This window comes from Chanos chanos, chromosome 13 (genome assembly GCF_902362185.1).
Source record: "Chanos chanos chromosome 13, fChaCha1.1, whole genome shotgun sequence".
NCBI lineage: Eukaryota > Metazoa > Chordata > Actinopteri > Gonorynchiformes > Chanidae > Chanos > Chanos chanos.
Genome location: NC_044507.1, coordinates 16,991,140 through 17,052,087, shown reverse-complemented (window position 1 = coordinate 17,052,087; position 60,948 = coordinate 16,991,140). Strand labels below are relative to the sequence as shown.

At 42.0% G+C, this 60,948-nt stretch overlaps 5 protein-coding genes across 9 annotated transcripts; 2 read left to right on the top strand and 3 right to left on the bottom strand.

Annotated features, from left to right (window-relative positions):
- Window positions 1-635: 635 nt before the first annotated feature.
- On the bottom strand, window positions 636-10,052 carry stxbp2 (syntaxin binding protein 2). 5 transcript variants are annotated; one of them, XM_030790300.1, is made up of 19 exons: window positions 9,992-10,052; window positions 8,927-8,976; window positions 8,749-8,830; window positions 8,352-8,428; window positions 8,126-8,201; window positions 7,790-7,893; window positions 7,335-7,489; window positions 7,160-7,244; window positions 6,282-6,412; window positions 6,065-6,172; window positions 5,913-5,970; window positions 5,714-5,779; window positions 5,540-5,620; window positions 3,671-3,812; window positions 3,014-3,120; window positions 2,813-2,911; window positions 2,635-2,720; window positions 1,709-1,869; window positions 636-1,575 (listed from the first exon to the last, which is right to left on the bottom strand). In XM_030790300.1, exons 1-19 carry the CDS (start codon window positions 10,026-10,028, stop codon window positions 1,499-1,501), a joined length of 1,782 nt encoding a protein of 593 aa, XP_030646160.1. In that variant the 5' UTR covers window positions 10,029-10,052; the 3' UTR covers window positions 636-1,498. The 5 variants fall into 5 exon arrangements, with proteins under 5 accessions (XP_030646160.1, XP_030646157.1, XP_030646156.1 ...); XM_030790297.1 differs by having other exon boundaries at window positions 1,709-1,866; window positions 8,319-8,428; window positions 9,992-10,051; XM_030790296.1 differs by having other exon boundaries at window positions 2,813-2,914; window positions 9,992-10,051.
- Window positions 10,053-12,310: 2,258 nt separating this feature from the next.
- On the bottom strand, window positions 12,311-14,653 carry pet100 (PET100 cytochrome c oxidase chaperone). The gene is made up of 4 exons (XM_030790887.1): window positions 14,583-14,653; window positions 13,476-13,562; window positions 12,818-12,850; window positions 12,311-12,682 (listed from the first exon to the last, which is right to left on the bottom strand). Exons 1-4 carry the CDS (start codon window positions 14,607-14,609, stop codon window positions 12,593-12,595), a joined length of 237 nt encoding a protein of 78 aa, XP_030646747.1. The 5' UTR covers window positions 14,610-14,653; the 3' UTR covers window positions 12,311-12,592.
- Window positions 14,654-17,977: 3,324 nt separating this feature from the next.
- On the bottom strand, window positions 17,978-35,461 carry brd4 (bromodomain containing 4). The gene is made up of 19 exons (XM_030789839.1): window positions 35,318-35,461; window positions 27,338-27,707; window positions 26,809-26,946; window positions 26,487-26,622; window positions 25,973-26,316; window positions 25,443-25,826; window positions 25,231-25,359; window positions 24,914-25,132; window positions 24,597-24,820; window positions 24,069-24,445; window positions 22,545-22,658; window positions 21,750-22,154; window positions 20,789-21,625; window positions 20,546-20,655; window positions 20,207-20,360; window positions 19,977-20,113; window positions 19,613-19,818; window positions 19,231-19,489; window positions 17,978-19,069 (listed from the first exon to the last, which is right to left on the bottom strand). The coding sequence occupies exons 1-19, from the start codon at window positions 35,416-35,418 to the stop codon at window positions 19,001-19,003; spliced, it is 4,713 nt and encodes a 1,570-aa protein (XP_030645699.1). The 5' UTR covers window positions 35,419-35,461; the 3' UTR covers window positions 17,978-19,000.
- Window positions 35,462-47,801: 12,340 nt separating this feature from the next.
- LOC115826050 (epoxide hydrolase 3) lies at window positions 47,802-51,307 on the top strand. Its single transcript, XM_030789730.1, has 8 exons — window positions 47,802-47,811; window positions 48,405-48,658; window positions 49,400-49,485; window positions 49,876-50,033; window positions 50,107-50,235; window positions 50,384-50,487; window positions 50,677-50,825; window positions 51,058-51,307. Exons 1-8 carry the CDS (start codon window positions 47,802-47,804, stop codon window positions 51,305-51,307), a joined length of 1,140 nt encoding a protein of 379 aa, XP_030645590.1.
- Window positions 51,308-56,356: 5,049 nt separating this feature from the next.
- On the top strand, window positions 56,357-59,933 carry lpar2a (lysophosphatidic acid receptor 2a). Its single transcript, XM_030790789.1, has 3 exons — window positions 56,357-56,436; window positions 57,254-58,092; window positions 58,836-59,933. Exons 2-3 carry the CDS (start codon window positions 57,348-57,350, stop codon window positions 59,144-59,146), a joined length of 1,056 nt encoding a protein of 351 aa, XP_030646649.1. The 5' UTR covers window positions 56,357-56,436; window positions 57,254-57,347; the 3' UTR covers window positions 59,147-59,933.
- Window positions 59,934-60,948: the final 1,015 nt, after the last annotated feature.

The window sequence follows — 60,948 nt, the reverse complement described above, 5'->3', positions numbered from 1 at the left end:
AATCACTATCATTCTGCAGGGTCAGATAAAGAGCAGTCGCCTGCCACCAAGGAAGTCAATTGTCTGGCCTCCGAGTCACACACAATGTCCCTCATGTGGAGAATACCATGTGACTAACCAGCATACTCCTCATAATAGAAAGGACAAAAGGTTAAAATCCAAACCCATCTGCACTGGGCTGAGACAGAATTACCTACATTTTCTAAAAAAAAAAAAAAAAAAGGGTGGGGGTGGGGGGTACAATGCGAAAGAAGCAACGTTTATACCCGATTTCAAAAACTATTAAAAGGACTTATTTTCTCTCAACTCTTCCAAAACATTGGTAGTAGACCAGTTTCTAGTTCTTAATGTTTACATATTTTCTAAAAAAAAAAAAAGAGATTCTCTGTTCAGGTTTTTGGAAACACTGGCAAAAAAAACCCATAGCCAGAGGTCACATACAAACAACATGCAAAGCGTAGCAATGACATCATCATTTGAAAATTTACCACACAAATCTACCTCGTGACCCCAAAGGCATTTAAATGAAACAAAACGCCTTATATAACTCACAAACAAACAAGACAACGTATGTAAATGAAACCAGGCCTGTGTTTTGGTGTAAAAGAAACTGATACTTCAAAATAAGGTGTTTGCATTTAGTTTATTTGTAAGATTGAACAAAGAGACAAAATACAAACAAAAATAAGACCCAAACAGATAAGGTTCACCCAAATCTACAAATGAAGTAACATACTAAGAAGTGCAGAATTCTGGATAATGACCAATTTTGATTGAGATCAAGTCTATCTAGTGGAAAAAAAAAACAACACCAATTTTTATATACGAGGAGACAAAAAAAAGAAAACATTTCAAAGGTTCATTCACAGACATGATCAGCTCATCGATGGAGTACAAGCAAATATATCTGGGCTACTGTGTGGATTCCCTCTTCCTTTAAATACACGAAAGTCTTGCCTGTGCAGACTAAGCAATATACAGTGAGCTGAGTGTATATAAAAAAGAGGAAAAATAAACAACAGTAAAGTGTAACAGTGAGAATTACATTCTTCGTGGGAATCTTAGATACCATTTTAATTTGTGTCACATACAGTACACAGTGGTTTCTAGAACACTGGCAGCAGGCAGAGAAGACATCCATATAAAGAAGCAGCAAATATCGTCATTTATTTGAAAGGCAATTGTAAGGCACACAGACTTATCTTCATTTATGTCATTTAAATTAAATATCTTTCAAGACCACGGGATGAATATGTACACCATAAGTTTAAGTTCGGCAATTTAAAATGAAGGAAAAATATATCTTTAAGGACAGCTGATAATCAGTGAGTTCACCTCTTCCAGTTTGATCTAAAATTGTGAAACGTGCTCATTTACTCAAGGAAAGACAACTGTGGATCACTCTTGCTATGGACAGAGGTCAGAACTGTTACACTGTGACTTCGCCATAGTTTTTCATCTTCTAGGCTGTCTTCCAGGCAGGCACTGGGAGGCTTGCTCAAGAAGACTGGTCAGACTGGTCCAGATTTTTCAGATCATTCAGGAAGCTTGTTGGCGTGAGGATGTGAGATGAACCTACCGGAAAAAAAAGAATCCAAGATCTAAGACACGCTTCGCAGATATACAGAAGTTCACTCCTAATGTTGTCAGTAACACCATAAATGTTGATGATAAAGAAGAAAAAAGGCAAACGCCTCTCGTTACATACCAATCAGGACCTCCCATTTGGCGTCAGTGGCACGGGTCACCTCATAGGCCGAGCGCATTTCAGAGTGTGCCACTCCACCAATCACAAAGATGATCAGTCGTGGTCCACTGCGGTACTCAGTGGCAGTCTTGTTTTTGTGCCAGTGTCCAAACCTTGCACTGCTACAGTACAATTCAACATGAATGTTAAAAAAAAACAAAACACTGAAGTGCTAATGTTATGACTCTTCAAAGTGACCGGTTGGCTTCATTCCTCTCACTGTGTCCTGTCATACAGACGTTAATGACAGCATCTTAAGAGTTGGTTATCACAGCGAGCCAACAGTATCTACTCCTCAATGATAGTGTTGTGTTATGGTTGGGAAACGATGGTGAAAAATTACACAGTCAGGGAATAAATCGATAAAGCAAAGATATAGAAATAACTGAAATGATTTATGTTTAAAATACATATTCAGAGAGGTCTGACATGCACAGCATGGTCAGGAGTCCATAAAGCAGCATTTCATAAGATTTATCTTATTTAGTGGGCGATGAAACAGCTGCTGCTTGTTTAAGGGTTATATCATCAGATATAGCCTAAGTCCAAACATGGGTTTTGCCATATTGGTATAATCTCTAATGTGCCAACATCACCGGCTAAAAACAGGAACGTATAAACTGCTGAGGAAGTCAAACACTGTCTATTCGATTCAAATATCATTTATTAAAATAAGCTCAATAAGGCAGCTAATTGGGGGGTGGTTCCTCTAACCAAATTGTACTACTGTGACTTTGATGAGAACACATGGGAAAAAGTAAAGAAAAAAAAAATCATTCTGGTTAATACTTCCATACTATGTTATCTATCAACAGAACTGACTGAAAAGCAGTTTTTGAATGCTGTAATTCTGGCGCGGTCTCCGGGGCTCTCTCACACAGATTTACCTGACAGCTGTTGTTGTGGTGGTGATGGGTGCTGGATCTGAGAGGAAAGGCCACTGTTTCCTGTCTAGCTTGTCTTCAATAGCGTACTGGAAACCAAGCAAAGATAAAGAACCAGTCCGTCAGCCTGACATACGCTGTCTGTTCCCTCATCTACATCTCTTATCAGCAGCTCCCTTACCTCCATCACGTCTTTGAGGATGGGCGTCCACCGGGAGGTGTGATACGTCGTCTCTGTGCGCTCCTTCCTTTCCGGAAAACCTTTACCGGAATTTGGGCCCTGCTGCGTCCAATGGAAAACAAGACAGGGAGGCTAGAGTTATCGCGACAAACAAACAAGCCACGCTGAGCCTGCTGAGGTCAAAGGGTCATTGTAGCTCACCCCTGCAATGATAGGGCAGCCCAAGTGTTGCATGTTGGTAATGATGTTGCTGTCCTGCTGTACGTTGGCATGCTGGATGAGTTTGGTCAGGTTCTCCTCACCGATACCTGAGCAGAAATCAACAGGCATGACTAACAGTGGACTCCACACAAGGTTAAATACCTACTGACTGGTTTAGCGGAAGACAGTGCTCTTTGAGCAGAGAAACTGGGACGGCACAACAACGCTTGCCCTCAGCGTCTGAAGGCACTCTCGTGGGAAAGAGGTCTGAGCCTGTCATAGCAAATTGCCTCAGTGTAGTTCTGCTTTTTGCTTCTTTTTTTTTTTTTTTTTTTTTACAGTTGTAAACATAACCACATCTAAAGCTTTGACCACTTTAAAGACTACTCTGACACAGAACCAATCAAAAGAGCCCGAGAGAATTTGGCTACTCACGACAGATAAGATCATTACATGCTAATGAAGACAGTTAAGATCGTAACAATGAGTGATGTCGTTTCCACAGTAAATTCCAACACTCAAAGAGTTTTGTCATAAATTTGCCAGACACATCTCAGCTGCTCCTGTAGTTTTGATCAGAACCAGCCACAAGATGTAAGCTTTGTAAAACAGAGCAGAGTTTTGGAAGTAGGCATAGTGAATACTCAGTGAGCTTACCCTTCTTCTTGTGGAAAATGTAGAGTAGGATGATGCGGATTTTGTCGTAGGGCTGAATATCGGCGTTGAGGAGGACAGGAACAATGCTTTTCATTGGATCTTTCAGGGGTTCTCCCTCTGCATCTGTCCCCATAGCCAAATCCTGCAGAGATGACAATGATGGTGAGTCAGCCGAAGCCCAAACAGAACTGTTTTTAACAACATCACCGCTACTCGGATTTAATTGAAAATCAGTCAGAGACACTCCTATTATGACTGTCATAAATGTTCAGTGGGAGGGTCTTGACAAACTGTCAAAAAAACAAACAACAAAAACAAAACCCCGTCAAGGGTATACTTTATTCACCGGCCTGTGACGACGAGTCATAGCTTTAACGCTCTGTCAAACTGTCACACCTTTTATTTTTATACTTTTTGTGCTTGAGAGTTTTGACAGATAGTTAAGATGGCAGCAACTCCGTGAGACACTCATATCACACCCAGGTTGCATGGCTTGGAAATTCAAATTTGTGCAACTTACAAATGTGGTTCAAATGTGAGGACAAAGGGGCCGAGGAGGAAGGCTTTTTTTTTTCTTTTTTTTAACACCGTTCAATAAAAATTAGGTCACGAGAACGGAAAAAATGAGGCACTCATGAACAAAGCTACAACTTATGTCATATACAATTGATCTAACTTTTCCCACGACATGGTAGAGAGCTTCCTGATGGTAAAGGTATCGAAATAAGTTTTGTTTTCTGGTGCAAACCAGGATACTTTTGTTTAAATGCACTACGTATATATGATGTGCTGGCTCAATGTACAGTTTAAGGCATTTGAAAGTGATATTTACAATGCCTTAGTAAAATGTGACAAAATCAAGGGTCAAAGTAAGTCATGCTGAATAATTGAGACTCACTTTAAAAAGTAACATGCATGCCAATTTCCCCCTAAAACGTCCAAAAACTTGGATATTTCTTAAAATCAATAAGAAAAGCTTGAATGGACAGTGGATGAAAAGGTCAGATAAAAGATAAAAAAAAAATAAATACATTTTTACAACAAGTAAAACCCCCAGCAGATTATGAGGAAACTATAGAAACCGCAGCACATCCATTAGTGGACTGTTAAGAGTCACACACAAAAGTACTGTACAGACACTAAGCAACCCATTATGACTTGCGCTAATGAAACCACACTCACATTAACACTTGAGCCACAAAGGCCTGAAAAACTGAAAGCTCACACTGCGTGTACAGTCAAGCAGAGAGGAAGGTTACTCAGCACGTGGCTTAGTGGAGGCTGGTCGTATCTTACTGCGAGGGTAAATCTGCTATACGCAGAGCGCGGGCAGATTGCTGGACGATACAGATGTAAAGCAATATGATTCTAATGATGTGTACTTTAAGAGCTTATGTAATGACATCCTGTGCATTACTCCTCTTCTGATAATAGCGACGGGATTCCCAAGCGCATTGCATAACGTTACAATAAATAAAAAAGCGAGTAAAGGGTTTCAGACAAGGGCAAGACACTGCGAAATATTTCCGGAGAAGTATATAAATAGATGCATTACTGCGTGTGGAGGATGTTGACATCTGGTTGATAGGAAAACAATTCGATAAAACACATTGTGTAAGATATCAGTCAATTATAGAATCCATTATCAGATTATTAAAGCCAAAGAGAGTCTGGTAATCTGGGGTCTGTCTGTATCTGTGGCTTAGATGACGAAGACAATGACGAAGAAGAAGTTGATGTTGATTTTATCAATATGTTTACAATACATTTAAGAATACAAGAGGAAAAGAAATCAAACTGAAAAAAAAAATGAATTTGCTTTATGCAATCATTCAACAGCAGGACCACTGGAATCAAATATGCACTGACCTGCTCAACTTCACAAAGCTTGTCGAGTGATTCTCTGTATTTCTTCATGCAGGCATCAGCCAGGTGCAGATGAGTGGAGTACTGTAAACAAATACGTACCACGGGTTACAACTGTGTTACTGAGAGTAACAATAAAGATATGTAACATTCTGATAAACCCATGACAAAACTAACCATACTAAGCTCCTTCTGGTACTGGGGCATCTTCTTCAGCATTTGAGAGAGGTCCTTTATATTGGCCTGGGACACATGATATTGGGAAAAATCGAACGATTAAAAAATGCAACATTTATTACATTCAAGTTTGTCTTTGCACGGCCCCATCCCCTTTAAAAGAAAAGAAAAGAAAAGAAAAGAAAGGCCAGGCTTGTACCTTGTCCGTAGTCATCCTCTTGCTCTCGCAAAATCTGCGCAGCAGTTCTGTCACTTTCCTGTAAGACCCAGACAAAGGTGTTCGGTAAATAAACGTAAATGCCGCGTCACTAAATCAACACTGAGGTACCTATGAGGTCTGTTGTCCCTTACTTGCTAACGTCAGCAATGTGCATGTGTCTCAGCTGAACCCAGAGCTCATCGTCCTCATCCAGCAACACCTCCTTCTCTTTGGCGTTTCCAATGCCCGTTGACTGATACCTAATGACCAATATCCAAAAGGCAAGCAAGCAAGGTTATTGTAGTTGATGATCTTTAGAAGGGGATTTGTAGCATTATATCTGAGTGAGTGCCAGGCTGAGCACCTCACCTGTAGATGTCCTGTTCGATATCCAACAGGTCGTAAGCCATGGCCTGAAAGGTGAGCTCATGCAAGATGGGGGAAATGGGGTCATAACCACGGTCCACAATCAGCAGCTGAGAGCGTGCTTTATCTGTGCCCTGTCCATTAACAAAGAGTCACATGTTAGTCCACAGACTACATGTAAGAAGTGTCACAAGAGGAGACGACGAACCAGGCAGAGGGGCCATTCGCGAACAGATTAAAATAAACAACAAAAAAATAAAAAATAAATAAACTATAATAAATAAATAAACAATAAATAAAATGTTTAGATCCATTAAGAGGATTTCCAGAACTTTATTTAAATGACATGAGCTTATTTAGAGCAAAAAACATGCTTTCGGAATTCCCTGAGCTTCAGGAGAGAGACACGAGGCTGCCAAATACCTATCAAAAACTGGTTTTACTAAAAATAAAACTGTGGCACTAGATGGAGATTGTTAAGAACACTGGTAAAAGAGAGGCTGTGTATAAGCTGACTGAGAGCAGTGTGAGAAAGGAGAGAGGAAAGGGGGGGAAGAGGAAAAAATAGACAAATACATGCTTTCACATGCCTACCTCATACCCAGGACAATATCAACTAAAAAGAGAAAGGAAAGATGAGAGAGAAAGAGAGAGAGAGAGAGAGGGAAAAAAAATCCCAGCAGATATTTAAAGTGAAGGAAAGCATGAGTGGAAGATGAGCTACCAGCACAGGAGCATCTTTTTACAAAGAGGAAACTGACTCTTGACTACAGTTAGAAGCACTGAAGGCAAATACTCTGATTTTTTTTTTTTTTTGGTGAAGAAGCGCAGTCAGTCTTAGAGAATAACGAATGGGTAGAGCCGATTTCTGTCATCCTCACCTCCCCCATACTGGGGTTGTCAGCTTTATGAGCGTTCAGACGATCCAGAACCATCTCAGCCAGTGCAAGAGTCTCCGTCGAGCCTCTGAAAGAAGCAGACGCAGCTTAACTTGTGTCGAATGGAAATATTCTTATATAAACATAAACGTTAAGAGTAGAAGGGATAGCTTTGTACTGGCGGTAACGGATAGCAGGATACTCCTTCAGCGTGTCACAGAGGGTGGCTATCTGCTCGGCCATAGCTTCCATTAATCTGTTCTTATCCTCTAGGTTGGTCTGTTTAGGACTGTACAGGGCATAAAGAGAGCTGGGGTCATCCAAAGAAAACACCTGAGAGGGAGGGAGAGAGAGAGAGAGAGAGAGAAAAAAACCTTCAGTAACAACAACAACAACAACAACAACAACAGCAACAACAGCAACAACAGCAACAACAGTAACAACAGTAACAACAGTAACAAAAGTAACAACAACAAAATGAGCTACAAAAAATGAGCAAACTCTGGCAATCTTGAAGAACGGGACTTTTTGGGAGTAAAATGTTGATGTCATTTTCAGTTTTGTCTGAACTTAATTCGCTTCATTAAATTCATTAAGAGTTTAACCATACTAAACCAAAGGCTGCTCACAGACCTGTGACTCATATGGTAGGAAAGCCACGTTAATTTCCTTCAGGGTCTTGACAACCCGGGCAACCCTTGATCTTCCAATCTCGGCAAAAAGACCATCAGGACAAGCTGTGGGTTGGGTGTACACAAATACACATCAAAACACAAACAAAGCCACAAGTGTATATTCACAAACCACAGACACCATTTACAAAGTACAGAGACAACACTTAACTAGGAATCCTATTCTATATTCTACAGTATGCTTCACTATGAAACAGATGATGGATCATGAAAACACAGAGTGTATGAATGGCTGTGTTACGCTGAATGTGTCAAAGACAGGAAGAATCGATCGTACTGTCTGTAAAGAAGACGTGAGCTGCCTTGTATGTGAAGGCTGTCTCTTTGAAGTCACCGATCAGAGCCCGAACTGACTGTAACATAAAAGATGGAGATAAAGAGGAGAGGTTTTATGTACAATAAAAAATAGTCATGGAGAAAACAGCTTTTTTTTCCCAGCACTTTCCCAGTGGTATTTTCTGAACACATGCCTGTAGATGTTTCCACACATTCAACGCTCTTACCTTTGGCACAGGAGCGATGAAATAAATGGCCTCCAGGCTAGAGATGGGCTCCCGGCGTTTGTTGATGTCCTCCACAACTGTGAGACAAGCATTACAGTTACTCACCTCTCAGAGAGAACAGCTACAGGCTATCCCATTACCACTCTCTCATACTGGTAATTATGCTTCAGGTAAGTAGTCTATCAGCCCATTCGCTGCATAATTTTAACTGCAACCGTTTGACGTTTTAGCTAGCGTATGTTCTTGAGATTGCTGTTCTACTTTGTGGTTTACAGGTGCTATGTACAAACAAACGAATGAGGGAATAACGTTGTCTCAGTGACATTATGTGATGAGCGAGAGACACTCTTTGATGCACAGCAAGGACCTAAATGTAACCCTGTGTTTCTTAACTCACTTGTGACACCTTCTGCCATGATGTCAGACATTTTACAGCATGACGACAGAATCCGCATGCTCAGGTGATCCACGATGAGCACCTAAAAATGATGATGATAATCTTGTTATGCATCACTGACAACTGAATAATGTCACTGCGAGAGCTCTTCCATTTAATATTACCATATAGAACTTACCTTCCACTCTCCATCTTTCTTAATGCTCTTGATAACTCCGTTAAGGATCTCTTTAGGGAGAAAAACAAAAGCAAAATCAGAATCACATTTTAACTACTGAGATATAATTGTTAATTTTTTTGACAGATATAATTTCACCACATGTCTAATTAGCGAAGATCACGGCGTGGGCAAAAAAATTAAGAAAACAACGGCATGAACACATTCACCGTTTACAACATTTCCTCAACTATGATGTGAGAGTTATCTCAATCTACAGTCCAGTGACTGATTTGCAGATGATCTGTTGAATCAGTGGACAACCAATACACACTGTTTTGAGCCAGAGCTATTGAATGAATGAGGAAGTTAGGGGGAAATAGATTACAATTGTGCGACCTAACATTTCAACATTTTCAACAATTCCGTTGAAGTCTGCTTTCTAACAATACAGTCAAACTCTCTTTAAGTAAAAATAACTAACTAAATAAAGGCATGAAAAATGAGTAAAATGAGTATCCTAACTTGCATCTCAAACCCGACTCCTTCAAGACAGCCTTCCTCTGTCTTTCATGAGGAAACAAAATAATACAAGTCTATGTTGGGGTCCGTAAATATGAAATTATGGTATGTGTGAGACCTGGCATATGTAATAACACGACGGCGATGAGTCCAGAGTTCTAGTCGTAAAGTATATGAAAACATCAGCGAGTTAAACTTTTAGTGCTACCGTCCGTCACCCGGGAGTGCAATCACAAGACAAGCGTTGACAACACCCATGACTGCACTGCGACGACAAATAAGTCAATAACTTAATTTACAACTAACAGATCAAGCAAAAACTATACCGAGACTACTATAATGAAACTCTCTTATTCTGTCGCACTTAATTTCTGAACTTCGACGGGGCATAAGGAAGTTTTCATCCAAGTGTTTTTAAGTGACGTAACATAAGACCTGTATTCACAGGCTGCACCTGTCGAAAACGGAACTAGAGACTGGAAACTGTACAGTAAAACGTATACCAACTTAAATTTCTGATAAAAGACTTTCTCTTAGTAGGGCTGAAAGGAATACTTCACTTACTCTCTCCTACAAGTGCTTTAAGTCCACTCGGAGCCATCTTGACACTTCCGCGTTGTTGAATTTCCAACAGGAACTTTTTAAAGTAAAGACCTAGCGCAAAATAATGCTAACGTCATATCCGCGGTTTTTTCTTCTTCGTGAGCGAGCCAGTGCATGCCTGTGGGTAAAAATGGGCCATTACAGCATTATCAAATTTTTAATAAGGCAGTGGATAAATGCAGGGCTCCTTATTTCTTTCCATCGCATAATTTGTTTAATTGCGAATGTAAACGTTCTCACTCATAATGAAATTTTGTCAGACGATTGTGACTCCCAGAGATCATAATACTGACGAACTGCGTGGAAAAATTATCTTTATTTTGATGCATAGACCAAGTGTGAATGTACTACTAAAGTATACCAAGTCTTCCCTCCACGCAGTAAGTAGATACAGTCACCCTATCAAGAAGTAGGGGAGCAACAAACAAACAAATAAAGTTGTGCAATGTTTGCACGCACTGCTCTAATTTTAATCCCTGCTTTGTCTGCAGCCTACCTATTGGGCGACACTATTGTATAATACCATATAACAGGCAAAAGCTTTTCTGTGAATTGATATTAGAGTGAATCGACAGGGTCTTAGGGCAGGAAGCATAGAGGCTGTATGTAGTTTGGGTACTGTTATTGCTGGGTTGTTAAAAATGACCAGTGGTTCATACCACATCCAGAGTATTGATATGAGTATGATCAGACTTAAAACACAATCCTTCTCCTGGGCTCCAACATTCAAACCACACAGGGACTCTCAATGCCTACTTAAATATCTCCCCTCTCTGGTTATCCACAGATAAGCCTGAAAACCACAGTTTTTGAGCATAACAAAACACATGAATAAAGGGACTTCTTGTTGCCCCCTGTCACTAAGGGGATCGGAGTTCATGAGAGAGAATAGTAGTACAGAGGTCCTAAAATGAAGTGTGCAAATGTGCAAACTGATATTTATTAAAAGATCATTCATCTATTTATTTTACTGAAGTCCATCTTCAAAACTAAAGTTGTTCTTTGAAAATATCTAGTAAATACAAAGAACTAATCGTCCGAAACAGAGGTCTCCCTGCAGAAGCTGCATCTGTAATCCCACCTTGATTAAATCAACTTATGTTTTTTTCTGTACGGTTCGTAGTGTGTCATTTTGAACAGTTCACCTCAACATATGATCCATTTGACCTTGAGGATAGAGTTTGAACTTGCCCATACTTCTACATCCCTCCAGGAGGCACTGTTGTACAATATATCCAGACACTGCAAACAGAAGACACGCTCAAAGCAATATAGCCCACCAGGTATAAAGAAATATGTGGTAACCACCAAAAATCAAGAGACAAGAACAGGCTGCGCTAGAATGAAGTACAGCAGACCATTGTCATTTCAGATGCAGTTGGGCTGTTCTCTTATATACACTGTAAACTCTAATAAGTGCAAAAGGAGTTTGTTATTCCTCATTGAAACATGTCTACATCATACCGCAGATTCATATTGCATAAACTAATAATACTAATGGTAAAGAGACTGAATTGTGTTAGCTGGCAGAATTGCTACTAGCTTCTTTTATTGTCCTCTCCTTAACTAACCTTAAAGCAATTTACACAAAAAAATTCCTGGTAAGATTTATGTAAAGAGATCATCCAAGCAACTATCTCTTTACAAATACCTATATTCAAGCCTTGTTCAGTTATTAAACCCTTTGGCATACCACTATTTTTAAATATTAGACGGAACTTGCATAATGCAAACTTGTGGGAACCACCAAACAGTTACTATACAGAATATCAGTGTGAATTCATTAAACAAAACATGACTCTGGGCAAGTAGTTCTCACAAGTTATACCTATGTGCCTTGCTTAAGGCTATTTTGGCCAGTGCCACTTGTTGGCCATGTCTGTGTAACATGAAGATGTCACTAAGCACTCATGTTATTACATCACACTGCTTGTGGTTTTCCAACACACTGAATTACAGTGACACGCCTACAGGAAAAATTGCCCATGGCAACCAGTGAGGAGCAAGTATTAACATGCGACAATCCCAAGCCACAATGCTTAACAAAATACTAAACAAATCTAGTATGCAATACTTTCAGATATAGAATAAGATTTAATGAAAAACAGAATCTGACTGTATTACAAGAAAGTAAAAACAAAGAAAAAAACTATAGAGAGAAATGTATAAGAAAGCACATGAACTTTTTTATTTATATATTTCAAACAGAAAAAAAATCAGAAATAATAAATAGCTTCAGATATTCAATGATTTTACCAGGATCCTAAAGTTAATGATTTACACCAATAATGTTTCAAATGATGAAGCTCAAGGCATTAAGATTGTTTAATATTTTAACTTTCATATATACAAAAACATGTCAGCTTTTTCAGAATGATTTCTGACTTTCAGAAGATAGTGAACTTTCAAACATTTTCTGTAACTTTGTACATTTCTTATGATACCAGAGCCAAAATGGAAGTGTCTCCTACAACACAGCAGTGCTTTTGCAGCACAGAATGTGTTTGAGCCACCAGGCTCTGGACCGAAGAATGGAAACATTCTACCATCTCTTCCACGTCATCATTCCTTAGACTCCATCCCAATCTCCTTCAATACCCGCTGTTCTTTCCGATTTCTCATGCGCTCCTTAAAATTTTCAAGCTCTTGTCTCTGTTCAGGATAAACAAGAAAAAGTGTTATTGAGTGAACTGAAATGTTTAGCATCCGGCTATAAATGCAGCACAGAAAATTAATACAAAGGGCAAAAAGACTGTGATTTTTTTTGGCCCCTTTGCAGACACTTACCTGCATCTTCTCGTCTGGTGGGAAAATCTCCCGCTGGCATCGTCAATGTCACAGGAAAGGTTGTTGGCATGGACGGAAAGGGAAAACAATTTAACTGCAAGTCATTCAGTCATGACATTTCATATGACTGCTGTACTTCATATTAAAAAAAAAAAAATAAAAAAAAAATCGGAAAATATTTCTGTTTTGTCTCCATGACTAAATTAACTGCAAATAATCTAGAATGATGTAATACCCTTCAGCATCAGCAGTATATTCACCCCAGATCAGTTCCTCCTGTATTCACCTGTATTCAGTTAGCTGAATGAGTGAATTCAGGAGTCACATACCATGCTTAACAACCATGCAGTTTGGGATTTAATAGGTGTTTGAAATTGTGAGGATCACTAGAGACTGCCTGTTGAGGTCCATAGAAACTGTTATGTTTGACAGCTCATTTGATACCCATGTCAATGCAATGGATCGTTAGGACCAAAATGTCCAAGAGTTTTATGTGCCCCACTCTGGTTGCTCTAAAACAACTCTATGAAATAAACTATCCCAACCGAGACTAAACTAAGCCCTGCTTGACCATGCTGCACTGTTAGTAGTGAGTTTTATAGTGGTACGGATTTACTGTAATCAAAAATTAAACTTTAAATTAATAAAAAACACTAACCTTTCTCTTGACAATGTATTCCTCAAAGTACTCTGCTTGATTTGAGACCCAGAACATTGCCACTGGAAAGGACAGATACAGCATCATCTGAGTAGAGAAGTATGAGGGGGAAAAAGTACATTTAAACAACAGCAAATATATCCATTAGTCAATTTTACAAGTCCACCCTTTAGCCTCTCAGTAATGAATGAGAAATTGTAAATACGTTACATAGCTGTATTAAGTTCTGCAGGCTACTCGATACAACGTTACATAGTTGTATCGAGTAACCTGCAAAACCTATGTTAATAGACTCTATCCTCGAGGATAGTGCAGTTTACAATTAAATCTTAATCTAAATTCACTGCGATTTAAACTGATTTGAATACATACTATTTTACAGTTGTGACTCGAGATTACTTTAGTAAATAATACCGCATTAGCCTGTTTCTCCTAAATCGAGGTAAATTCTAATTTAAGCGGCAGTGTACAGCACAACATTCTGATCAGACTGACAAAATGCGATAAAAGAGTAAACGTGCGTTTCTAATTAACCAAATAAAATACTATTCCGTAAAACTGCGTTATTCAGTTAAGCCTTTCAATGAAGACCTTGATGTGGAATCGTTCCTTGTCGTATCTGGGGTCCTATGGGGTCAAACTCGAATGGTCTCACGAAATCATGTAGCTGTTAGACCACTCTGTACAACACTACCGCCGTTTAACCGATTAAACGGATATCGGACAGAGAAAAATATTTTATTCTAATATACAGCAACTTTGACTCAGAGGTCACACTGTATCAAAAGGCATGTATGAATGCTTTCATTTTGTTGAGTCAGAGAGTCTGCTATTCGCATGTAGACGGTGACTTTTTATCTTGGAAAATGTCTCAGACATTCCAGCTATCTGCAAAGCATAACAGCTTCATGTCCTATTAGTATACAGTTCATCAGAACTGTGACTTGTGAAGGAGCACATCTAGTTGAATCTGTAGGCTAGTTTATGATTGTGTGCTGGGTTTCCGAGGATGCGGTTACTATTATTATTACAAACATACAAAGACGGGCCGGTCTAATTAAAGACAAGGTAACCCGTTAGATAATATGGATTTTTCGTTAGTCTTACCCGAAATACTTCAATTTTAACACCCATGTTGATTTCTTGAATCCCACAGCAGGGTCGCTCTCATAAGTACGACAAGGCACTTCCGGGTTAAAAGTGGACCACTAACATCACAATAAAAGTTGCTATTTGGGAGCCTTAAAGAAACATTTAAGACAACCTGGGACCTTTTCAACGAGGTAACCTTGTAACTGTTTTCTAATTGTGTCGTTATTTAACCTTCACAAATATATTTAATACCACACAAAGCTAAGGCATGTCCAAAGCAGATAGCCAGTGTTAACAGACTCACAGAGATGCACGTCAAGGCATTATTAAAAAAAAAAAAAAGTAGTACTATTAAAACTTTCAAAGTTGCGTAGAAATTGGTCTAGGTATAGTGATTTATTGAATTTTAGAAATGTAATACTGATCACGCAATGCAGCTAATTTGGAAGTATCTAACTGATTTGGGGCTAATGTCACCTGCGAGCCATGCACTCTGCTGTTTTCAAAGATGTATGACGTTTTTGAGCGAATGGTTACAGTGCCTTTATTTTGAAGGGTATTTTCAAAACCGGAAATAAAGGAGTCCTTATTGCTGCTCTGACGCAACAATTATATACTTGTTACAAAACAGTGACATGCGGACTGAGGGCCAGATGACAATGAATAAAACTGACACGAAGTGAACAACAAAAACATAGTCAAAGTCCTGACATGTTCCTGATGACATAATGTACACTGTTTTGCGTCCATATAGATCTGTGGCACCTGTACAGCCAAGAAGAATGAAGTAAAATAATCTTATTTCCTTTGAAATTCAGGTATTTCAGATTTAAAGCTGTAAAGATCAAAAAGGCCAAACTCAACGCTATACTGATTTTCTAAATGCAATGTTGAATGTGTTGAAATCAACTGCTCCAACATTTTTATACATTTAAGTTTCCCCAAGTGTAATTCACTGCATTTTTTTTTTAGTTCCAGTTCTCTGGACTCACCCAGTACCGCATTTGTGTTCACCTGTGCCTGACTCAACATGTCTGTTTCTGATCAAGCCTTTAATTAGCTCACTTGGGCATGTTAATGCAGAGGTAGAACCAACATGTACTAGGCGGCAGGTCCTAAAATCTAAGATTAATGAACACTGATAGAGTGTGACAAAAGGAATTACCACAGATAACATTATTATATTTATTACATTTGTTTACAATCGCATTACACCCTGGAAAAGCTGCTATTCTCAGTCTATCACCACAGGTTCAGTTGATATAAAGCACAGTGGTAGGGTTTTGACAGCAAAATAGTGGAACTGATGCAAAAAACAGATGCTGTGTTCGAGTGAAATACGTTGACATTCTTAGAATTGAAGATAATTTCACTGCTTTATGATTCTCCTTCGGTCTCAAGCATTACGGTAGAATTTTGAGCAACGTTTCCAAATTTTGAAAAGGAGTGGCTGTTCGGATATAGGAAGTACAGTTAGTAACCACTTGGCGCTGTAGAAGTATTCTCAGGATTGGAAATAAATACAAACCTCTAAAGGACAGCTTGATGTAATTCACGTCAGTAAGACCAAAAAGATGCAAAGTCTGGACCACAAAAGTGACCAGAACTGAAAGTCCAGAGTTTAATGGACCAACTACACAGCACAGCCATCATTAAAATAAAGAAGACTCAAGGGCTCATTTTTGTTTCCTTTTAATTTTCTATAAAAGAGATGAGTTTATTCCATGATCATAACAGACTGAATCATTAACCTCGATAGTCCACTCACATACCAAACAGTAATCGAGGAAAATGTTTAACACAAGAACCCAAAGGAAAAAAAAAACAAAAAAAAAAAAAACACAAAATAAAATACCTGAATGAAGCAAACTCTCTGCTGAGCTGCAGGTCAGCACATTCTCTGATCAATCTGTATCTATGGCACATAATGTCCAACTGTTACCATGGAAACAAAAGAATACATTTAAAGGCTTAAAGGAATGAAAAGTGTTTTTTTTTTCTTTTCTTTTTTTTTAACCTTTTACAAACCAAATTAACAACAAAAAAATTATATATATTTATATATGTGGACTTCATCAAAACAAAACAAAAAAAAAAAGTGTTAGCAAAAGCAAATCTTTCTCGTGACGTATTGTTGAATTTTTTTTTTCTTTTTTTGAAAGCTCCATTGGGGAGCTAATCTCCTGGTGCCACAAAACTAAAAGGTCTTACTGACACATACATACACACAGTTCCAACTACCCACACACAAAATAATGGTATTGTGGCTGCTCTGACAAGTCCACTTAAAACACACAGTTTCAAGAGGATGAAAAGTTGTAATTGCTCCTGTGTCTGTTGAAGAAGTCCAGCTAAAACTAGAATTAAACCTGAATATTGGAAATGGGTAAAATATAAAATGTTGACTTTTCCGTTTTTTGCCTTTTTACACAAGCTCTCCCCTCGCTGATCCCCACCCCCCTCCCATATTTTCCCCCCCTCCTCTTTCCCCTTGAAAACGTTCATTACCTCTCGCTCTTAATCCCTCCCTCCCCCTCCCAAAATGTAATATATGCCAACTAGAATCGCAATACGATACAGGCACTGGAGAAAACACCATAAGAGAAAATTCAGACGACCCCGGGAGGGTCTCAAACTCTTCATCCCCCGCCCCCCATCCCACCCCTCCCCTCTGCTGACTCAAATAACAGAATTCAAACTCACATCCACTATAATTGAACAAGAACAATGATACAAATCAGAACTGTTTTTGAATTTTTTTTTTGTCTTTTTTTTTTTTTTTTTTTTAAACGTTTTATGTTTCAAATGTTCTTGTAAATATTATATCTAGTACAGCTTACAGAGTTCCCCCCGCCCCTCTGTTTAGTTGTAATAAAATGATTTTGTGAAACAAGAGTCATGCAGTGCCTAGCTGGGAGCTGTTTCTCAGCATCTCCATTCCCCCCCCTAAGAAATCTGACGCTGCAATATAGGAAAAAAACAAAAAAACAAAAAACGAAAAACAAAAAACACATGTCTGCAGAGTGTTCTGAAGAGTCAAATTAACTTGGTGTTACAAACCGACCAAATTCTATAACGCAGTGGCGTGAGATTGAGCCAAGTTGAAAGTCTTCCCTCTACAGGTGTGATACAGAGAAAAGAGTTCATCATCTTTAAATTATATTCAAACCAAAAGTTACTTGGAAACAACCCCCCACCCCACCCCCATTTGTGGTATGGTACTGCACCAGGTTAAAGTGAAATGAACAAAGGATGAACGTATATTTTAATGATTCAGTTTTCAATTAACACTTCTTGTTATAATGCATATATTAGGATTATTAACTACAAGGCTACCTAAATTTTCATGTTGGGTGGGGAGAAACAAGAAAAATATATTTATATATTAAGAAAGATGTGTTATATGAAGCATTTTAGTTCTAGGACTTCAGCATAAAAGGAAATGGTTGTTTGGCATAGACATTGGCAGGGAAAGGGTGTTGGTAAGAGGGTTAAAAATATTAAAAAAACAAAACAAAACAAATAAACAAAAACAAAAAACACCCAAAAACAATAAGTGTATAAGAAAATACCTTTTTTACAGTAGATCCTACATAATGAAAAATCTGCACATTATAACACTTCCGTAAGGTGTTTTGTCGTCTATGTCTTGATCATAGCACTAGGTGAACGAGTACTGTTTCACGTAATGTTTGTGTGTGTGTGTGTGTGTGTGTGTGGGTCAGAAGTGTAAGAGAGGCTGGGTCATCACACCTCCACAACTGAGACACGACGCATCTCAAGATATCAAGTTAGGTGCTCCTAAAATCCCACCATTTGCTTGCATGTATTTTCTTGGAAAAAAAAGAACAAAACCAAAAGAGAGGACAAAACAGAAGAAAAAAAAAACAAACAAAAAACACGAGAGAAAGAGACTGTTGTCTTGTTATCCACCTCAGACATCTGGCAGTTGATGAATGCCATTCTACAGATAATCAGTATACGGAACTGTTTTTTTTTTTTTTCTTTTTTCTTTTTAGATATTCTCGCCTCCATGGCATTGTCCAGCCATTGCTCCATTTCACAAACTAGTGGCATATGGAAAGTCCTCTCTTTTTTTTTTGTTGTTGCCACCACAGCAAATGTCAAATCCCCCAAAAGAAACGACAAAACAGGAGGGCAATGGTGTTCCCAGCTCTAGGGGTCCATCTTTGTGCAGAGTCCTAAGGAGAGCGACAGCCTCTCCTCTGAGCCTTAGCCAACTGTGGCTTTTCCCTCCTCCTCTTCAGTGTTTCTCACGCTCAGTCTGGGTGTGTGTTTGTTTTTTTTCTTCTTTTTTTTTCTAATTCCCTTACTGCTTTATCAATCCGTTTTCCCTCCACAGAGGAAAAAAATCATGGTTTGTTTTGCAGTTTCTCTTTGCTTTGCTGTTACATCAGTATATCGCTCAGCTTTCAAAACAAGTTCTCCTCAAAGATCGCCATCAGATCACTTTGGAAATTCATATCAATGGTAGCTGCCATCTGCCCAAGATAGAAAAAAAAAATATAGTAATCTCATCAGACATTAAGGAAGCAATATTCACTAAAATCAATCATGATATAATAAGCAAAGCCAGAGGAAATGTGCTTGCGCTTTTACAAGTTATCTTAATTCGAGATGCAGATCTGGATGATGGACTCACCGCCTCTCTCCTCCTCCGCTCCTGTTCCCGGCGACGTGCGAGCTCTCTCTGCTGGTCGAGTGCGTTCTGGGTGGAGGGGGGTTGGGAGGCGGGTGCCTGCGAGGGCTGGGAGGCGGCGGGTGACTGGGTGGGGTTCTGCGGCTGGACCTGGGTCTGGTGCTGTTGTTGAGGGGGCTGGACCTGCTGCGGTTCGGGCCGTCTGCGGGACTCCTCGTGAGGCCTCCGCGTGGGCTCCATCGAATCCTCCTCATCGCGTCCTCTGGAGACGGACAAGGACAAGTCTGCTCTTCAGTTTCATTCAAAAACAGCTTAAGTTATATCTTATCGAGCCATCTTGTTCATTTTTCTCATTCCTTGTCTTTCCTCTCTCTCTCTCTCTTACCGTAGTTTCTCCTGCTCCCTGCGCAGTCGCTCCTTCTCGGCCTGCTCTGCCTGGGCTTTCAGAGCTTTCTCTCTCTCCTCCTTTTCCCGGGCCACACGGCGGAACTGCTCAAAACTGTCGCTGGATGACTTGACGGCAGACGAAGGTGTGGAAGTGGATTTCTGTGCCAAGCTGGCCCAAGACCCCATGTTTTTCAGTTTCACATCCTGAACAAGAACAGGACGTACAACGTCAAAATAGGCGCCAGCAAACCCTTTTTTTTATTCAGTTTAAATTCAAGAACCGGTTTTGAATAATCTACATGAATAATACTGTAACTACTATAGAATTTAAGGAACTTTTTGATGTTCCCCCTTCCACCCACCTGTACCTTTTTGGGGGCGACAGGCGTCTTGGGCTCCTGTTTGAATTTGTCCTTGTCCTGAATGGAGGAGGGCGGGGCGCTCTGCTCTGACGAGCGAATAACAGGGCGTGAACTATCTAAAGGCTTCATATCTGCTCCTGAAAAACAGGAATAGCCAGGTCAAAACACACACACACACACACACACAGAAACTTGTACAGCAGTGAACTCAGACCCCAGGCTGGGCTTACTCTGTTGACTGTGGCCTGGCATTGAGGGTTTGGTGTCAGGGTGTTTGTGAGGCTCCTGTCGCATGGCTGGACTGAAGGGTTCGCTCCGCATTACAGGTGAGGGAGGCAGTTTCTCTTCTTTCACAGCACTCAGAGCTGAGGGCGGCCTCGGCTCCTTTGGCCAGAACAAAGTCACAGTTCAGTCAGCTCAAACACATCACGAGGGGGCACAGATTACAAGGTTGGGCTGCCATGTATACTCATAAGCTAAAATCCCTCACGTCAGTTCAAAAGGAACAACTTATTTCTTTCTGCAAAATTTAAGTTCAGGGGAGAAAATATATAATGTTTAGTACTCACTTTTTTGGGCTGCAGGTTGTGAGGAGGAGACTGATGAACTAAAGAAGAGTATTGGGAGATTTGAGGGGAATGCATCATGAGGGGGGAGGGGTTCTCCCTCCCTAGGTGGCCTATCAAAACAGAGGAGGAGGCGATCAAAATTCACAGCACCACACGGGTGTTTCCAATACCACATCCACGTGTATTAACGTAACACTAATCCGTTACAGAACGGGAGTCTGATTTTGTCGTGCGTAATCTCACCCGTGTTGTAAGGGTCTGACTTATGCTGCCGTGGAGAAGGATGCTGCTGCGGCGCCTGTTGCTGGATGATCTGCTGTGCTTTCGTCTGGGGCATGGACACTTTGTGCTGCGCGGGTTGTGTCTGCGTGGTCTGCACGGGGCCCTGGGAGTAGGGTAACTGCGGTGGCTGAGGCTGCTGCTGCGGTTGCTGTTGCTGCTGGGTGTGTTGTAAGTGTCTGGCCGGGTGTTGGGGGTGCTGGGGAGAGGGTTGGTGCGAGGTGGCGGGTTGAGTCTGGACCGGTAGTTGGGGTGGGGGCAGTGAGGTCTGGGGGCCCAGTTGGGACTGTACTTGCACGGACTGCAGGAGCGGGGCCTGCCCTTGCTGCTGCTGCTGTTGCTGCTGCTGCTGCTGCTGCCGACCCTGCAGAGACTGCAGGAGCGAGGCCTGCGGCTGCGGCGGCTGCTGAGGCGGCGGCTGCGGCTGCCGTTGCAGCTGCTGCAGGTAGAGCTGGACCTGGTTTAGAGGCAAAGGGGGCACCGGTTCTTCGTCGTCTTCAAGCAGCATCTGTGGGGGCTGGGAAGAGATCAGGCCCTGCGCGGTGAGCGTGGGTGGGGACAGGGGGCGCTGCCGTAAAGGCTGAGGGGGGTGCAGGAGGTGCGGGGGGAGGTGATGCTGGGGTTGAGGAGGCGGCTGGGTCTGGAGCTGCTGTTGTAAGGTTGGCTGGGGCTGTGGTTGCTGTTGCTGCTGCTGCTGCTGCTGCTGCTGGGGCGTCGTCGTGGGCTGGGGGGGTTTAGGAGGTAGCGGGGCAGCCCTGTTACTGGGCCGAGAAGGCTGCTGAGGCATAGCGTTGTGCAGGGCTAAGGAGGGGGGAAAAAAAAAACCCAAAACGAATTGACATGTATTGAAATGCTTAAACAGTTCAATTCCAAAAGTCGTAACTGTAATCGAACCCCTCGGCCGTGACGCTGAAGCGGGACTTACCTGGCGACGGGAGTATGGGGTGCTGGTTGAGGAAAGGGTGCGTCTCAGGTGACACCGGGCCACCCTGCGGGTGAGCGTTGAGGTGGGGTGGAGCGGGTGAGGACGATTCATTGGTATGATGGGAAAGATGCATGAGGGGCTGTCCGAAGTGAGTTAAGGGATCAAACGTGTTCTCCAGTACCTGGGAGGACTCAAGCGCTGTGACCGGGGGCGGCATATAGGCTGCGGGTGAGGGGTGCTGCGGCTGCTGCTGCTGCTGTTTGAGCTGGACAGTGGGCTGCAGCACGGGGGGCTGGGGCTGGGCAGGGACTTGGGGCTGATGCATTCCTGGAGCCATGGCTTGGTGATGGACCTTCTTTCCTTCCTTGGCTGGATGACCCTTCTTCTTCTGCTTTGAAGTCATACCTGAGAGAGAGAGACGGAATCTTTATGAGCAGAATGACTTTGTAGACCTGTTTTTATCCAAAGCTACAACCGTAATAAACGCTTAGCCTTTGCTAATTATAATAACTAGACGAATTTCCAATCACACTGATACAGCGCTGTGTCTGAAATAATAACATAGTGTTACCCTAAATGAAAGCACATTTAATGAGATGGAAATTCAAAGTGCTCTTCAAAAGACGGGTGTACAAAGCAAAAATCACTGTTGTGTAATAACACTAAAAAAATGGACTGTGCTGCAAGTAGAGGATGAGCAGGCTTTCCCCCCTCCCCCCCCTCTCTTTCCCGTCTTCACGGCTCAACTTTAACGGGCAGTGAAGACAAAGGCCACTGTGAGAGTGCTGCTCTCACCTGTCTCTGAATCCTCGCTGTCAGAAGAACTAGACTCACTGCTGCTGCCTGAGTCTGAGGAAGAGCCAGTCTTCGCCTTCGCCGCGCTCATACCCTCCATGCTCTTCTCTGCCACTGAGGGGAACAGAGACAACATCAAATGCCTTCAATTTTTTAACTTTCAAACACAGCTTATCTGTGGGTTGCCTGCCAATTTAAAACATTTTTTATATCGCTTGGAATGCAATGTGTAAGTGATTGTGTTCAAAATCAACATAAAAGATGTTAATACACTGAGTGTTACCAAATCAACGGATAGTACTGGTAAATGGATGAAAAGTAAATACATTTTATGACACGTTAAATAAAAATGTTCATTAACATGGCGACAATGAAAAAAAACCCCCATCACATACAGTGTTAGCAGGCTATGACTGAACATACAGCTGTACACACACGGTGCAATCCGTCAGTACACTGAAGATCACAAAGAAAAATAAACTTCTGCTACGCTCAATCCACCCCCTTTCAGTCCTGGGACAGCCAGAAGTTCAACAATGCTTTACTAATGCCAAAAACACAGCTGAAACTGATAAGATCAATAGTGGTTATGTTCATACATCAGTATACCGGAGGGGTCGGACCTGGGGGCGAGGCCAAACATGTGGTTCTGCACGACATCACTTCAGTCGGCAGTTTTTGAAATTCACGCCTACCGTACGCAGCATTATGCATTTCTCCACAGGTACAGCATTTGGGTTTCACCACACTGCTCATATTTGTATCTCCCTTCACTCTTACACTGTCTCTCATCACCTTCGCATGCTGCAACAGTATGACCCAAACACTGGCACTGAAAACACAACAGTGGGGGGGGGGGCACACACAGCTTATCTGTACCCTTTCAGGCAATCACTCAATGAACCTGTCATTCTCCACAGCAAACCAAGCACAGCTCTTAAAATATGAACTTTCAACCACACTGACTGTCGCTGACTGCAAAACATCTTAGCATATTGCCATCAAAATCCGTATTTATCTGCAACTTTCTGACTCGGGCGCTTAAGAAGAAATTCACTGTTGTATGTAGACAAAATATTGCCTCCTCTTCCCCAAACTAGTCACTGCTATCCTGTCCAGTCACAGCGCAAGTGAAACAAACCTGCCGACCACTGCCCAGTTTTCCCCCGTTCATTGCCACCGAGCTTACAGATAAATGCCATTTCGGGCAAGTCATGCTGAGTTGTGACATGGCAGAAAAGTTCCATTTATTTGGAGAAGGTGGTTCCCTTCTGTGCACACCAAGCCAAAGAAGCGTTCCATTTCACTGCATTCTCATTCTCAACAACACATCTTTACACAAAACAGTCAAAAACTCTAATCATACTCTCTGAAAGGACTTTGTTTTAACAACCCACAGATATCCTCAACAAGTCTGAGAATGTTACAGATCTCAGAGAGGTAAACTGAACATGAACCCAATACAGTAAATCATCCCCCCCCCCCCCCCAGCTCTCTATGAGGCTTTTTTTCTCCACAGCTCACCTGGGGGCTTCTTCTTTTTGCGAAGACAAGATGAAACATATCTCTCAAGCTCGCGTAGCGTGGAGGGCTTCAGCGTCTCGAAGTCTATCTCAATCTCGTCCGGGTTAGAGTTCTTAAGTGAGGGTTCGCGGGACTGGATGATGTGCACCACGCGACCCAGCTTGTCTCCGGGCAATTTGTTGATGTCCAAACTCAACTGTCTCTTTTCCTCGTACGACATGGGCTTACACTTATCCCCTGCGGACATCCCTCCTGCTGCCGGTCCCCCAGCTAGGCCCATGTCCTCCTCTGAGTCCAGACCAACAACGGGCTGCAGGTTGGGTGGTGCAGTACCTGGGGGTACCATCGATCGGTTGTTCTTCAACCCTTCTTTCTTACTGTGGGGTGAAAGAAAAACAGAAAACCTTTTTTTTGGTTTTGTTTTGAATTGTTACTCAAAAAACCCTCCTCCAAACACCTTCCAGCAATTCAATTTTTGGTCTTTGTATCATATTTACTGACGGGTCAGAGTGATAATCCTTTCCTTACCTGGGCTTCTTCGTCTTCTTAGGCAGAGGTTCCTTGTTGTTTTTGCTCTTTTTGGGGGCCTGGAGGGCAGGAGGAGGTTCTGGGATCTCATCCAGCGCAGGCATGGCTCCTGCTTTCTTTTTGTGCTTGTCCTTCTTTTTCTCCTTTTTCTCCTTCTCCTTCCTCTTTGGTTTGCTGGCCTGGGGCTGGGACAAGGCAGCCAGCTGCTCGTGGACCGCTTTGAGCTGTGAATGCGACAGGGATCAGAGTTTTCAAGAGCCCTGAATGCAATGCAGTGCTGTCTCTCAAGGCTGCCTTTCAAAGAGTCCCTCATTTACCTGTTCCTGGAGCTCGGCCAGCCTCTGAGCCCGTTCCTCCTCAGAGTCGCTCGAGGAGGAGTCTGACTCCGAGGAGGAGTCACTGGAACTGTCAGAGGACGATGGAGGAGCCATGGGTGGCTGCGTCTTTACCGGGTTAGAGAGCACGGGAGCAGGGGCTGGAGTCAAAACCTCCTCGGGTTCGTCAGGCATTTTAGCAAAACGCATCTCAAATACGTCCTGATGAGACAAGGAATAGAAGCTCCTGAGTTCCATCAAATCGGAACCGTCTAGCGTGCTACTCCGTGTTCCTCTGGACTCTGTACCTTTGCACTTACCTGCAGTTTCCGGGCCATGGCCACGACCTCATGGTCAGGGGGGTTGTACTTGTAACAGTTGGAGAACATTAACCTCACATCTGCAGCAAACTCCTGGGCGTCTCTATACTGTCTGTTTTCCAACTTGGCCTATGACATACAATAATAGTCAACAACCAGAAGATAAAGTCTATTTCTAAGTGTAAATTGAGAGCAACCATCTGTATTCTCACCTTAATGGTGCTGAGGTCCATAGGATGTTTGATGATGTCATGGTAGTCGTGCAGTCCAAGAGCCTCCACATCCACTGGCTTGTAGAAAGGCCACGCGTATGCTGCGTGCTTCTTAGCAAACATCTCCTTCACGATGCCAGCACAGTAACGCAACTGCTCCTGCTGTTTGGGGCTGTGGGCTCCACCAGGGATCCCTCCACCAAGTCCCAGGCCCAAGTGATGCTGGGAATCAGGAGCTTCTTTTCTAGGTAGTTTGGTTGGTCGGACAGTCTCGCGCCTTGGCAGAGATTTGCCCGATTTGGACTCTGCGGGAGAGGACTCGCTCAGCTGGTCATTCGCTGTGGGGGTTGTGGTGTCTGCTTTCCTCTTCTGGCTCTTTCTCTGCTGCTTGAGAAATGAAAAATAGGAGGAGGAAGGAGAGAAAACAAAGAAAGATTCATGTCAGACACGATGCCAAGTCAGTGTTCAGCCAGCAACACAGCTTTGTGGTTTTTGTTTTGTCTTCCAATGCTGTTTTGAGACAGACTCACTTTAGGCATAGGGATGGGACTCTGGAGAATGTTAGCAGTGCTCTGTTGCAGGGGCGTGGGAGGCAGGGCAGTCTGACTGGGAGGAGGCACAGAGGTCATGATTGGGCCTTGGGGGTTGCAGTCACTTGGGCCCAAGGAGTAAGGCGCCCCGAGCTGTGGTGCATGAGTAGGTAGCGTAGGGGGTACCCGCGAGGGCAGGCTTTGAATGTTGGGCTGAGGTGGTAAAGAAGGCGGGCCCTGCGGTGGTCCTCTAGTTTGCGGGCCTGGGGGGAGGCTGGACAGGCCACGCGTCTGGGGGGTCGTGGACGGAGAATCCAAGGCAGACCCCGGCTTCAAGCTCAGGCCTAAGGAAAGTACAGCATACGGGTGGAGGAAGAAGAGAAGGAGGCATGAGAAGCACTACAAAACTCTTTACGCTAAAGGAGTTTTAATAACAGGCAACGCAAAGACACTTTATTGAGGTCTAGACAGACATCCCTGCAGGTCGAATGTGCAGAGAGCGTCTGGTTTGTACCTGGGTCTCTCCGGCCTCTGCCTCGGCCCTTGCCCGCCATGACCGTGATTTCCGTCTCCTCTTGGGGCATTTCCGAAATCTTCTGGAGGAACATTTTCTCCAGGGCCTCTGCCATTAAGACTATGTCATCCCCAGGCTGCGGGGAACAACACAAACAATCAACACTACTGATCTAGATTACATCGGTAACTGTCACTGGTAGTGTAGGGCTGACAATGTCTGCAAAGGTGCAGAAATGTAGTTTGTACACATGTGTAAGCGCAGTTACAAGTGTAGTTAAGGCAGGTGTGCACAGTTGCAGCCAAGACAGGTGTAGGAGTACCTTATTGTAGATGTAGCAGTTGGTAAACATGGTATTGAAGTCTTGTATACATTCTTGGGCATTATAGTAGTAACTGTTCTCTAGTCGCTTCTTGATTGTTCCCATGTCCATAGGGTTTTTAATAATCTTGTAATAGTCCTGTTGAGGGGAAAGGTCAAATATTGAACACAAAACAGATATGGGCATGGAAAAAATGTGCTGTCTTGATAATCACTTTAAAATGCAACACTCGTAATAACAGTTCATAATAAGTCTGACACATTTTCTCTACTGCACCTGAAGACACAACACAGACTAGTAGTCCATTCTATATTTTTAGATGTTTCTACTTCCACAGAACCTTGACCAAGAGCTAAGACGAAGTAGACTTATTAGAAAAACACTATATGTTATAAAGGCATGAGCAAGATGCTACTTTTAACAGAATAAAAAGGATTTTAGTGGTAAGCATTACAGTGACAACACATTTTCAACAAATCACTGACAACCCCTAGCCAGCACCGGACAAGTCAAATATTAGTCCACTCACGGGCAGCTTGAGCTTCACCGCGTCGACAGGAGCGTGGAAAGGCCAGGAGAAGTTGTGCTTCCAGAGCGCCTTGAGCACAACCTTCAGCAGGTACTGCAGCTGATTCGTCTGGCGCTTTGGTCGGGAGGGATTGGACGTCTCTGGGGGAGGGGGGTTGAAGGGGTGAGGGGGCTGGGACGAGGGTTGCCCCTGACTGCTGCTGCTGCCCGACATCTGCGCTGCGTCCAGGCCGTCCCCCATGCTGGCGGGTTGGAGCGCGGGCACAGGGGCGGAAGTAGGGGCGGCAGGATACCACTCGTTCAGTCTCGAGCCTGGCGCGGGCTCCACTGAGAGAGCACCGCTGATTCCATTGCACTCCTCACTGGGATCTCTGTGTGGAGAGGAGGAGGAAGAAAAAACGAAACAAAAAAAAAAAGAGTTGCTGTCATTAGCGTTTTAATTAACTTCAATGCCATCTGCAGCAAATCCATAGCAGCCATCATCATCATCATCATCATCTTAATCACAATTAACGTCACCACTGGCATCACATCGTAGCCATTCTCACGCAACATCGTTCCAGGAATTTCCATTTACTTAAGTAATCTCCTGGATCCTTTTAATTATCTCTCCTCTGTGTCTTCATCATGTTGCCACACACACACACAGAGTTCATCAGTACCACTGCTTTACAGGGCCAGCTCTGTCTTACATCGGGAATGATCAAGCTCCCCCCCTCTCCCCCTCCCCCATGGGAGCTGTAAATGTTGCTGAGCATCTTCTGCTGCAGCTGCTCACAAATTAAAGCCAGACACCTACTCAGGCTGACTTTCTGGGAGCGCTCCATGATTAGCCAATACTCCCCCCCCCAAAAAAGATACATCGAGCACAATGCTTTCTCAAGGCACATCCAGTAAAGTCCAGGGCTGATGAAGTCAGAGAAAAGGCTGACAGTAAGAAGAGTGGAGAGGCTGAGATAATTGGCCTTGTCAGGCAGGGGTGTGAGAGGACAACCATCGCCCCTGGTAGTGAGCTCGTCAACAGGGGCTATGAAGAGGTCACACCACGGAGTTCAGAATCTAATGAACTTCTCACACCGTGGAAGAGAACGGGCAAATCGGTGAGCGCCACCGCCCTGAATGGCAGATGTAGCCAAAGAAATAGCATATTTACACATACTGCAAGTTCTTCACTTTCATCATCTATTACTGCTTCTCAGCAGTTTGTGATTTGGATAGAAAAGAGCACAGTGTCAGTTTACGAGAGAATGTACACGTGATCAGTGCAGTACTGATCATTGTCTTCACTTCTGAGTCGTAACCCTCTCCTCCTATCAGAAACCAAGCCAACACCTCTCCGGTCTGCTAATGCAATCCCACATCCCTCATGAGCACACACTCACTTCCACTTCTCTCACTCTGACCTTGTAGTTTCCTTTCTAGATTTAAAAAAAAAAAAAGGTTTGGTATTTCTTGGAGATAAAAACCCAAATGTTTTATTTCTTGCCAGAGTAAGATATGTGGCCTTGGATTCCACTGAAAAAAAAACAAAAAACAAAAACAATTAAATCTAAAATTCTGAAATTAATTTATTCTACTGTCACCAAATGCTCAACATCTATCAGACTTCCAGTAACCATGTAATAAAGCAAAAAAAAAAACCCTCCTTATTTTAATTTCAGTAAATTAAACTCTGGAGTACTTCCTGTTGATAAATTTTAATGATTTGTAACAAAATAGTCATATATACAGTCATCTAAAGTACAATTAGCTTCCACCAGCTAGCTCTGAATCTAAAAACACTGCGAAATACTCTTATATTTAATTACTGGATAATGAACACTGTGAAATACACTCATATTTAATTACTGGACACTGAATATGTTAATAGTGCATACAAAGGCTATTTTGAAAACAGACAACCTGTTCAGTAAGTGTGCCCTTAAGACTGGACAACTGCACTGTTGATCAGAAGTCTGCAGTATGATTACCAATAGTATGAAAGTATCACCTCTTTAGTAAATGAAATTATTTTCAGCAAGATTTCGCTGCGTTTCAAGCATCAACTAATTACATGATGTTGACTGGACATACAGCACTTAATGTCCTTAGCTCCGAGACCACAGACCTGTGCACAATATCAGTGTTAACCTGATCTGCATTGATATTAAACAAGCAAAATATGAGAAAAGTTTCACTGTGCTTATGATAACTGGGTTTCTTTTCTGATGACTTTGAGAGGCCTGTGGTGAAGAGGGCTAAAAGTGCATATTTTTAACTGCCATAATGAGAAAGACAAAAGCCTGACACCTGAAAGGCTACGGTGTTTTTCTTATAGCCAAATGTCTGCTCCGGCAAGTGTACAATGCTGTTCATTAGAGGTGTTAAAGTACTCTCCAGCACACTCTAAAACTTGTCTGTTCGAAGCCACGCGTGTAACTTCACAAAAAAGATCCCTTTCTCTGAACCCTGAAAGAGCTCGAGGACACAATTACACAGACAATAAGAGTCCAAATGTCGAAATGAAAACCCGCACGTAGCTCTTCACAAAGAAAACGAAAGTAAACGAACTGGGGGTGAAAACCGATAAAGGTGAGATGGGTTTTCCTGTACCTTATTGTAAACTTTCAAACTCTCATAACAACCACTTTCAGTTGTCTTCATTCAGAAAACCAATACAGGATGCACTAGCACAAACACACCACTCTTTTTCTGTTATTACATCAGCTGAGAGTTCAACAGACACAAACAACCCATACAAAGTACTGATGTCTTACGCTCAACCTAGGAGTGCTTTAATTCTGCTCTCTCCTGAGAGAGAACAAGAAGAGTGTGTTACAGAGAGAGAGAGAGAGAGAGAGAGAGAAACAGATAGATGAGAGACAGATATGCCGATTGTTTTAGTAAATCTCAGACACTACACTGGTGTCCTCCTTCCCTCTGGCCTTAGGAGGGGAGCTCAGGATATGGGTGTTTTTAGGAGTGCTTGCTCATCTCGCCGGAGGGCAAAAACTCAAGAGTTCATTTAACCCTCCACCACCACCACCACCTGCCTCTGTGAGTACTCCATCAGAAGGAAGGGACACTGTGTACGAGACTGCAAACAAAGCCAGCTAAGAAGAAATGCAGCCCAAGGATACACCCAAAGCTACACATGTCCTTGGCTAAAAATATTCTCACCAAAGGAAAAAAAAAAAAAAGGCATGGCGCAGAGTGGAAAGATCTGGAAGAGTTCATCTACCGACCTACTCAATAAAACTCCCTCTCACTCTAATAACTGTAACACCGTGTCGTTCTAAGAAACACTTAATCACCTTGCCTTCCCTCCTTTTTTTCTTACAATCTTCTCTCTCTCTCTCTCTAAACACACTCAACGGTTGTTTGGATGTGACTAACAACATTCTAGATGACTCACCTTGTGATGAGAGAAGCAGTGGGCAGATCACATGATCAACCGCCTCTTTTCCCAGACAAGCTCGAGCACACAACGCAGCAAAGTAGGAACTGAGCTCTCAGAGCATGACTATGGGGGAAAGAATGCCAAACTGTCTGAGAGCTGTGAGCTCCTACTCACACACACACACACACACACACTCACTGCTCTAAGCACTGTCTTTGCCTCCGCTGCTCTCTGGTCCACTCTGCCTGCGACCAGTGCTTAGGGCCATGGGGAGGAAACGTCAGCGGTGTTGTTTTATAGACTTTCACAACCACCTGAGGGTTACGAAAAGAAAAAAAAAAAGAAAAAAAAAGGGGGGGGGTAGGGATTCCATCCGATGATGGCTAATGAGTCATAATGAGAAAAAGTTTCGGTTGGTGAAAGTTTTTGCAATGGCTTGCAGTGTCTGACAGAGGGCTGCAGTGAAGAGTTACATTAACATTCAGTCCAAGTGCTGTACTCTCACTGTGTCAGTCGAGCGTCAAAACATGATGCATACTAGTCGTCTCCGCTCTCTTATGCAAGAGATGATATCTGCCGAGACGTCTTGGCTGTCACTGACTTAACCAGCTACACATCAGACCTGTGACAGAGAGTCTTAGAAAAATCATTAGCGCAGCTAAGTATAACTAAGGAGACTATCAGCCTGAACAGATCTGACACAACATCTGAATGCACTGTCTCAGCAGAATGGGCTGGGACAGGGGCCACGATTTTAACTTCTACTCTCAGACAATCTTCCAGACAGACGCAGAAAGACTGAGAGGAGAAGCAGGGGACTCCAGACAGACTAGTGGCTGGAAGCTTCAAATGGATCACAGTGTGTGTGTGTGTGTGTGTGTGTGCGCGCACACGCCACAGCATGAGTTTGCTCCAGCTGGTATTGCATACTTCCATGAATGAGCACACACAAACACAAACACAGCAATACATAAAAAAAAGCCTGCCAGATGGCCCATAACCAGCAACCATACACAGTAAACGCTATCTCCGTTCAGTGTGATTGTATGAGCAACTGCTACATGACGCATCAAAACTGGATTTTTCCATTTTTTCATGCCTCTCTCGTCCAACAAGCTTACACTTGCCATTCAGGTCTTTATAACAAGTTAGGCAGATTCTTTGTGGAAAGTGACTGTGAGATGCGGCAGAAACCATTCATGCTCATTAGAAAATCTTGCAACTTTGGATACGCTATCAATATAAAATACAAATTATGATTGCAAAAAAAAAAAAAAGGCATCAGAATATTCAGAGTCTCTTGTCAATGTACGTTTGTACCATCAGCATATTCTCCACTAAGTCCCACCCAGCTCAAACTGTTGGAAATGGAGATTTAGTAAAATTTGACTAGTGCATGGTATTAAAACGTAAGAAACTGAATGACTCGTTGGTGATCCTGTTCACGCCTAAGATTCTGAAGTATATGACTCATTGAAGGGTTACTTTCCAAAGAAACGTTCTGATTCAGATGCCCAGTGATGCAATTTATGCTATTCTCTCTCTCTCTCTCTCTTTTTATTTATAACTGTTGTTTCTTTGAGCATAGATTAATACCATGGCAATCAAGTGTCTACCTAGCAGACACATCAGTTGTCATAAACAACAAAATCCTTTAAAATGTCTTTAATAGATTTACGTAGTGACTAAATAGTGACTACACCTTGACTTGGTTTTTAAGTGTGTACATGTAATTGCATAAACAACGCAAAGAAACACAGTGACATTTACAATTACAAAGGAATACTGACCCCTCAAAGGAAATACAAAATGTCGTTGAGTGTTTGTGCTATGTTTGTGGCCACCGCAAAGCTGCGTGATCAAAACTTTCCTTAACAGAAAAGAGACGTAGCGCTAAAGTAAAACCATAACACAGGGACTGTTATCATTTTCTGCTCATGTCTGGCAAACAAACATTTCATAGAATCAGCTACATCAGACGAGACGCTTCGTTTCCCTGCCAAGCCCTGAGTGTCACCATCAGAAGATTTTTTTTTTAATAAACGCAGTCTATTCTCGTACAGCTACTCTCTTTTACTTTTTTTAAATTCATATTGTCGATTCTTGGATATCTGTGAATCACATCTGAAGGGGGTAGGGGTATATTTTGTGACTGGCTTGCCTGCTGACGTAAACCTGCGTTCCAGAGTGAGTCTGGTTCGGTAACCTCAATTACCCTACATTTTCAGGCGCCCTGCGACCTATCACAGAGATGGGCGTACCATCACATGGCCTTTCATACTTCAAACTTGTCCTGCTGCCTAAAGAGCACAGGCCTCTAAACTAACTCAGGGAAGTATTTTGTGACTTCACAAAAAAGGCAACTATGGCTGATTTTCATAAACAGTCTGTTTTGTTTTGGAGGTTTTTTTTTTTTTGTTTTAGCCCTTTGGAAATATACGATTGCATCTGTGGACAAGCGGTTGGACCCACAGTGTGTCGCATGCAAAGCAAGCACAGTAATACACATGATCATTCATTCATTCCCTCTAAGGTCACCTGATCTACGAAACCCATATCTGCATGACACATAAAAGGACATACTAGTTTATGTTGTGCTTCACACTCAAAACACATTAGTGTAGAAACATGGACTTCCTGCTGCTTTCCTACACTCCAAACTCTCTCTGGAATACTAGTTGACCTCTGAACTGGGCATAGATCATTACAAACGGCTGCGGAATGTTTGTGAGGGAGGAAGTGACTTACGAGCAGGGCCAAGTAACACACATACACACACACACACACACACACACACACACACACACACACCCACCCACACACACACACACACACACCAGGAAATCTGGTTCTGCAAGCAACCAAAGACAAGCCCATGTGTTACACATGAAAGGGAAGGTGTTAAAAACGCGCTTGTAACAAAATGGCCGCATCCCTCATGAAAGTAAACAATTAATCATTAATGTTACGGGGAGTTTTCCGAGGACGGCTGCTCACCGTAGGTCTAAAGTAAAGGACAAGGGCTTGTGGTTATTTGCCTGAAAGCATGGGCATAAATAATAGATGTGAGCACGCTGACGAGTCCTGGACCACCACTCCCACTCTGCTAATCCATCTCTCCTTCTCCTCTTTCACACTCCTGTCTCCACATTGCTTCTCCGGGGAGCACATTATCTCCCTAGCGCTCTTCTCAAAAGATTTTATCTGCTCTGAACTGACGACTAAAAGGACTGTGTCACCGCTACAGAGCTGATTTTTCCTTTCACTTCCGAGACTGAACAAAATCAGCAAGACGATATTTGTCGACGGACAAACATCAACAAACTATCGGTCTCGTTCTAGTTTAGGAGAGTTCTGCAGTCTCTTTACACAACAAGTTGCAGACAGAGAATTGTGACATTGACAGTTCATTGCAAAAGTAGGTTCTTATGAATTGTGTGAATCCACAGAAGGAAAAAAAAAAACAAAACACTTCTTCCCAACGTTGTCTGAAAACAATCTGTTTTAAACTGCTTCGCTGTCAGTCTGCAAGAGCGGTCACAAGAACATGACACAACAACAGTAAAATAAAACCCTTTTGATTCTCTAGCATGAGCCCAATTTCAAACAGCTCCCAGTCAAAACCATCCCACTGACGGTAACAGTGACAGAGACCGACATTACTACGCCGCGTTTGGGTTTTACTATGACAGGAGTCACGAAGTAGTCAAGATGACGGCTTTCAGACAGCTTTACTGACAGAAATCTTCAGCAAACACCATCATTACAGCTGGTAATCTGTGGTTAGACTTTATTAAGACCTTACATTAATGTCAGTGCTTTTCAACAGTTATTACAGAGTGCTATTGTGCCTACGAATACACTGACGATGTTGAAGACGGCATACCTACTCATCTGAGAGCACAGTCACAGTCTGGAACTTGTGCTCAGCTAAAACTGTCATCATACACATAAAAGATCCCTTCCTTAAAACAAATGAGAAATTAACAACAACAACAAAAAAAACAGATAAAAACTACAACATATGAACACTTCCAATCCCGTACTGATTAAATCAGAGAGGAAAAATCCCCTTTTATGAGTAAACAATGCTCCCAGGATGCATAGCAGCTAGTCCTCCCAATCTGTCCTACTGGGGCCAGGTTTCCAAAAACCCTGCCTGCTGCTGCCACAACAAATACACCACCCCCCTCTTCCTCTGAGAACACCCCCTCCCCCTCTACTCACACACCCCCCTCTCCCACCAGGAGGCTGCCTACTCGGGGCTTTTTAGCTTTCTTGCTAACAATACCACCCTCACAAACACTGTTTAGAGCCCATTTTGTTTCTGTAAAATATCTACAGCCCAATTAAACACAACAATGTTGAGGTAAAAAGTAGTAACTGAACCTAAAAACTCTCAAAAAAGCAGACTCAGGAGGGTAAAACCAGAACGGTTTTAGAGAAAACATTGATTATTCAGACACAAGCACATACACACACGCACACACAATATATCTGACTTTCAAAATGAAAACAACACTTGAGAGAAGTTAGAATCTTACAGAACAAATTTAACTTTTTATTAAAGTTAGAATCTTTCCATATTTGGTGAAATGTTACCTTTTAACTGGGACCGAGTAATGTGCAATTTTCTCCAAAAGAGCATCCAGTGTCTGAAAATCCAACAAATCATTAGATTTGGAATGCATCTTGTAATCCATTTATGAGTTCCTCTCAATAGTGAACAAAACCGAAAGACAAAAGCTTGCCAATAAAACAAAAAGAAAAGGAAAAAAAAAAAAGAAAAAAAAAAGGGAAGAAAAGTTTGGTGTCCTCTCTCTAATCCAAAAAGACAAGGAAGGAATAGTTCTGAAAATCTCTGATCAAGAGAAATAAATCCATTAAAATCCACCGAGCTGAACGGACGCTAATCCATTGTTAGTCTCTGATAGTCCCGGTCGGGGAGGTTTTTAGTCCGGTAAGAAGCCCTCCCTGTTACAGAGCCTCCGACTTGAACGGTTTGGCTGAGAGAGAGAGAGAGAGAGAGAGAGAGAGAGCGCGAGGAGGCGGCAGAGGAGGCCTGCAGCCGGCTGGCTGTGTTAGCTCTGAATGCCGGTCTTCCTTCTACCCCCTCCCCCTCTCAACTGCACAACGGCCCAGACGCCACAGGCACTCCGACCCATTGTGTGTCCACCCCTGGGCCTTGTTCATTCACACCAACAGCGGTGAAGAGAGAGAGAGAGAGAGAGAGAGAGAGAGAAAGAGAGAGGGAGCGCGAAAGAAAGAGCGAGGGAGAGGTCGAAAGAGCGAAGCAGAGTCCGATTAAAAATCCGGGAGGAGCACTTTCTTTCTCTCGCTCTCCTCTCTCACTCGCGGAACAGCGTGCTCTTACTCAACGGTGAAAATGGCTCTGCCGCTTCCTCATTGAGAACCGTCTCTACCCACACACCCTTCCCTCTTCTCTTTCTGGCGCTCTCTCTCTCTCTCTCTCGCTCAACCCCTCCCTCCCTCTTTCACCATCAATAGCTTGAGGTCTCTCCACCCACCCCTCCCTCCCTTCCTCTCTCTCTCTCTCTCTCTCTTAAACACACAGACACCACACAGCATGCGCGTGCACACATACACACACACATACACCTTTTTCACCCCACCCCCTTCTTCCCTCCTTCCATTTCTCCCTCCCCCACTCCTTTCAGACTGATCTTCTGCATGCCTCCCCCCACCAAATCAAGGACTCCCTTCTCTGCACTGCCTTTCCCCACACTCACACAAGTCTAGACTACACACACACACACACAAAAAGCATCCATGCCGGAGCTACGCTGGCAACGACCAGTGAGTAAGAGAGACATAGAGAATAAGCAAACCACAGCTAATGTAGGAGGGAGGAGAGAGAGGGAGGGAGGGAGGGAGGAGAGAGAGAGAGAGAGAGAGAACCAAAGGGAGGGTGAAAGAGAGGACAAGAAACAGTTCTTCAGTTCTGAGCTATAACTACGTATTTACAGTCACAGGGAATAATTCCCAAATGTGTTAAATCACAGAAAATAAAATTTCAAAAACAAACCAAACTTAAGAGTACTAAACAAAACTTTTGCATCCAACAATACACAACATTAGACATTCTCATTCTTGTGAGAGGGATCATCAGACAGAGTGGACAGAGTGTCAGGCCAGACAGAGCAAACAACCTCAGATTCCCGCATGTCAGTGTCAACAACAACCATGACATCACCGCTTATATCAACAACACTGACAAGGTGTGGGACCTCCGGCCACGTTTGTTGGTTTGTTTATTTGTTTGTTGTTATTGTTGTTGTTAAATCTTAAAGAGCTCAGTAAAGTATATTAAGCCTGAATTCTAGACTGGCCAATGTGACAGTCTAAGCTTTTCCCGAAAGGCAGCTCACTTCTCCCCTCCCACCCTAGCTCCCAGCTACCATCTGTCTGCACAAACACCTCTAACATCATCATGACTCGCAGAAATTTGCCGGGTTCAGTCAGCGACTACCCCCGAGGGTCCCTGTGTGAGAGACCACCCTGCCAAAGCCCCAGTGCAGGCAGGAGGACAGTCGTACGCCAAGCAGGACGGGGGGCCCGGGGGGGGGGGGGGGGGGGGGTGGGGGGCAGACGGAGCCTGAGAGAAAGAGAGACGTGAAGGAGACAGACAGCACTTTCGGCCGTCGTCATTAGCGAAATGTCATTAGAAGGAGGAGAGAGCGAACTGAACGCCGGAGATCTTGGAGGTTAAGCGATGACAGGCGCACAAAAGTCGAGTAAGTCAAATACACTTCATCACGCCACTTCATTAAAACTAAAATATTTACATTTTAAACACCTGACAAAAGAGTGGTTAAATTGTTTTATGTTGTGTTCTATCTAATAATCATCTGAAGCACTTTATAACAGCACCATTTTATTTAAGTCACAATGTTTGTATTCCTTTGAACTGATGTTTCTGTGGTATTCTCTAGCAAAAAAAAAAAAAGAGAGAGAGAGAGAGAGAGAGAGAGAGAGAGAGAGAGAGAGAGAGAGAGAGAGATGGAGATAAGATAATGACAAAATTTGATCTCATGCCCAAGTCACACCCAACCAAGGCTTTCCATGTTATGTTGTTGCAAGAGCAAAGTTACGCTTAGTTGTAGGAGTGTCAGTGTTAACACAGTGACCTCTGTGATTAAAATAAAATGCACAATGGCCCTTAAAAACTGACATTTACTTGAAGTGTTGGGAAACCTGGGCCAGGTGGCTTTGTCAGCATTACTATACATATGGAGATGGTCTCTGTAAATGTCAGCCTGGCGTTCTTTAAAACGCTCGTAAAAGCTCGCAGCCCTTCATAACGGTTTTCTCAGACAGGGCTCCTCTCTGACAGCTAGGAAATAACGCCACCAATTAGCATGGACTCTTACGACAATGGAGAAAGACACGCCGCTGAATGGAAAGTTTCAATGAGTGGCTTTTTGGATAGAAGCAGGACGATTCGTTCCTAATGTCAGGCTAAATTTTCTTACTGCCGCACATCAAGGTTTAAACGTCATTTGTGAGCAAATCATTTGAAGTCAGTGAGACCTGGGGTACAAACGGTTTAACTGTTTGTAGTTGTGATTCATCTTGATAAAAAAATAAATAATTAATTAATTTGATTAGTCAGATGATTTGCTGTGATTACTCATTACCAGACACCTCTCCTTACATCACAGGGCTTCAGTGAGAGAGAGCTGTTTGTTTGAGAGGTGAGACTTTCCTGAGCAGGGGAGAGTGGGAAAACAATTAGACCACACCTGATACAATCTAAGAGAGCAGATGTGAGAAAACAAGATCCACACACACACACACGCCTGAGTGATTACCCACTGCCAGGGGGGAGGAGTCCCCTGGCCTCTCACCTGATCGTATAACCTTTCACTCCCTGACTGTCCTGCAATCTTCCATACACTCTCTTCTCTTTTTTTTTTTCACACTTCTCAATCCCTTTAGAAAAGAAAAACGCCCTGTCATAGATCCCGAAGCCTTTGTCTAAGGAGGGGGGAAAAAAACAAAACAAATAAACACTGTATCCAACTTTAACATACTGTCAGAAGCCCCTGCTGTAAGCCTGTCCAATCTAAGCTCGCCTTTCCAGGGCCCATCCACGTGCCATATGTATTCCTCCCAGAGACAATACAGCAGCTGCCCAAGTGACAAAGCATCAACCCCAGTGATTCAGGAGAGGCTCCAACAGAGGCACTGCCATTCAGGGATGATGGTGGTGGGGGGTGGGGGGTGGGGGTGGTGCTATGTTCAGACACTGTGGGTGGAGGGCGGGGCTGGTGGAGGGTGAGTGGGGTGGGGGTTGGGTCAAAGGGAGGAGGCAACAACACAGCAAGGAAGCGCCTTCAGCTTTCAGAGCCCATTAATCATCCAAGCACTGGAGCAGCCACAGTCATCAGGGACCTGGCTAGAGGAGAACACAGGGACAAGCAATCTGCCGTATGTGTGTGTGTGTGTGTGTGTGTGTGTGTGTGCGTGTGCACGCTTTTCAACAAAGGTGAGAGGGATATATTGAAGCAGGTGAAACACAGGATATGCAGTTCCTCTCTCTCTAAAAATAGAGGAACTACAAAAAAAAATGCCCCAAATTTCCCATCTATTCTATTCAGTAACTCAGAGCACCAAACATTCCAACCTTATGCCACATCTACTCCGAAAAAAAAAAAAAAACTCCCTCAAATGGCACGCACAGTGAAAAACCCTTCCATCTGTCGTTTGGTAATGCACGTTCTGACATTACAGCAGCCACACCAGAGAACCAGCGGACACCTTCATTTTATCTACCCCTCTACGGCAACCACACTACTGTTACACAGTATTAACAACAAAAACAAAACCTTGTAGCAAAGACAAACCTACGTGACTAATCCACTGCATTTTGTTCTGCTATCACAGCAGGACAAAAGACAATGAGTTTGACTGGTTGTATGATGCAAGATTGTAGTAAGATGATGTAACTGCGGCGGCTGCTGTGATACTAAGCCCACTGGGGAAAAGACATTAACATAACTCGGCCCGCCAGCAGAACTGAAGGGATCTAAGACTCAAACGGGCTCAGAGGAGCACAGAGTTGGTGGAGCTAAGAGGACAGGGTGGTGTACCTTCACTGACGTTAAGGGCCACACATCTGCCGAGTAATTGAGACTCAAAGATCAAACAGACATCAATTCGTTTGTTTAAGTCTGTGTTAAGTGGCCCACTGGTGGTACTAGACAAGGGGAGAAAACACGAGTTTCACGGTCTGAAGCCCACAGGTAACGCGGCTGTAAAGTTTGAGGGTAATGGTCCGATGCCTTCAGCGGAATCCACTCACTTCTTTCGGATCAACCGCGGCTTTTTCTTTGTCTCACACGGCAAAACAGATGCTTCGTTTTTGCAGGCTTGTTCAAGCTTGAAACCGTGAACTAATTGGAAAAAATTATTTGTGTGTGTGTCTGACACATAGTGGAAATAATTTCCGCTATATGTCTAAACAACCATTTCAATGCAGGTTCCGTGACCTCAGTCAACCAGTGACTGAAAGTTGGCCACGGTGACTCTTCAGTAGTGCCTTGCAACAGGATATTCGGGGCTAATATGCTTCACGATAGTTTGACAGAGTGTGTTTCAGCTGAGCTTCAGCATGCATGCATACACGCATACACGCACGTGCACACGCATACACACAATCCCTTAACCTGTATCTTGCCGTTCATCAATACTCCAGATAGTTTTCTGATGCAACATGTCGCTTCTTAGTTTTGTCGTATCATACGTGAAAAGAGCTCATTTCCATTATGACCTAAATCACCCCTCAAAAACTGATTTACTGTGTCATCACCGACAGACCTTCATCAACACTCACCGACTTCCCTAATAAACCATTTTTAAGCACCAAATGAGTTTTAAAAAATCTACTACTTGCTAGCACACCGCGCAGTGTGGTTATATCTACTGTGATATACTGGTGAGCTGAAATAGTTTAAGACTGAATGACAATCATAAATACGCAAGTGTCAAAACCGGTTATTATGTGAACGAGGGCGAACATCCCCCTCAAAAACACACAGGCTCACATTTAATACTTCAACAGCAGTGGAGCGTATTTTGTTTCTTATATCATTCAATACGCTTAACACATCTGTAACAAAGTCACACCTACATTACAATTATTATGAATAACGTAGCTAGCTAGTGTGTGCGTATAAAAGGTTGCCTGATCAACTTTCAGCAAAATAGTTTCAAAAATGTCCAAATAATATGCTTAATGTCCATAACCTTTTCTCAGTGTAAAGGGAAACTTTTCAATCACAGACATGCAGTTTTAAACGACTGATCCAGTGACATACTCACCTTCTCCTGTTGGAGATGACAAAAGAGTTTGTGGCTGAGTCATACATTTGTTGTTAACCAAATGACAACTTTCATCAGAAACCAGCTAGAAACAATTTCATTATAAAGCTGAATAACACAGGCACAGAAACTTTTTCACAAACTTGTAAAGCCTGACCCAACAAACAGATCGGGAACAATTAGGTGCTGTTTGAAAGAGAAGTAAATAATAATAATAATAATAAAAAAAAACCTTTTAATGTTTTTTTTCCTTACATTCTGGGAAACATGGAAGGAAGTGATGTCATCACAGACTGAAAGTCACTGTATGTCTTAGCAGACACATATCTGCACGTCTCACAACTGCAGACAGAGCATGTGACCGTGATATACAAATATCAGACTACTGCGATGCGGCCCCTGTGTGATGTCAGTGGGATGCACAAAACATTACTTGTGCTATTTTAAGACCCATGGGAAAAAATGACCGCCAAGTTTCATCTTCAATTGTCGACGCATACAAAAGATACCACTCAGTTCCTCTGTTACTCATTTACGTTGCCCCCCGAGTGACCAGACAGTTTGGGGTCACTTCCTTTTTGCAAGCTTGTTCGTGTCTTCGGAAACTTGCTTAGGCCAGGAATTCAATGCATACCACCACTGTGTCAGTGGGCGCAGGGCTTCAGGAGTTGACCGTCTTTGCTCTTTTCTGACATACGCACCACAAAATAATCTGCTTCACCACGGCAGCCACACAGCCAGTCAATCTTAACTTCTTTTGCCTCGCTTGCATCGCGATGATTTGGCTGGAAGATCTGGCTGTTCCAATTGGCCGTGGCATCAGAGTGTACGTCTCTGTGCAGCACACTGCTTTGATCCTTTATAAATGGGCCAATATTCACAACAAATTACCACGCTGTTCTATGGGCTGCCATGGACTCCCTTCACTGAATGGTATTACGAATAATAACCCTTACAGTAGACCGGGGGTGGGGAGGGGTGGGGAGGCAGCACAGAATTAGAGCCAAAAACAATCAGACGAACCGAAAAAAGAGCAAAAATCGAAGCTTGAACTTACATTTTAATCTCTCGTGAGTGGAGTCTCCTATCTGAGAGCACACATCTTCTCCTGCGGCATCCAGCAGAGGAGCTGTCCTCACCCTGTCCACAGAGGGCTCAGCAGCTCTGGAGTCAGAATGTGTGCAGGTCACTGGGCTGAATCAGGCTGAGTGCTGCAGTAGACAGCACAGACAGTCAGAGATCAGTCAGTATTCAACCTGAAAACACACATTTAATTCTTTTAATACAGGACCTGACAGACCTCTGTCGATGAAAAATCTCTGCGTAACAAAAGATCAGATATTTTCACGTTTGTAAAGTGTTTCGGTTCTACTGTTAAATCTAGTTACAGATTAATTAGTGACAGCAGAAGTTGGCAACAATATGTAAAATATGTCATTTGGCAATAACATCTACTATACTAATCTAAGCATATCACAAATGCAATCTGTAATGTTAGAATGCCTGTTGGCTACACACCATAACAGAGACAAATGTGTGCTCAAAAGAATCCATATTGTTTCCTTGTTAACCTTTTCCTTTTAAGTCCCAATTTGAAGTATCCAGCTGCCCCTGATCTAGTGATTCCTCCCTTGGCACAACAGTCAGTTCAGTCAAGTTAAATAAGACAACAGTCAGTTCAGTCAAGTTAAATAAGACTAGCCTCCTCCAGCATGTGAACTCTTTTTCCCTCCCTACACGGCTCACATGAGCGTCTGGAGAAAAGTGTTATTTACCTGATTCCACCTACAATTACACAGGTGCCTCATCAATAGTGACCATCACTGAATAAGTCGGAGAGGGATCTGTGGTCCACTCAGTTCTTAATCCAGAAGGAGAAGGGGGTCATTCTGAACTTTAAGTATCTATCTAAAGATCCTATGTCAGGAATGTGAGTGAGGATGAGAATCAACAGCTTCTTGACACCTTCAGTAGAAACTGACTAAACGCAGAATGCTTTAACGGCACAAATTAACACCCGTAATATCAAATGCCCTCAAACATTAGGCAACAGATTCGAGAGTGGTTTCAGGAACACCACAATGAAGTGAGGCATCTCTATAAAGAGGAAGGCTGTCCATCTTGAAGAACCTCTGATATCCACCAGGAATCAACTCAAATCTTGTCTAATAGTAGCCCAAGCACTGAAGCTCCTCAGAAGGTCAAGTATATCCCCATTTCCTACAAACAAAAATTAGTCGTATATGTTTCTTATTTTATTTATTTAGCGAATCTTATATACTTCACATTACGTATTACAGCAGAGAAGTCACTGACATTCTAAGTAACATACCAGTACATCTTGTGGCAGTAAAGTGTCCTAAAATTCTAAACAGTTGCCTGTTTCAACACATAACTGCTATGATATCTACGATTTATATAGCCTAAATGTGGACTTACATGTCCAAAAATCTCACCTGCCTAATGGGCCATTTCTCCTATTGTTAATGACCAGCCATCCAAAATCCATTACACACACAGTGGATTATACAACCAAATTTCTGAACTGAATTTAAGCTGTTGCTAATTTTGCCCGGTCATACTTTTTAGACGTCTTTTATTTTTTTCATAATGTTCACACTCCTTTTCCTCTCCTTTAAGTGAGCCACAGATATTCACTACCAGATGTACAACACTACATCACAATTATTACAGAACCCCTATTTTGTAGAATTTCATTATACCATTATGTAACATGCTGGATCGGTTAAACAAATCATGATTAACTGTGTTTATAAGCACTTGAGGAATTGTAATCACATCTGCTTACATCATATTATTTAAATGGCAATGTCCAGAATCAAGTCAGTATTTCAGTCCCTTTATAGGCTAGTTAATTCAAGCTTTTATAAAATTAATTAAAAGCAGGGGGGTGAGGCAGTTCAATTTACCAGCACCCTCTCTTATGCTACATCCTGCCCATCTACTCCTCCTTGCCCTCATTCAGAGGTTACGTCTACAATTAGGCCAAAGACCGTGGTTACCATGGCTACCCTATTCCACCAAATACCAAGAGATTTTTAATGGAAGGTAACGAGAAAACACACTGCTCTGTGTAGACAAGAGCTTTAACAAAAGATATGAAGTAAAAAGGAGTCAACTCAAACCATAGCCTACTCTACCTCTAATCTATGAGGCCAATTTAATTCTTTAAAACAAACAAACAAACAAACAAAACATCAAGACCACACATGTAAGGAGCGGGCAGAAATGGACGTCTAGACTCCATCCACAGACGTGTTAAATCAGCCTAATTTCACCCCCAGCCTAACCTCTGCAGGCGGCTCATTTCCAGTTTGCTATCTGGATGCACTTTGCACTGCTTCAGAACTATGTACACAGCCACACAGTATGGGCATAAAAGGTACACAAAGGTTACACATTGACCAGTGACCAGATACACTTTATCTCTCATACATTTGGTACAACGCTAATCAGTCTCAGGAGAGCTGTCAGAAGATTACTGTTGATTTAGGAGTCAAGTATATTACAGTATTATCTCTGGAGTATTTTGCAGTTCTTACAAAAAAAAAAAAAAAAAAAGGCCCATCACTGTGGGGTAGCTGGCTTGCTTGTATTCTCCACCGGTGGCCAGATTAGCTCGTTCTTAGTTTGTTAATTTGAAAAGTTGTCCCAGGACTGGTTGATCAAAGAAGCAATTCAAACATGCAGAACGTTAACATTTTGCGGGTGCCACGCCTACAACACCTATCCATGCCTATCTCACGGCAAACACATCACTAAAACAACGGTATCGATTTTTTTCCCCTCCAGAGACAGGTCGATACAAGAGGTACTCCTCCTTGCTCATCAGCAAGAGAGCAGCCAAAGGCCATGGTATTACAACTAAATTTGTGCCCTTACATTCTGCGGTGTTTCAAATACTATTTCAAATAAACCCATTGCAAACACAGGAAGAAAACCTTGAATTTTAAAAACAGGTAAGCACATCAGCCACACTCTCCAGCCTACAGGACCTTTTCTTAAGTGAATACACTGACTGATAGCTGCACCCAGTCATTCCCCAGACATTAGGCTTAGTCATCAGTGGTGATGAGGGCTATTTGGTTTACCATGCAGGTCATCCACTATGTAGGTTTCAGCACTCTCCATCTACAAACTGAAAACACTGGATCACTTGTATTCATTGACCCATCCATCCTGATACTAACCAACCAACCGTGGTAATCAGTTCGGCCACTGCTTCTCAAAATGTAAGTACCCTCTCCCTGCCCTATCCCAGGTGTATTTCAGTAAGGCATAAATGCTGTTTACAACGCACTCTGAAACAGGTTCATACGCTACATAGATAATATAGAAACAACTCCAAATGCACTCTGGACAGCCTTGTCTTGCATTACCTTACTAGTGGTATGATTAAACAATTTACACCACTGCAAATAAGGGGGAAATCACTGTCATTTGGTAGGCCTACTCATGTGAAGACCTGGCGAGATTTCAGACTGTTGGTTTTCTGACGTAAACAATATATCGAAGCAATATATTTGGAGAAAACAATGAACTGGGGGAATTTAACGGAGTAGCTGCACATGGATTTTTTATTTCAGTCTCGCTCCGCTTTAGGGGAAATTTGGAGGGAGTTGACAGTAGTGACTAAGCTCTGCAAAGCAGGTTAGCAAAGTGTACTGACACGACACTGGAATTTACCAATATCCAAATACAAGGTTGCAATCTGTTACAGGTCTCCACACACATAAGTTGACGTTAATATCAATGCTGACAGCACGTGCGGCAAGCCGTTCAAGTAGGGAGAAGAAAGGTGTGCAAAGCATTTTCCGTGGTTACATATGTGAAGACAATGTTTGAGTGTAAGTAAAATGTGATGTACATAGCCACCATAAGAAGAGAAGGAGGATGGTGCTGTGATGTCTACTGTTAACGTTATCTAAAACCGAAGGCATTAGCTATCTTGTTAGATAGCCTGCTAGCCATCCGGTTGACTGCCGTGTTTGCGAACATAAACAAGCTCTGAAGAATCGTGCTAGTGAGCATAAGGCAAGTCATATAGGAGTGGCATCGGAAATTATATCTATTTTGCGTTCTTACAATGGTTTCCTTTAAAACGCAAACGTTTTTCCCTTTCTCTCTAGTCCTCCGGGGAGCGCACAAAATGGCGACTGCGGGCAGCTCCGAGTCCTTATTTTGAGGTCCCAAGGCACAGGCGGTCAAGTCGTGGTATCAATGTTGTGAGAAAAAACAACTTGAGGACCACCGAAAAGAACTGCTTAGCTAAGAAAATGAATTCGAGCAACAATATTAGGATTCAGAGACTGGAGCCATTGGGACGCATCCTCTCCACTCCGAAAGAGGCTAACTTAACGTTTTGCTACCAAACCAGCAAGCTAGCTACGTCTGTCTCCTACGCCGCCGTGCGTATATTTTAAGTATGCTGCCCAAGCTTACGGATCTGACGTTGCGTGATCTGTCATATAACGTTTCAAAACACAAACTTAGCGCAGGCAAGGAAGACGTGCCAGCCTGTCAGCTGGGATCAGCAAACGATTTGCCTTCACATTATGCTCTAACTAATCAAAAGAAAACCCACACGTGCAGTCAACTAATGCAAATTGCACATACGCAACCTTGTGTATACGCTTTCCCAGAATACCACGTAAAATCCGTCGGCATTCCCGAAAGGACAAACGTGAGATTTCGTACATACCTGCTGTTCTACCAAATTCAAGCTACGGTCAGGAGAAAACGTAGCTAAACAGTCAGAGTACTCTGAACAAGCTATGAAGAATATGGCCTACGGGCTGATAAACAACTTAGCCAGCTAACGGTGTTAGCTAGCGAAATAGCTAGCGACAGTAAGGATGGCCATTGCGAAGATATAGTTACAATCCATACAGAAATACAAAGATGTAAACCTGTCCTCATTACATTTTTGAGCGCAGCATTTACTGTTACTTAAACTTAATAATGTGAAGACAGTGTCTGACTTGCCATGGTCAATGGTAAAAATATCAGAAGTACACATTACTTTACGTTCATCAACGGTACAGGCCTCCGTTAAGACTCATCGTTCCAGGCTAGCTAGAAAGCTACCACCGCGCACATGAGACATTTACCTCAATATTGACCAAGTCGTTTAATCGGTACACTAAAATCGACAATATATGCGTGCCTCGTTAGTTATACTTGACTATAGTGCACGACCCAAACAAATAATTGTTTATTTACCTTATTTAATATGTTGTCAAAGCGCGCGGGCTCTTTCTTTCCCAGAATCCAGAACAAACAGCTCTCAACGTCAATGACGTCATGCGCAGACAGGACGCACAGAACGTAAGGACAACACACAGAAGCAATAAGGAAATAACTAAGGTGACATTTCATGGTCTTCCTCTTCACAGCCTATTATCATTTTCACATTTAGCATACTTAAAATCTGGAGAGTTCATAAAATAACATTCTCATTTTAAAGGTTTATTTACACTGAAACTTTAACTGTTCTGCCCAGTTGTAACTATGTGTATGAAAGACAATATAAAGTTGCTGAAATTGGAAGTAAAATCAGTTCTGCCAGGTTCACTGCAGTAAGTAAAACATTTTTCTGGTGATCAATTCTTGAATGATATAGACATCATCCGATATCACTCCAGCACTTAAACAACGGAAGATAGGGATTAGAGCTAGTTTCACTTTGACAGGTTGACAATAGCGTCCACGGAGCGACGCCATGTGGCAAGGTTGTAAAATACATTCTGATTACAGTGTGGATTAGTTCCCTTTGGTTGGTTTTGACTCTCAGTTTGTAAGACTACAACTTGATCGTGATGCGGTAAAGATTACAAAAAACGAAATATAGGCCAACGAATGGTTTGAACGTAATATACAGTAGCCCCCCCCCCCCCCCCCCCCTCCAAAAAAAATCCTTACGGTCAAAGAAGGTTAATGCCAGTGGCAGCATAAAAGCAGAATTCTGCTGTAATTAAAACAAACTGACCCAGTGTCAATGTCCTGTCGATAATCGTATCCATTATAAATTGCATACAAAATTCCATACAATTTTTTACGATCATAAATTCCGAACCGGCCAAACGTCCATCAAAAATTTACTTGTATCATTTTAAAATCAGTATCAGATATTCCTGCGATACCTTTTCTATCAAAGTGACAGCCACGTCACAAAATAGTCACACGTGGGTTTGTATCGTTTGAACGCTGAATTTGTCTTTCACCGAGACCCCTGCTGAAAGCTGTAGTAACAACGAGGTAAAACAGCAGTCTCAGAGGACGAGCTGCGCTCCATGGCTACTCTTATTTAAGTATGAGCAATAAGCTTCCAATGACATTAAAATGACTATTATGTCCATTCTATTAATTCCGACCCGCATAAGTCTGTGGCTGTTGTCTTTACTGTACTGGATTATTGTGTATGGCACGGCTGCTCTAACGGCCTGCCTGGTCCTTATCCGTATTGCATGGAGAGGACTTAGGGATCCACATGGGACTTTTCGGTGGACTGTCCGCAAAAAGATGCCCGTTTGTCTTCGGGATCCCACTCTTGGCAAACACGGCTTTCTTTGGGGAAGGGTGAGACGACCGACAACTGCACAGTGTTCCACTATTTAGTTTCTCCTAACATTTTTTTTGTCGAATTATATAAAAAGTAACACAAGTAACGCAGCATTATTACTGGGAAATTGTGTCACGTATATAAATTACTCCTTTAACCAAATATGGGAAAAAATGACGGAATCTGTTATTGTTAGAAAACATACAAAGAGCCATAATTTGATAGATAACGAAACACATACATAGTAATAATAGCCGGCAGTATTTATTTGACGCATTTTTCTATATCGTTTTTGCACTGTTAGGTGAAAATGAAGTATTATTTAGTGCTGAAATGAAAGTGGGGGGAAGGTTAAATATCCAAATGTTGTGCCTCCTATCTAATTTTAGTACACTCTCATGAAGAACTGGTGGTCAGTGCAACGGCAACTAGAGTTTAACCCCTATGACACACCAAATGTCAAACTGTATCATGTCTGACTGTTCCCTAAAAAATCAGTTGAAGTTTACAGAAACGTTCCGTCTCCGTGTTTTTCCACATTTAAAACACAAAATTGAACAATCGCTTGCGCTGAAATTCATTCAGATAGTACAGTTAAAATGATTGATATGGAAAATCATGGTTTCTTCTTCAGAGAAAACAGTTTTACAAAACAATCACTGGCACTGAACTTTTGAATTTCTATGCAGTGACTGAACTCGTGCTTAAAGCACACAATTTCTTGTGAAATGAATATGTTTCACTTTCTACTGCCTTAGAGCTCTGGCCTCAGATTCCACTATGTAATCAAGGGTGACAGCAAAAATCCCCTGATGCTCTTTCTTCATGGATTTCCAGAAAATTGGTGATTATCTTTTATTCTTTTCGTGGACTTCTTCATGCTTTTATCCTCATCTGTTTCCCCATATGCCATCCTTTTGGCATTTCATTTGAAGGAATTGAGATGCTAACAGAATATAGTAAAACATGACCACTGTAAGCAATTAAGTTCTCTAATGCAGCTGTAATATAAACGGCTAAACCTACAGCAGCCCACTGGAGCAACCTACTGTTGAGTTCCTCCACTTCTGGAAACATGCTGCACTTTTATTCACATTGGCTCAGATGCATTCATTCGTGAGTTCCTTAGTCAAAAAAACCAAAAAAAAAAATCAGCTAAAAAAAGGAAAAAAAAGGACTTTGAATAGGACTCGGGATAATTTCACCTCCCGAAAAATAACAGTATCTTCTACAGGTACTCGTGGCGTTACCAGCTAAGAGAGTTTAGCAAGCAGTACCACACAGTGGCGCTGGATCTTCGTGGCTGTGGACTCTCTGATGCTCCCAGTCGATTGGAGGATTACTCCCTGGAAAAGCTTTTGTATGACATAAGGGACGCAATCGATGAGTTAGGTATGTCTTCAATTGTGTATGCAGAGTCTAGGCAAAAGGTCAGGTTATTAAACAGATGTATCTTTGCTTACAGGTCACACGAGTTGTGTGCTAGTGGGCCATGATTGGGGGGGTATGCTCGCCTGGCACTTTACCTTGGACAGGCCAGACATGGTGCAGCGCCTGGTCATCATGAACGCACCCCACCCCGCCTCTTGGCTAGGTAACGTACGTCTCAATGCGCACTCAGTGGATAGGCTTTGAATGATGCCAGTTAACTGTTTACTTCCGTGCGCCACTTGAGTGAAACCCGTTGCAATTTATAAGCAACAGGTGCACACTGAATCTCAGTGTTGTCTCCCTGCCGGCAGATGCGGTATTAAGGAGGCCCTCTCAAGTCCTGCGGTCTGGCCATGCTTGTTTTTTTCAGCTGCCCGTGCTGCCTGAGATTGCACTTTCTCTAGAAGATTTTAAGGTGTCTAAAATAAGCACTTGCACCTGCATGTGACACTGCGATTCCTTCCTCTCTCGTTGTTTATCTGATACTGACAAGTGCTGCTTTCGGGTCAAAGTGTCGTGACAGGAAGCCTAATAGTTTCATCATCCTGTTTGGTAATGTGTTTTGCCATAGCTATCAGTTTAACTCCGATTACTCCTGCCTCAGTTTGTGCGTAGTCTGCTTTGCGGTGGCCGTGTCGGAATTCGAAACAAGGCGAGGAAACTTACCGAATCTGAGCTGGAGGGCTATCTGTACCGACTGTCCCAGCCAGGGGGACTCACCGGTCCCCTCAACTACTATCGCTCCTTCCTTAAGTAAGATCCTGGTCACAGATTTATGGTTTTGACATATTTGCAATGTGTTAAAAAAAAAAAAAAGAGTCACCCAAAAAGTGAAAATAATGTAAGAAATGAAGACACTCACTCCAGGATGAACTGTCAGAAGAATGTTTCAGTTCTGCTGTATTTAAGTTTGAGCCTGCATTTTTATTGCTCTGTTTTATTTCTCTCTCTCTCCCTCTGGGTCTCTCTGTTTTTGACATTTCAGTAATACTCTGTACAAGCACCAGGATGTTGGGGTGACCTCCATGGTAATATGGGGTGAAGCAGATGCCATGGTGGTGGAGGGAATGTCTGGGGGGACGCGGCCCTATGTCCGGGGTCCTGTTGTCATTCATACCATCCCTGACTGTAGTCACTGGGTCCAACAGGATCAACCTGAGACAGTCAACAAACTAATGTGGGACTTTCTGCTCGACAGGGATGTTTTGTCAAATCTCCATGTCGAGACAGGTTGAGCTGGTGTACATTTTGACTTCAAGAATTAAGCTGGAACTATGTTTAACGTGTCTCAGTGTTCATTGAGTGACTCTAATATCAGGAAATATTCGTTTGGTTCAACATCTACTCCTAACACCACAAAAGCAAACAAGATCAAGTTCACAAGATCAAAAGATCAAAAACAAAGTCAAAAGATCAAAAACAAAGTCAAAAGACGTCAGTTTGATTTAGTGGACGTGTAAGGAAACCTTTAAGACAAAATGATGATCTTTTTACATGTTTGTTTGTTGGTTTAAAAAACAAAACAAAACATAGATGCCAGTATGCATGATATTTCTAGAAACCGTTGCTTTCCTGTTATCTATTTAGTGACATCATTTACAATTTACAACTTACAATTTTGTTATTGGCAGACGCTTTTAGCCAAAGCGACTTACAATCAATGCATCAGTCGGATTTCTAATACCTCATGAGCAGAGATCACAATAAGACTGAGCGTCAATTTGTCCCTTCGTATTGCGCCCCTGGAATACTTTGATTTACATCTTTGTTATAATGACCTCTTTTTTGGTTCTGTCTGCTGGTATCTCTCTCTCTCTCTCTTGCTTCTGGTATCACAGTAACCAGTTCCTGTTGACAAAACACAATGTATTATCGTCATAACAACATGCCATGTTTTGAAACCCGCACAGTGCCGTCACTACTACATATTCTATCACACTGAGCCCCCATCTTAACCCTTCCTTCACAACATGTATGACTGTTCAAACCTCTAACCCAAGAGATCCTTCCATTGTAGTATCTTAGTTTTCTTCACCTTCCCTTATCTGATAATGCTGTTTGGAAGCGCAGTACAATTAAGTATATTTGTTGTTCGTTGATGCCAAGATTTGTTTTGTAAACATTTGTTGGTAACTCTTTGGGTAACTGTTCTGTGAGGAAGGTAATCAGTAATCCATTCAGTGGTGAAGGCAGTTACATATAGATATGCTGCTCCATTTTTTTTTGTCTTTGCTTTTGAACATTGATTTTGCTTCTAAAGAGTCCGATACATAGGCATTTTATGATCTACAATCATTTCAATTTAACAGTTAACATACAAAAATTCAATCTTCTCTGGTTTATTTGCACTACAACTTTGCTTCACAAGTACATCTTTTGCATTTGTCAATCTGTTATGTTCTCAGAATGATCGGAATACTCAATGTCCAAGTCAACACATAATCATCTTAAGTGGCATCCCTACTTTGTTGATAATACATCAACATCATTTGACACTAGTTGTTTTATGTATAACCACTTACTGTTATGTATACATTGGCTAATAAATTCATAAACTTTTTCCTTACACCTCCTACACAGTATTATGTATTTATTAAGATACAGTATTACAAATTACAACAAATGTTATCAGGTTTTCCAAAGCATACTTACTTTTAACTGTAATGCTTTTTTAAATTTTTATTTATTTATTCATTTTTGGAAATGAGTCGTATCATTACTAAGCCCCTGGGAGGACTCAGTGAAAAAAATCAATGTAATCATTAGTTTCGCATTCCCTCACCAAAACCTTTGCACTCCCTTGCACGTCCTGCAATCTCTGACAAATGAGGAACTCTCAAGTTAGGCTACCATTTGCTTGTGTGTCAAAGTGAAATTTGGAACGACTCATTGGATTTTACTTTGACCTCAACCCCTTTTACTTAAGCCTTATGGTATCCGTATTAATGCATGCGTAGATGGGATATTTTTTGGGATTGCAACTAGTGAGTTTTCATTGTAGCTGTCTGAACTGCATCTTTTAAAACCGTTCCCTAGTATGAGCTGGATGACAACACAGGTGCGGGATTAACACATCAGAGCATCAAAGAATAACAGGGTTCCCAATGGCCAGCATTGTACGCCTTTCCGGAGTTTCAAGGAAGCAGTGACTACCTTTCACCAGCTGGAGATGATGACATTCAGATATGCAAAACTGAATGCACCTTTCACCAGTCAATCCCATGTGACTCAGACACGTGTAAACTATGCAATATTATCACAACCCAAGAGATCCATGTCGAGCTATTGATTTGAATATACACATAAGAGAAGTTCTAAAGGCATGTCTGTGATTTGCTCTAATGTGGAGTTACCATACCTTCAAAATGTTGTCTGTTTGCATTGAACATTTCATGCTTTAACTGAGTTATGTGGAGATACTGTATCAAAGACTGAAAATAAATAATCTGATCATGTGTGAAAATGAAAGGAAAGCGTGAGACTGATGTTATAAGTCTTTTTTTTCTTCTTTATAAGACATTTGTTGCAGCAAACATTGAATAGCCATGGGTACTGAGATAACACTCACATCCCACTGATTCTTAGCAGAGCTAGCAACATGACTGATCACTGAACTGGCCTGTTGGACCCAGGCCAGGGGTCCCAAAATCAAGGAGGCCCCTAAGGAAACTGAGATTATAATTTGTTTTGATATTGAACAAGAAGTGTATGTGTTTTGTGTTAGCTGTTGCCATCTCTTTTGTATGTAAAGTATGTGTGGTGTGTTTTTGCTGGCAGTTCTTTTTTTATTTAGATTTAATTGCTGTGCAAAACCAACTTTTAAAGAATGTAACGCAGTACAGAAGTAACCAACAGTGACACCGATATGGTCCCCAACTGAAATAACTGTCATAAAGGCAGTTAAGATGTATTTAGCAGAAATTTATAGAAACACATAGCACTCGCTGTTTTTGCTGACAATTTAGTTCTGCAGACGTAACTCGAATTAATAACATGATGTCGGTTCACTCTTGGAACACTGATTAAACTGGGAAGGAGTGGAGAGGAGAGGTGTGTAAACACTGAGATGGGACTGGATACCAGAGTCAGTCAACTGAAGATTTGGATTCCTTTCATACTGAGTGACTTTGGTCTCTCACAAGGATCAAGTCCAGATACATCTCTGACTTACAGAGGCTTGACAAACTGTTTTATCTTACCTCTTTGGTTTATCAATTGAGTTGAATGAAATTACTTAAAAATGTGCAAGAACTAAATTTTCAAGACTATTTCCACAATAAAAATGGTTTTCAATGGAGAGTCCTTATGGAAAAATTATACATTGGGCTCAATCGATTCAAACAAACCAACAAACAAACAAACATCAATAATGATGTAAGCGTTCTCTCACTCACCTGTACATGTCCATGCATTTACTGGGTGCATAGATGGCATACAACAGCTGAGCCTTTTTAAACCAACACCACTGCACCCAAAATAATGTTTACCATGCCCTCTGTTGGTGAGTGAGACACTAAGAAGGGGCCCTGTCCACACTGTCATTGCCGTCCACTACAGATCCATGAGTCGTGGGTGACAGCACTTTCTCTTTTGGGCAGATATAAAGTCTCAGCTTTTTCAGTTCAGCTTTTTCATAGAGCTAGAGGCGTGTGGTATCCATATAAACAGTTCCTTTTAAAATCAGATACTGTCATTCTAAGGTCCTCCATTGTTACCTTAGTTGACATCCATTTTGGGATTTTTTTTTTTTTCCAGTTTTCACCATCGGAGCAACAGTTGTGTGTTTATTATTTATATATGTTCCACCTCCACTTTTTGACCACACCTGATTTAGGCAGTTAGTATTGTAAAAATGAAACCACTCAATTTCAAGCCTTTTGTAGTGTTTTACTGTGGCCAAGCAGCATGTTTGACTGGAAGATCTGGATAAAAGATGTAGAATGGGAGCCATTTACCACAAAATATTAACTGAATTTAGAAGTTTGACCGGAATAGTATGGGTCTGGTCTTCTGAGATACTTAATAAATGAAACTTAATAGAAGACTGTGACAGGCAACACATTATTTTTTTTTATTTTTGTCATTTCCCTGTTCGCCCTGTCATGTGGAAAATTCTTTTGACCTTGATTTTAATGGTCATACTCCATGTCAAGGTCAAGTAATGGCACCAATAGGCTATGACATGTATTTTAGATTCTTGCTCTGTCCCAGCTCACCATACATCCGGTTTCTTAATAAAGGGCCTAAGACTGAGTCCATATTCACACTCAGGGTGTTAAGAAACCTATTCAATTACTCGTTAAATGAATAAAACCTCTCTTCTGATGAAGATACAGTGTAATTGGGATGAGATCCCAGTGAAAGGCATGCAAACACTCCATTCTGCCTACTTAAATGTGTTAAGGCACATAAAGGTTACATATGCTACATAAAGGTTAACTCCTGACACAGGAATACAGGAATGTTCACAACATATTAGCTGGAATTTCCTCCACGTTATTCAACCGATAGGTATTGCTAAATAAAACAAAATATTTGGCCTACAAGAAATCGAAGAAATTTGAAATTACAAAGAAACACCACTTAGCATATTGTGTGCTCTTACCTGAAATTACATTAACATTTGCTACACAGGGTGTGCTTATATGTTTTGGATGTTACAGTGATAGGCTAAGTTTGACTGAACAGTGTGACTGTAGAAGGGTTTTTTTTTTTTTTGGCGAGATGACGTGGTTTAGTGACTAACCCAGATAAATTAACTCAGAGTAAGTAGTAAACTTCCTAATAGATGAGCCCAATTGCTTAATTCTTCTAGCAGAACAAAGCCATAGGACTCTTCTATTAGCAGGTTTACTACTTACTCTGAGTTAATTTATCCGGGGTAGTCACTAAACCACGTACTTGGAATACCCCCAAAGCCCTTTCGTAGGGAGCGCCAATGTATTGCACGTGAACGAAATATCATGATATTTTTTTTTCACCGTGTCCTCTCGGAGTCTCCGTAGTATCCTTTATAAGTCTTGACAACTGCAACCTATCCATGCAACCTGTACGCTTACTGATCTCTAGTAACAGAATGATTTTTCTGTATTCCGCTGAATTTTACCCAAGTAATCTTCAAATGTAAGAACAGATGTGGTACGAACAGAAGAACAACTTTGCGCTTTTGAAAACTCAGCCAATCAAAAACAGCGGGTTATGACGCGCCTGGAGTGGTTGATCTAAAAAACCAATGAGATACAATCTCATGTTACTTATATCCCCTATAAGAGCGGTGCTACTGATTTGTCAGTCGGGCAGTGCAATGAGTGGTTTCAACACTGTACAGTCGAATGTGCCAGTACTCAGCCACAGAAGCGTGCTTGTAAGTGATTTTTTTTCTTGTTACATCAATGTCGTGATATTTTTGAAGTTCACACCATTTTCACTGAACGACATGGAGATTATTTAGAATGTTGGCTATGCTTATGTCGGGTAATCAGATTGACATTATACCTTTTCGATACCTAAGAGCCTAAAAACAACACTTGAGTTATGTGTTCCAAAGCTAGGGCGCTAGGCTTACATCTCCCTCTCTCTCTCTCTCTCCCTCTCTCTCCCCCTCTCTCTCTCTCTCTCTTTCTCTCTCTCTCTCTCTCTCTCTCTCTCTCCAACAAGAAATCAAGAAACGCACCTTTCAGTGGTCATTTTCAGTTCCTAGTCCCGACTAAAGTTACTTTTTTTGCATGGTTAAAACCAGAAATACCTGAACAATTATGACAAGTGTCGATGACGAACATTTCGAAGGGATCGAATTACCTTATTTTGGTGTTTTACAAACAAATGTGAAAATGTAGCTCTCGGTGAGTATGAAGTGGGTATTCACGTAAACTTATTATTTTAGGTCAACAATAGGTCGCCGCCTTTTCCAGGATGTGAAGCACATTCACTTTGAAGTCTTTTGGCCGCTGTTGCCTAGCACTGTTTTTAACAACTGAACTTTACATGTGCTGTTCTGAGTCAGTGTTTCTGAGTGACTTGAACGAGAGGCAGACGTAAATTCCAAAACGATTCGTTGCGTCTCTCCAAATATCACCTTGATTGTCAGTATTACTGAGATATCTGTGTAAAAGCTCTAAAAAGAATCTAACAGTTTCTTATTGATTATGTAATGACGACACTTTTTATTGCATATTTTACAGATGATTACGAATGGAGGGAATTAAATCGATGGCGATAAAGGTGAATGGTTAGTGCTGTGAATCTGACACTCCGCTTCTTAACCCTTGTAAGGCCATGCCTGCTGAAGATTGCCTTAAATATGGGTTTGATGACCCTGTTAAGTTTTTCTACAACAGAAGTGGAAAATTCATCAGTTCAGAGTGGGAAAAACGGGACTATGTGGTCGTGGCACTTGGCCTTCCAGTTTGCGTCATTGTTATCCTCGCCAACCTGATGGTTATAACGGCCTTCATCATCAATCGACGTTTCCACTTTCCCATTTACTACCTGCTTGGTAACATGGCAGCTGCGGACTTGTTTGCAGGTATTTCTTACCTCAATCTTATGTTCCATACCGGACCATGGACTATTAACCTCACGGTAAGACAGTGGTTTATCCGGGGAGCGTTGATTGACATGAGTTTGTGCGCGTCTGTAACGAACCTTTTGGCGGTGGCTATTGAGCGTCATCAGACTATTTTTGGAATGCAGTTACACAGCAAAATGAGCAATCGTCGAGTGTTCATACTTATCACCGGCATCTGGATGCTGGCTCTAGTCATGGGTTTAATGCCCATCATGGGCTGGAACTGCATGTGTGGCCTGGCCACTTGCTCCGTTGTATCACCGCTGTACAGTCGCTCTTATCACGTGTTCTTGGCCATACTCACCTTAGTGATTTTTTCTATTATGGTGGCTATGTACACACGCATCTTCATCTACGTACGCCACAAAAGCTCCTCTATGTCTCAGAACACATCTCAGGTACAGCACAAAGAGACTGTTGTGAACCTAATGAAGACGGTCGCCATCGTGCTGGGTAAGCAAACGCTGATCATGTTATCAGAATGTTGCATGCTTGTTTCTGGTTATCAGATTTTCTGAAAAAGGCACAGTGAGTCACACAGCCTAAAAAAAAGCAGTAAGTCCAGATACTACCCTTAAAACTAATATATCTTGCTCTGTAGGAATACCAATTGTGCAGTGTGTTTTTACGTATACTTAACACATTTTTAACACAAAAATAAGAGCAATAGATGTACAATATCAACTGCAAATATTTTAATTCATCACATTTGTTTTTAGAATAACCCTCTATGCTGAAGTTGTGGTCATATCGTTTCTCAGTCAGATGTGCCGTTGCAAGACATCTAGTCAAACCAGTTCTGCAAGCTTTGTTTCCTGCGTTCAAAAACACCCAGATACAAAGCCTCTGTTTCTCCTCCACCAGTCACACATAAATCGCATTTCGCTAGGCTGCATATCTGCTGATGTTTCCGTTCAATGCAGCGGTCTTGAATTTGTGGGGTGCTGAGGCGGGAGAAAAAGAAAAGGGGGGAAACCCCCCCCCCCCCCCCCCCAAAAAAAAACAGAAAAGCCAGCAAACCTTTAAACTACAGAGGCAAAAGAAGAACTAAGCTTTTATGATAAGCTCAGATGTTTTGATTCCTTTTAAGTACACCCGTATAAGGGCATTGCAGCTAGCAGACAACAGGATGTCTAAATCCTGCATACCAAACCGTCTGAAGATTTGTAACGATACACCTGCCTTTGGCTTCCCAGGTGCCTTTGTGATATGCTGGACCCCTGGCATGGTGATTCTGTTGCTGGATGGGTTGGACTGTAAGACCTGCCAGGTTCTACAGTTTGAGAAGTACTGCTTGGTTCTCGCTGAGTGTAACTCCTTAGTGAACCCCATCATCTACTCATACCGTGATGTGGAGATGAGAAGCACATTTAAACACATTCTCTGCTATCCTTGGAGGAGGGGACGATACCAGCAGGGAGAACCTTCCGGTGCCTATTTTGACACAATAAAGTCGGAGGTACTGTTTGAAAAACCCACTGTTTGTGATGACTCCAGGACATATTAAGATATCAACTTCACGTCACACTGTCCAGACTGTCCCTCCTGTTGATTAATATTTAACTGCACTTCAGACTTTCATCCTGGAGAGTGGTATGTTTACAGGTTTTGTACATGATTAAGTGCCGAATGCAGCCAAAAACGCCTACAGGGATAGGCCAGGAAGAGACTACTGCTCGCCTGACCTGACACAATGGCATTGTTATTCTGTGTGTGTTACGAAATGGCATTGTAATTGTGTAATGTTCGGTCGCTGGGATTATAAACGTTGTTTGAATCTTCCTAGTGCAGAAGTGATTTGCATGTGCTGTCATTTGTGGTTGTATGCACTCCAAAATGTGACGTCAGAATTCACCCATCCTTTGTTTCTGTCCTCAGCAGGTTCGACCTGTGCTTAAATTCATTACAATGATGCACAAGTTGGTTCGATATTTCCTCAAAAAGAGAACCAATTGGAGAGAGATCACAGGAAATGTCCATTTCCCAAGCGCTGTAGCTGGGGACAAGACACCCTGCTGATCAGGCTTGTGAAAACCACTAAAATGAACTGTTGAACATAAGCCTGAGGAGAGAAATCAGAAATGGTTTTACAAAACCATCAGTGTTTAGATCAGCAGCAGTGACATGGTTTCAGGTGTGAGCATTTGCCGTTTTAAATTCCTTTGCAGTCTGATTTGCTTACGTATGTCATAATATTTTGTCATTGTTGTTACTGAAATATGTCGAGTTTACCGAGAAATTTAGCTCAGTTTTGATAGATGTATGTGATATTAATGTTCTGCTACAAAAAATAACTGGACAAACAGCTGGATATGTTGGACAATAAATTTTACATTTTTTTTTTTGCCAGCCTTTTCACGTAACTTTCCCCAATTTTAAGAAGGTGCATTGAAAAATGTCCATTACAATGCATATTTACACAATTCAAGGAGCTTAAAGTGAATCACCAACTCTTCCCTTCATATAGTTTAAATCTAAGGCTTGGTGAGTTGTTGACAAATCAGCCCAACCAATTCACCAGGTTATCAAAATGATGTACCTTCAGTCATTTAGGCTCACAGAGGTAAACCAGTTTTTCCCGTTCCTCACTAACTCAAGTTCAGGAGTTCAGTCGCACAAGTTCAGTCACTTATCTTCATTTATATAGACCAGAGGTCACGCTTTATGCAACAGATAACACCTCTTTTTGTCTTCGGCAGTTGCACCGAAATAATGATATCCAAATGATTTTCAAGAGTTCAGTCTGTCTGATAATGACGTGGACAGTGAGAGGAAAGTGGCCAAAAAGGAATGTTTGTGCTCCTATAGCCGACTGAAAACTAAAGGTCCAAAGATTACAGGATGACCTGTAAGTTAATAATTGATCAAGCACTTTATCTGACTATTCTCTGAATAAAAGCCAAAACTGAATTGGAACTTTGGAGCTGATAAATGTATGATTAAATATAAAATAGTAATGAATAGTTAGGTCACTGGAGCTTCATTTGAGTTGTGGCAAGTAGACTGAAAAAAAAAAAACAAACAAAAAAACTAAAACCTGAACAAGGTAAGATTGCGTCAAACAGCGCGATTTAATTTTTCATTTGTTTCAAACTTTTGTTAAAATGGAGTGAATGTAGTAACTCAAAATCATAGTACCCATTAAAGTAACACCCCCTCCCTAATAAACAACCCAGAATGATCAAAAGCACACTAGATCATTTTATTAGTTTTTGTTTTTCTAATAAGGAACACTACAATTTTCTCATATTTCTTTTGTTTTTTTTTTTTTCTCTTACTATAGCAGTTCTAAAGTTGAGGTATAAAAGG

What these genes read in the sequence shown, in the direction of transcription:
- lpar2a (XM_030790789.1), top strand. Translation starts at nt 57,348, where the DNA reads ATGCCTGCTGAAGATTGCCTTAAATATGGGTTTGATGACCCTGTTAAG. An exon ending in GACGGTCGCCATCGTGCTGG is followed by an intron (nt 58,093 to 58,835) that starts GTAAGCAAACGC and finishes TTGGCTTCCCAG; the next exon opens with GTGCCTTTGTGATATGCTGG.
- pet100 (XM_030790887.1), bottom strand. Translation starts at nt 14,609, where the DNA reads ATGGGTGTTAAAATTGAAGTATTTCGG. An exon ending in AATACATTGTCAAGAGAAAG is followed by an intron (nt 12,851 to 13,475) that starts GTTAGTGTTTTT and finishes TGACGATGCCAG; the next exon opens with CGGGAGATTTTCCCACCAGA. An exon ending in CACCAGACGAGAAGATGCAG is followed by an intron (nt 12,683 to 12,817) that starts GTAAGTGTCTGC and finishes TATCCTGAACAG; the next exon opens with AGACAAGAGCTTGAAAATTT.
- brd4 (XM_030789839.1), bottom strand. Translation starts at nt 35,418, where the DNA reads ATGGATTACAAGATGCATTCCAAATCTAATGATTTGTTGGATTTTCAG. An exon ending in TACTCGGTCCCAGTTAAAAG is followed by an intron (nt 27,708 to 35,317) that starts GTAACATTTCAC and finishes CTCTCCACACAG; the next exon opens with AGATCCCAGTGAGGAGTGCA. An exon ending in TGGACCTCAGCACCATTAAG is followed by an intron (nt 25,360 to 25,442) that starts GTGAGAATACAG and finishes TGTATGTCATAG; the next exon opens with GCCAAGTTGGAAAACAGACA.
- LOC115826050 (XM_030789730.1), top strand. An exon ending in ACGGCTTTCTTTGGGGAAGG is followed by an intron (nt 48,659 to 49,399) that starts GTGAGACGACCG and finishes CTACTGCCTTAG; the next exon opens with AGCTCTGGCCTCAGATTCCA. An exon ending in TTTCTCTAGAAGATTTTAAG is followed by an intron (nt 50,488 to 50,676) that starts GTGTCTAAAATA and finishes CTCCTGCCTCAG; the next exon opens with TTTGTGCGTAGTCTGCTTTG.
- stxbp2 (XM_030790297.1), bottom strand. Translation starts at nt 10,028, where the DNA reads ATGGCTCCGAGTGGACTTAAAGCACTTGTAGGAGAGA. An exon ending in AGAAAGATGGAGAGTGGAAG is followed by an intron (nt 8,831 to 8,926) that starts GTAAGTTCTATA and finishes CATCATTTTTAG; the next exon opens with GTGCTCATCGTGGATCACCT. An exon ending in ACCACAACAACAGCTGTCAG is followed by an intron (nt 1,867 to 2,634) that starts GTAAATCTGTGT and finishes GTACTGTAGCAG; the next exon opens with TGCAAGGTTTGGACACTGGC.